This window comes from Indicator indicator, chromosome 37 (genome assembly GCF_027791375.1).
Source record: "Indicator indicator isolate 239-I01 chromosome 37, UM_Iind_1.1, whole genome shotgun sequence".
NCBI lineage: Eukaryota > Metazoa > Chordata > Aves > Piciformes > Indicatoridae > Indicator > Indicator indicator.
The window spans coordinates 4,287,201-4,342,713 of record NC_072046.1 but is presented as its reverse complement, the minus strand read 5'-3'; the positions used below and the strand labels follow the sequence as shown (position 1 = coordinate 4,342,713).

The following is a 55,513-nucleotide window of genomic DNA, read 5'->3' as shown; positions in this document are numbered from 1 at the left end:
GGGAACTAAACCCCATAGACAAGGGAGGCACAGAGCAGTTGCTCGACAGCTGCCCCAGCAGTGAGCCCACCCTGGCCAGCTGCCCCCAGCTCACACACTGGGCAGGGTGCCCTATGCTGTGGCTTCAGCTCCTGGCCATGCCCCTCCCAGCTGCTTCTGCTGCTGCTTGCTGGCAGAGGATGGGAAATGAAATCTCCTGAACCTAGGATAAGAGCTGCTGAGCCTTGCTGTGAGACCACCCAAACCAGAGGGGATCCCAGGATCTTCAGAGTCCCTGAGGGTTTCCACAGGGCTCTTCCCACCTGCCCCTGCCTGGCCATAGCCTCCCTGCCCATAAGGAGGGGATGGACCAAGCCTGGAGATCCTGGGATGGCCAAGGGCAGCAGCAGCCCTTAGCTGTGTGCACAGAGCTCCCCCCCTAGGTTGTATCTGACACCACCTCGGGTCCAGCTGGGCTGGCCTTGCCACTGTCCATCTCCACACCCCTCTGCTCTGGTCCCTGTCCCTCTTTTATCCCCTCTACTCCCTCCCTCTGCTCTCAGCACTTCACCTCCCTCAGGCAAGGTGCAAAGACACCCAGGGGTGCTCTAACAGGAGCCAGGTGATTTCCTGGGGAGCAGGAGGGCAGGAGCCCACCAGGACTGCAGCAGCTGCTGGCTACTGGGAGCACTGCGGGGGGCTGGGGGCTGGGACAGGCTTCACCAGCTTCAGGCTTTGGGCCAGAACAGAGCAGGAACAGCCTCTGCAGAGCAGCAACCCAGCTGGTACTGCCACTGCTGCTGTGGAAACCCAGAGCACCTCTAGCTGCTGTTAGAGCTCAGGAAGAGGATTCCTCCCAGCTGAGACATTGAGCACTTCCTGCACAACACCTCTGGGCCTTGGTGTTAGTCAGCTCCAGGCTGTCACTTGCACCTCCACAGGGTTAGCCTCTGGGAACAGAATGCACAGGAACTGTGGTGAGACACTGGCACAGGCTGCCCAGGGAGGCTCTGACTGCCTCCTTCCTGGAAGTGTTCCAGGCCAGGCTGGATGAGGCCTTGAGCAACCTGGGCTGGTGGAGGTGTCCCTGATCATGGCTGGGGGTTGGAACTAAATGAGTTTTACAAAATCACAGAACGTTAGTGGTTGGAAGGGACCTCCAGAGATCATCCAGTCCAACCCCCTGCCAGAGCAGGGTCACCTGGGGCAGGTCACACAGAAACACATCCAGGTGGGGCTTGAAAGTCTGCAGACAAGGAGACTCCACAACCTCTCTGGGCAGCCTGCTCCAGGCCTCCAGCACTCTCAAACCAAAGAACTTTCTCCCCATGCTGAGGTGGAACATCCTGAGTCCAGTTTGTGCCCATTGCCCCTTATGCTGTCCCTGGACACCACTGAGCATACTCTGGTGCCAGCCTCTTGGCCCCCAGCCTTTAGTTCTTCCTGAGCAGTGCTCACATCCCCTCTGGGGCTGCTCTTCTGCAGGATCTCAGACCCGGTGCTCTCAGCCTTTGCTCCTCACAGAGGTGCTCCAGGCCCCACAGCATCTCCTCTTTTTGCAGCCCCAGCACATCCTTCAGGCCCTCTGAGCAGGCAGCGCAGCAAGAGGATGAGCAAAGTGTTCCCAGCCCTGGGTCAGAGAACAGGAGCCATTGGGGATGTGTGGGCAGCCTTGGGGACAGGGATGGGGCAGGTGCCCCCTTCCACACCCTGATGGGTGCCTGGTGCTGGTTTCCAGGCAAGAGGATGACCACAAAGTGTTCCCAGCACTTGGCAGCAGCCTTCCTGCTTCCTCCCCCCCAACCACTGAAGCTCTTACTGTGAGGGCTTCCGCACCCCTGGCCCCGCTCCAAGCTCCCTCTCCTGCTGCCAAACTTCTCCCTTGGTTTGGGAGCTCTGCCCCCTCCTTTCTGCAGCCCCACACTCCCCCTTTTGGCCCCTGCTTTGTGTTCATTCCCGGTTCGGCACTCTAACAGTCCCCTTACCCACCATCCCGCTCCCGCCCGCCGCGCCGCTCCCTCTCCACTCCGCCCCTTCTGCCCCCCCAACCTCGCGGATCGCTTCCCAGCCCTGTTACCACCACCTCCCATTTGCGGCACAGTTCCCACCCCCCACACACTCCCCCACTCCCCGCCTCCCCTCTTTATGTTCAGTAAAGTTTTGGTTCTTTGGCTCTTCCGAGCTCCTTTGCCTGCTTCTTGCCTTCCCCTGGGGGACCCTGGTGCTGGGGCTGCCTCTGCCTGGGCCTGGACCAGGCCCTTCTTCCTGCCCTGGCCTCCAGTCTGCCTTCCTCCTCTTCTGACATCATCACAGGGCCCTGGGGCTGCCTCCTGCCCCTTTGCTCTGCCTGCAGGGGGTCTGGCTTGCTTGCCTGCTCTGCCAGAGTGCTGCTGGGGGGGGGGGCTGGAGGCTGCCTGCCCCCCAGCTCCTGCGCCTCTGCCCTTTGGCCCTGGCTCTAACCTCATCTGTGCCCCCTGGCTCCTTGTGCCCCTGTGCCCCAGCTGCCTCTGCCACTCCTGTCCTGGGGCAGAGAGCTCTGAGCATCATTGCCCAGGGGCTACTCCTGTCCCCTCTCACTCCTGTGCCTCCCTTTTCCTGCCACCACAGGGCACAGCTGGGCACTGACACAGCTGCCTGCCTGCACCAGCTCCTTGTAGCCACCCTCGCAGGTGTCCAAGCGTGGCAGGAGCAGGAGGGGCAGGCAGGACACAGCCCTGGGCATGCTGCTGTCCCGTGGCATCAGGGTCACCAACTCCTCCTGCCCTACTTGCCTGCCTGGCAGCAGCACCTCTTTGGCTGCTCAGAAGCTGGAAGCTTCTCATTAACACTTGCAGTCCCTTCCCAGCTCATTTGTCTCATCAAGAGGGGGCTGAGGAGGGGGAGAGCCCAGCTCTGCCTGCCTGCAGCTGTAACCACTGCAACTTTCTGTGCTTTGAGCCTGGCTGGGGAGGAGCTGCACCAAGAGAAATCACAGAATTGTCAGGGTTGGAAGGGTCTTCAACGCTCAGCCGGTTCCAACCCCCCTGCCATGGCCAGGAATACCTCACACCAGAGCAGGTTGCTCACAGCTACATCCAGCCTGGCCTTCAAAACCTCCAGGGATGAGGCTTCCACCTCCTCCCTGGCCAACCTGTGCCAGTGTCTCACCACCCTCAGTGGAAGAACTTCTTCCTAACATCCAACCTGAATCTACCCCTTTCTAGTTTTTTCCATCTCCCCCCAGTCCTATCACTCCCTGACACCCTAAAAACTCCCTCCCCAGCTTTCTGGTTGTCCCAGACAGGCCACAAGAAGGTCTCCTCAGAGCCTTTTCTTCTCCAGATTGAACAACCCCAACTCTCTCAGGCTGTCTCCAGAGCAGCTCCAGCCCTCTGCTCATCCTCATGGCCCTTCTCTGGGCACCTTCCAGTACCTCCAGATCCTTCCTGGAACAGAGGCTCTAGAACTCTACACAGAGCTCCAGCTGTGGTCTCAGCAGAGTGGAGCAGAGAGGGAGAATCCCCTCCCTGGCCCTGCTGGCCACACTTCTTTTGCTGCAGCCCAGGCTCTGCTTGGCTCTCTGGGCTGCAAGTGCTCACTGCTGGCTCCTGCTGAGCTTCTCATCCCCCATTACCCCCAAGGCCTTTCCTTCAGGGCTTCTCTCAAGCCAGACCCTGCCCAGCCTGTATCAGTGCCTGGCATTGCTCGGACCCAGCTGCAGGACCTTGCACTTGGCCTTGTTGAACCTCTTGAGGTTGGCTTGGGCCCAGCTCTGCAACCTGTCCAGGTCCCTCTGCATGGATCCCTTCCCTCCAGCCTGTCCAGCTCTCTCTGGATGGATCTCTTTCCTCTGGCTCTCAGCTGTACCACACAGCTTGCTGTCATCGGGAACTTGCTGAGGCTGCCTCAATGTCACTGTCCATGGCACCAACAAAGACATTCAACAAGCCTGGTCTCAGCACTGACCCCTGAGGGACTCCACTGGGACATGGAGCCATTGACAGCCACTCTTTGGGTGCAGCCATCAAGCCAGTTCTTTATCCACCCAATGGTCCATCCATCAACCCCAGACTGCACCAGCTTGGAGACCAGGCTGTGGTGTGGGACAGTGTCAAAGCCTTTGCTCAGGTCCAGGTAAATGACATCTGTTGCTCAGCCTTCATCTATTAATGTTGTGACCTTGTCACAGAAGGCCAGCAGGTTTGTCAGGCAGGATTTGCCCTTGCTGCAGCCCTCCTGATTGGACCCAATCACCTCTTCCTTATTCTTCTGCCTCAGCAGTGCCTCCAGGAGGATCTGCTCCATGATCTTACCAGGCACAGAGGTGAGACTGCCTGGTCTGTAGTTCCCTGGGTCATCCTTCTTGCCCTTGTTGAAAGTGGGAATTATGCTTCCCTTTCTCCACTCAGTGGGGACCTCCCTGGGCTGCCAGGACTTTTGGAATAGAAGAGAGAGTGGTTTAGCAACCTCCTCCCCAGCTCCCTTAGCACCTGTGGGTGTATCTCATTGGGTCCCAAGGACTTGAACACTTTCAGGTTCTTCAGAGGGTCATGAACCAGATCTTCACTCACCATGGGCAGTTCCTTCTTCCAGCCCCTGCCATTATCTTCCATTACCATGGGAGTGTGGCTGGAGCCCTTGCCAGTGAAGACTGAGGTAAAGTCACTGAGAACCCCAGTCTTCTCCATGGCACTTGTCACCAGCTCCCCTCCCCTCTCTCCTTTCTGAGGGGCCCACACCTTCCCTAGGCTTCTTTGGACCATTAATATACCTACAGAAATTGTTCCTGTTGCCCTCGCTCTCCCTGGCTAGATTGAATTCTAACTGAGCTTTAGCTTTCCTAACCAGGTCTCTTGCTGCTCAGGCAACTTCCTTCTATGACCCCTGTGGGTATACAGATCCCTAAATCCTTGAGGAGCTGTTCATGCCCAGGGGTGGAGGCTGTGGCACAGTGATGGTGACTGTGGTCAAGCAGGACCTGCCCTGGGGCAGGCTGCAAACTGCTGCTGTGCCAGCCCCATGCCAGTGGAGAGGACAATACCTGGAATGGGAATGTTTGGTGCTGGGTGCCACAGCTTGGGGGAGAGCAATAGAGCAGGGAGCTGCCAGTGCCTGGATGTGCCTCAGGAGAGGACCTGGCTTTGCTGCTTGGACCCCAGACCTGCCTCAGATCCTTCTCTCCTCTTTTTGCAGCCCCAGCACATCTTTCAGGCCCTCTGAGCAGGCAGCACAGCAAGAGGATGACCAAAGTGTTCTCAGCCCCCGGGGTCAGAGAACAGGAGCCATTGGGGATGTGTGGGCAGCCTTGGGGGACAGGGATGGGGCAGCTGATAAGTAGAAAATCCTTGGAGTTGATAAGCAGAAAATTCTCTAAAAAGAATTACCGAGTTTAATAAAAGAACAGAGTTGATAAGGAACTACTACATTTAATGAAAGGACAAAACTGATGAAGAAGAGAATGGAAACAGCAAGTAACTACCTTTGCTTATAGTTGGCTGGAATGCAGACAGGGGCAGACAGACTCTGTTTGAAAAAGGACAGGTGGTGTTTTAAGAAAAGCAGAAGAAAAAAGAAAACCAATCCGAAACCAGGACTTTCTTCAAACTCCTGCCACACTCCTGTCATTCTTAGATAGATAACCTTTGTATGGAGAGGAAGGACCAGGACTTGCTGTGAAACATCAATATCCCCCTGTGATTTTACATAGCTAAAGTTTTGTTTAGCTAAGAAGCATGGGCTATACAAAAGTATGTCCTAAACCCCCGGGCGAGAGCAAGCGGGGCTCGGGGACGGGGCTCGCGGGCGGCAGCGGGTGGGGCTCGCGTTGCTCAAGAGCCAATGGGAGGCTCTGCTCTGCAATTGACCAATGAGCGCAGGGGGCGTGGTCGGCGGGACTGTTTGAGAGCCCCTGCGGCGGAAGCATCGGTGAGTGGCGCTCCGCTGCCGAAAGGCAGAGGGAAGGGGACGGCTGCGGGCACCAGGGGCAGTGTGCAAGGGCTGCGGGAGAGTGCGGGGACTGAGGGAGTGTGCGGGAGGCGGCGGTGGAAGCGCCCGGGGCCAAGTTGGCTTAGGATCCCGGAGTGGGTTGGAGATCAGGGCTCAGGTTGTGCCGGGGCTCTGGGGACCCGCGGTGGGTGTGGGAGCGTTAAGGTGGTTGTGGGGACCCGAAGATGATGGGAGGGTCCTTGCAGACGCTGAGGACGCGGAGGGCTGGGGGTTTCTAACGGCAGCTCTAGGGGCACCGGCGGCGGTTAGGACAGGGAGGGCGCGGGAGCAGGCTCCGGGCTGGAGGAGGTAAAGGCATTGCCCAGCCTCAGGCTTCCCCTCCAGCGCTTCCCCTCCCTGCCTGACCCTTTTTTCTTCTCAGAGTGCACCCTCAGGACTTTCGAGCCCGGAGTTGTGTTCTGCGGTGTTCTTCAGCCAGTGCTTTCCTTGGAGCAGTGCTGCGCGGACCCTAAGGGCAGTGCCCTTAGTCCTGTGTCGTGGTCGCCGCCATGGCGCCGGTTCCTCCCCCCCCAGGAGGGCACCGTGGCCGTCATGGTGCGAGTGCGACCCCTTGCCCCCAGCGAGGCAGCCATGCAGCCCCCGCTGCTGAGGGTCGTCGACCATCACACCCTCGTGTTCGACCCTGAGGAGTCTGCTGGTCCCTCCAGCTGTGTGCTCCCTGCTCGCCGGACCAAGAACCCAGGGAAACATCAGAAGTTCATCTTCGACCGGGTGTTTGCTGAGCAGGACACACAGGAGGAGGTGTTCCAGCACACCACCCGTGGCATGGTCGACACCGTCCTCGATGGTTACAACTGCTCTGGTGAGAGCCAGCACCCTCCTTTGGGCCTTGCAGGAGCTCCTGCCCCCTCTGCCCCTGGTCTGGCTGGGCTCAGCACAGCTGTGGGTTGATCTCAGAAGCCCTGAGCAGTTGTGGCAGCAGTGGGGATACAGCAGCACTGCAAAAAGATAAAGCCTGCAACTTGGTGGCACCAAGCTGGGGCCATGACAAAGTGTGGTCAGGACAGGGCCAGTGCTGCCATGGAGCTGTCTTCTGAGGGCTCTGGGAGCAGGCAGGGAGCAGGCCAGCAAGAAGAGGGCAGAGACACCCTTGGATGAGTGCAAAGTCCTGCATGTGGGGTGGCATCCCCTGGGGGTCCTGTGCAGGCTTGGGGAGCAGCCTCGTGCAGAGGGACCTGGGGATCTTGCTGGACAAGGACCTGAGTGGGAGGCAGCAGTGCCCCATAGCAGTAGTTAGCTTTGGGGCTGTGTCCCCAGGGGCGTTTCTAGCTCAGGCAGAGCTGGGATCGTGCCACGCAGTGCTCTGTTAATTAGCGCTGCTCTCAAAGCTCCTCCCTTTCTCCTCCTAGTGTTTGCCTACGGTGCAACAGGAGCAGGCAAAACCTACACCATGCTGGGCTCGGAGAAGAGCCCTGGCATCATCTACCTCACCATGGTGGAGCTGTACAAGAGGCTTGAGGCTAGGAAGGAGGAGAAGAGCTACGAGGTCCTGGTCCCCTTCCAGGAGGTAGGCTGTGCCCGGCTGTGCCCCTCCTGCTGCCAGGCCACCAGGTCTGAGATCTGGGGTTGTAGTGCCAGGAGCACCCTGTGCTGCCAGCTGTGCCCAGTGCCCAGCTGTGCCCCAGACTGGAAGCAGGCTCCCCCAGCCAGTTTGCTGAGCTGGTGCTGCTGGCCTGTCCCATCTGGATCTGGGGGAATTTGCTGAGGTCCACAGGGCAAGGAGGGCTTCCTGGCTCCAAGGGCTTTGGAGGAGCAGTGGCTCAGTGCCTTGCTGGTAAAGCCTCCTGAGCTGTGCTCTGCCTGTAGGGCACCTTCAGCTGCTCTTGCTGGCACCAGGTGCCCGAGGTGCTGTTGAGTGGGCTGAGGTGCTGAGCGTGGCCCTGGGGCCCAAAGCTCCTCTGCCTGCTGCCCTTTGGGGAACCAACCTTCAGCCTGACCTGGAGTTGCTGGAGGTGAACAGGTCCCCTGGATCTGTCTGGCGGCGGGGGGGGGAGGGCTCTGAGGAGTTTGTGTTGTTTATAAACTGTAAATCTCTCTTGCACATATTTGTACCTATTGATTGCATTTCCTATTGCTGGAGTTGAGTTTGCTTGTAAATAGAGCTCTGTTTGCTTCCATCCCAAACTGAGCTAAGTCTGGCAATTTATTTTGAGGGGCAATTCTCCACATCGGCTGGGGGGTAACTTCAACCCCCCACAGGTGGGCACCAGGCTGACCGTGGCCCTGGGGGCCAAAGCTCCTCTGCCTGCTGCCCTTTGGGGAGCCAACCCTCAGCCTGACCTGGAGTCACCTGCTCCAGGTCTACAACGAGCAGATCCATGACCTGCTGGAGCCCAAGGGCCCTCTGACCATCCGTGAGGATCCCAAGAAAGGAGCTGTGGTCCAGGGTCTCTCCTTCCACCAGGTGGGTCTGGAAGCAGGCACAAGGTGTGGGCAGCACTGCTCCCGCCCCGGGTGTGCCAGAGGGCATGGGGGGACCCAGGAAGGGTCTGTGGGTACCCCGGGGTGCCAGCTGGGTGGCTGCTGGCTGGCAGCAAAGGTGAGGCCGAGGCGAGAGGAGCCCTGCAGAGCTGCAGGAGGCCTCAGCCTGTGTCCCTGTGGCCGCTCGGGGAGCGGCTGCTCGGTGCCCGTGCTGGGGCTGCGCTGATCCCTGCCTTCTGCCTGCTCTCTGCCAGCCCAGCTCCGCAGAGCAGCTCCTGCAGATGCTGCTGAGTGGCAGCAGGAACCGGACGCAGCATCCCACGGATGCCAACGCCTCCTCTTCCCGCTCCCATGCTGTCCTCCAGGTGAGAGGTGGTGCTTGGGGCATCCCTCGGCACTTGTGCCCAGAAGGGGGTAGGGAGCGATGCTGTGCCAGGACTGGCATGCCAGGGTTCCTGCTGCTGCAGCTGCAAGCTGCAAGGCCACGTGCCTTGTGGAGCTGCAGCCTGCCCTGTCTCTACCCTGCCAGGTCTACGTGAAGCAGCAGGACTGTGCTGGTGGCCTCAGTGGGGCTGTGCAGGTGGCCAAGATGAGCTTGGTTGACCTGGCAGGCTCGGAGCAAGCTTTGGTGGCCAACACCAGGGGTGAGCGGCTGCGGGAGGGAGCCAACATCAACCGCTCGCTGCTGGCCCTGCTCAGCGTCATCAAGGCGCTGGCTGAGGCCAAGGTAAGGCTGCTGCTGAGGGGCCCCGAGTGCTGTCCCCAAGGGACGGTCCTGCCGGGGCGCTGAGGGCAGCAGCCTGGGCCGGGAGAGGTGCCGTGGGGGGAGCATGGCCAGGGCTGGCAGCTGAGGGCCCGAGGGCCAGCAGCTGAGCAGAGCCTTGGTGTGTTGGGCAGAGCAAGCACAGCCACATCCCCTACCGGGACAGCAAGCTGACGCGGCTGCTGAAGGACTCCATCGGCAGCAACTGCCGCACCCTCATGCTGGCTGCCCTCAGCCCCTCGCTGCTGTCCTACCAGGACACCTACCACACCCTCAAGTATGCCAGCAGGGCCAAGGAGATCAAGGTCTCGGTGAGCACCTCGCCTTGTGCTGCTCTGCCCCACGGCTGGCAGCTGCTGGGGCTGGCTGGGAAGGAGCCTGGGCCAGAGGGGTGTGGCTTGGTGGTGCCTCCCTTCTGCAGCTGCACTGCCCCCAGCCCCTCAGGGACAGGGGGAGGCCCCAGGGTCCTTCACAGAGACTCAAGCTGCAGACAGCCTGTGCCACCCCTCCAGCCCCATCAGCCCAGAGGAGGATGAGGAACTGCCCTGCCCCAGCCTCAGCAGAGGGCAAGGAGCTGCCCCAGTGCTGCTCTAAGCTCTGCTCCTCCCTCTCTCTGCAGCTGAAGAGCAACCTGCTCAGCCTGGACTCCCATGACTGTCCATATGTTGTGATGTGTGAGCTGCTGCTGGGCAGGGCTGGGCTCTGTCTGCAGCTCTGCTTTGCCTGGCACACAGCCTCCTGAGCTGCTGCTGGAGCTCAGGGCATGGTCTGAGCCATGGCTGCCCCTTGCTCACAGTGGCAGAGCTGCAGGCCAAGCTCCGTGCCTATGAGGATGCTGCCCGCAGGTCAGAGAGCCAGGTGCCAGTGCTGCTGCCTCCCCTCCCCTCCAGCCCATTGGAGCTGCCCAGGTGAGGCTGGTGGGGAGGAGGGATGGAGCCTGGCCTGACATCTTGCTGTCCCCCATGGCAAGGAGCTTGCAGAGTTTGGTCCTGGCTGGTGATGAAGGCCAAATCTTCCTTTGGCTCCATCCCCACACTTTGGAGGTCAAGGGATGGCTTCCCCAGAGGGGCTGCTCTGGCTCAGGAGCTGCTTCTGTGACTTCTGTAGGTTGGAGGAAGCTGTCCCTAAGAGGTGCCTGCACCTCCAGAGCGATGGAGAGCAGCAGGAGCTGGCAGCTGGGAGTCCTGTTCCACTGCAGCTGGGCTTGGAGGAGGTGAGAGGAGGGCTTGGCCTTGGCCTGCTGAGTGAGTGGGACCCAGCAGGGAGCTCAGATCCCTTCCTGGGCTCCACTGGGCAAGCTGGGAGAGGGCAGGAGCTCAGCTGCTCTGGGAGCTCTTGGCTCAGCATGTGCTGGGCTGTGGACTGCCAGAGAAACCTCTGAACCTCCCCCAGGGAATGGGCAGCTTGGGGCCCAACCTCAGCTCAGATATGGCCTAATGCTGCTCTTGGCTGCTTGCTCCAGGCTCCAGAGGAAATGTCTCCCATAGCAACCCAGCAGGCAGATCTCCAGCAGGACCCAAAGGAACCAGGCCTCCTTCTGCAGGGCTTGAGTGACAGCCAGCCAGAGGGGTGAGTGTCCTTGTGCCACCTCCAGGTGCCACTTCCTCTTGGCTGCTCAGAGTACACAGACTTTCAACCTTCCTGGGGTGTGTAGCCCCCATGAGGCTGCTGGAGGTGGCAGAGGCTCCAGGTCTTTGCTTACAGCTGACTGCCTGCCCGTCAAGTGGGATTTGGCTCCTAGGGATCCTATCCCATGGGATAATCTCTCCTGGCAATGGCAGCAAGGAAGCTTTCCAGGCACAGCAACTGAGAGCCTGAAGTGCCTCTTGTTAGTCCTGAAGCTGCCTCCACGAGGTCCTTCCTGCTGCCTCTGCTCCCTGAGGTGTTGCCCTGGCACCAGCTGCTGCTGTCTCTGCCCCAGTGTCCTGGCAGAAGGAAGCTCTTGTGGAAGGGCCCCTGAGGGAGGAATGCCTTTGATGTGTGCCTGAGGCCCAGCAGAACCCTGGGGCTGCTCTTTGGTGCCTTGTAGCCAACAGGTGACCTCCCAGCTCAGCTTCTCCAGGACCAGCCTGGGGAGCTCTCAGCCTCCAAGCTTGCCTGCCCTAGAGCTCACCCCCAGGTTGTGTCTCAGCTGAGAAGGGGTCTCAGAGGTGCTGCTGCTGGTGGTGCTGAGCCTGTCCTTGGTGCCAGTGGCTGAGGTTCACCACCTTGCTGCTTCTTGGCTCTGTCTCTCTCTGTCCCAGGGCTGTAGCTGCTGTGCTGAGCTTCTCCCCAAAGCAGCAGTCCCTGCACAAGGATGGCAGCTTCCTTGCTGCTGATGTGGCCCCTGAGGAACTGGAGCCCCTGGCCCAGCAGGAGGCTGCTGCAAGCCAGGAGCAGGCCTCATCTCCAGGGAGGGCTGCAGAGGTCAGCAGGGCCAGCCCAGCCCAGAGGAGCCAGCAGGGCTGTGGTGCTGAGGATCCAGGTTTGTGCTCTCCCTTCTGTCTCAGGCTCTGCTGCAGGAGTGGAGAGTGTTGGGGGGCAGCTGCCAGCTGTGGGCACAGGTCCTGCACTGCCATGGGGCACTTGCTCTGGGACCAGGATTGTTTGTGCTGGCTCTTGTGCTTGGGTTTGATGTGGTTTGGCAGCACCCACAGCAAAGAGCTGAGTGTGGTGGGGGTCAGAGGGGGATGCCCTGGGGCTTGGGGGTGCCAGGGAGGTGACTTGGTGTCTTGTCTGCTCCTTTAGCCGAGACCTCTGTGGCTGTGCCTGGTGTCCCTATGATGAGCTCTCCCCTGCACGGCTCCCAGCACCTGGCTCCGCTCAACAGTGCCACGGTGCTGGCTCTCAGCCCCATTAAGAAGAGGAGGAGGTCCCCTGAGCTGCCAACTCCTTCCCAGCTGGCATCTCCCTGCAGCCTCTCCCCAGGGGTGAAACGCCAGTGCAGAAGTGGGGAGCAAGCAGAGGCTGCCAGGGCAGCGGGTAGCCTCACCAGCCCCTGCCCTCCAGCTGCAGCCCCAGCACCCCCTGTGTCCCTGCCAGCCTGGCCCTGCAGCTCCAGGCTGTGCCCGGGGAGGCTCCCCCAGAGCCGCCTGCCCCTGGCGCCGGTGGCTGCTCAGAACGGCTGTGCCCTGCCTGAGCCCCCAGGCCATGACCTCAATCTCACCTACAAGGTCTGCAGGGTGCCAGCCTCAGCCAGCAGCCCTGGGCCCTTGGGCTGCAGGGGACTGGAGCCCCCTGACAGGGAGCACATCCAGGGCCTCCTCAACCAGCAGGATGCCCTCTCAGTGCTCAAGCAAGTGCTGCCCTGGCCCAGTTGCCTGCCAGCCCCATGCCAGTGGGCAGTCATGATTTCCCTCTGGCACTAACCATCTCTTCCTTGTCTGCAGGACCTCTAACCTGGCATGCTTCACACAGGCACCTCTGTGCCCAGGATCCCTGTGGTCTCCAGAGCATCTGCCCTGAAGCAGAAGGCAGAGGAGAGGTGAGAGAGCTGCCAGCAGCTGCTTGTGATCCCCACTGTGGGCCCAGCCCCAGCCCTGCACTTGCAGCTTGCCTGTGGCCTCTGGGCTGCAGTGAGGCCTCTGCCCTGAGCCTGGCTGGTTTCAAATGGCCTCTTTGCCTTTCCCAGAGTCATTTGCCCCCTCGGGGGAGGGCATCGGAGCCGCATCCCCCAGCTCCGGAGCGGCAGGCACAGAGCTGCCACGTCCTCTGCATCCCAGGTGAGGCTGCACTGGGAACCACTCTGCCAGGAGAGAGCCCTGCCCCGGGGCAGGCTGCAAACTGCTGCTGTGCCAGCCCCGTGCCAGGGGAGAGGACAACACCTGGCATGGGAATGTTTGGTGCTGGGTGGGGTGGCTGCAGCCACAGCTTGGGGGAGGGCAATAGGGAAGGGAGCTGCCAGTGCCTGGATGTGCCTCAGGAGAGGACCTGGCTTTGCTGCTTCCACCCTAGAGCTACCTCAGACCCTTCTCTCCTCTTTTTGCAGCCCCAGCACATCCTTCAGGCCCTCTGAGCAGGCAGCACAGCAAGAGGGTGACCAAAGTGTTCCCAGCACTTGGCAGCAGCCTTCCTGCTTCCTACCTCCAACCACTGAAGCTCTTACTGTGAGGGCTTCCGCACCCCTGGCCCCGTTCCAAGCTCCCTCTCCTGCTGCCAAACTTCTCCCTTGGTTTGGGAGCTCTGCCCCCTCCTTCCTGCAGCCCCACACTCCCCCTTTTGGCCCCTGCTTTCTGTTCATTCCCAGTTCAGCACTGGAACTGTCCCATTCCTCCCGTCCCGTTTGCCACGCCGGTCCCCCGCGTCCCACTCCCGTCCTTCCTGCCCCCTACTCTCGTGGATCGCTTCCCACCCCTGTTCCCATCACCCCCCCATTTATGCCGCGGTTCCCACACCCTCCCTCATCCCTACCTCCCCTGTTTATGTTCAGTAAAGTTTTGGTTCTTTGGCTCTTCCGAGCTCCTTTGCCTGCTTCTTGCCTTCCCCTGGGGGACCCTGGCGCTGGGGCTGCCTGGGCCTGGCCGTTCCTCCTGCCCTGGCCTCCAGTCTGCCTTCCTCCTCTTCTGACATCATCACAGGGCCCTGGGGCTGCCTCCTGCCCCTTTGCTCTGCCTGCAGGGGGTCTGGCTTGCTTGCCTGCTCTGCCAGAGTGCTGCTGGGGGGGGGCTGGAGGCTGCCTGCCCCCAGCTCCTGCGCCTCTGCCCTTTGGCCCTGGCTCTAACCTCATCTGTGCCCCCTGGCTCCTTCTGCCCCTTTGCCCCAGCTGCCTCTGCCACTCCTGTCCTGGGGCAGAGAGCTCTGAGCATCACTGCCCAGGGGCTGCTGCGCACACGGAGCTCTGGGGGTGGTGCTGAGCTGCTTGTGCTGCCAGGGCTCTGTGTGGGGAACAGCACAGGGGGAGGGGGTGTGAGTGAGCACACGTGGCTGTGAGTGAACTGCTGGCAGGGGGTCACGTGTGGGGTCCCCATCTGCGCCCACCAGGCACCACTAAGGCTGCCTTGTCCTGCCCTGTCCTGCTGCCCTCTGGCTCCCTGGGTCGTGGTCAGGGCAGGGCTGGGGGCCCTGAGCTCCACAAACCCCTGGAGCAGCCAGGGTCTGCCCAGCCCCCCACTCCCTGCTGGTGCCTCCTCCTCTGCAAGTCCCTGCTCCTTTCCAATCCCTTCTCAGCAAACGGGAAAGAACCCCACCCCCCAGCCCCCGCCTCCGTGGGTCCCTATGCAGGACTTTCCTCCTGGATTCCAGCTGCCTCCACGCTCCCCCACCTCAGGAAGCCTGAGGAGCTGAGTCCTGTACCCCTGTGAAGATCCTCCCCAAGGTGAGGCAGCTGCCACCACACAGCTCCCTGTGTGCAGGAGACCAAGAGCTTGACAGGAGCCAGCAATGGTCACTGGCAGCCCAGAGCCAGCCCTGTGCTGGGCTGCATCCAGGCCAGGGAGAGCAGCAGCACAGGGAGGGGATTCTGCCCTCTGTTCAGACCCCACCTGCAGCACTGCCTTCAGTTCTGGGGCCCTCAGCACAAGAAGGACCTGGAGCTGCTGGAGAAGGTCCAGAGGAGGCCAGAGAGCTGATCAGAGGCTGGAGAGCCTCCCCTGTGGGGACAGGCTGGAGAAGAAAAGGCTCCAGGGAGACCTCAGAGCAGCCCTCCAGTACCTGAAGGGCTCCAGGAGAGCTTGGGGAGGGACTTGTAGCAAGGGCTGGGAGTGCCAGGATGAGGAACAATGGCTTTGAGCTGGGAGAGAGGAGAGTGAGACTGGAGAGGAGGAAGAAATTCTTGGCAGTGAGGGTGGGGAGGCACTGGCACAGGTTGCCCAGGGAGGCTGTGGCTGTCCCTGAAGGTGTTCCAGGCCAGGCTGGATGAGGCCCTGAGCAGCCTGGGCTGGTGGGAGGTGTCCCTGCCCCTGGGAGGGGGCTGGAGCTGGATGAGCTTTAAGGTCCCTTCCTACCCATCCTGTTCTCTGAGTGTCACCCAGCTGCCTCCTGTGCTGTGCCCCTCCTTGGCTGGTTCCTTTTGGTACCACCCACCACCAACAGACCCTCCTTCCCCTCACTGCCAGCTGCAGCTCTGTGTCCTCCTGTGGGGCACCTGAGCCTTGCTTCTGCTTCCTGTTCTCCTCCTCACCCCCCCAGGCTCAGGCAGGGGCCCCCTGTTGGGCCAAGCCAGCCTCTCCCTCCCCTGCCATGCTCTGTGCCCAGGGGTTGCAGCATTTGGGCAGCTCACAGCTTACTAAAGGCCAAACACTTCCTTTGGGTTGCAAACTCTTTATTCCCATAACCCAGGGGACAAAGCAGATCCTGTCCCCCTCCCTTGCCCTCCTGTGTGTCAAATACTGGTAAAAAGGATTTTCCAGAGGCAGCCCAAATTCCAGTATCGTGTGGGAGAGCAACTCTTGCAGCAGCTGCAGCACAGGAGTCCAGCAGCCAGAGAGCTCTGCTAAGGACACAGAGGAAGCAGCAGCAGCCAGGTGTGAAGCCAGCAGGGTGCCAGCTCCACCTGTGCCACAGCAGGGACCCTGGGGCAGAGAATCTCTCACTGCAGACTTCCTCTGCTCCTCCTCCCTCAGGCTCAGATGGAAGCTGGCTCTGAAGCTGCTCTGCTGAGGTGTCCCTGGGCAGCCCTGCAGGCTGAAGGTGAAGAACATCAAAGACAGTGAGAAGCAGGGAGGGGGCAGCCAGAGGGCACGCGGGGAGGCACCCTCCTGCTGTTGTCCACTGAGCTCCCTCCAGGCTCACCCTGCATGGGGAGCATCCTGTGTCTGTGCAGCAGCCACCACTGGCACAACTCCAGTATGGTGCTGCCTGGTCTGTGCCAGCTGATCTAACTGGGAGCTCTGGCCTGGGCTCTGCAGCTGCCCCCAGCAGCCAGCTCAGTCCCTGCTGTGGCTGGGCATGGCTGGAGCCCTTCCAGTGACCTCCCTCGAGCTCCTAACCACCCACAGGGGTGCAGCTGTGGCTGGGCATGGCTGGAGCTCTTCCCCCCATGCTCCTCTCAGCCCCGAGTTCATCTTGCCCAGCTCTGGCCATTCCTCCAGGCTGGGGACACAAAGCAGAGCTGAAAGCAGCAGGGACAGGACATGGAACTCAGCTGGTGCTGGTCACAGGCTCAGCACCACTCCAGGCAGGAACAGGAGGGATGTCCAGCACGAGGCCATCTACCAGGAAACCTCTGTGCCACAGCTGGAAATGCTGCAGCCCTGGGCACAAAGCTGGTGGGAATGTGTCTGAGGGGGCACAGAAATGGGGGTGGGGGGCAGCTTGGGATGGCCACTCCAGCACAGCCTCCACCCCAAATCTGCAGGGGGCAGGAGAAGCAGAGTGAGAGATGAGGCAGTGCCCAGCCATGGGGACCCAGAGCTGAGGGGACCCAGAGCTGAGGGGCCAGGTCCATGCTGGGTCACCTCAGGACCTGAGGATGGTTCACAGTGCAAGGGACACTCAGAACATCCTCCCCAGCCTGAGACATTCTCCACCCCCAAGGCACTCCAGGGCACTGCTGAAGTTGAAGGTGGAAGGGTTCAAGGTCTGGCCCCACTGCCACTCCAGATGTGGAAGGGCTGTGGGTTTGGCCCCACTGCCACTCCAGATGTGAAGGACAGCAGAGAGCTCACTCCAGAGCCAGGAACTGCACAACCCCACATCAGCTGGGGGCACAGCAAGGACCTGAAGCTTTGGGCATGCAGAGCAGGGCAGCCCAGAGCAGGGCAGCCCAGAGCAGCTCAGGATATGAGCCCAGCTCAGGATATGAGCCCAGCTCAGCACAGCTCCATGGGCACTACCAGAATCCTCTCCCAGCTAGGGGAGGAGCTGACACATGGTGACAGGAGAGGTGACACAGGCCTGGGGTGCCTCCAGTGCAGCTCCAGCAGGGATGGAAAGGTACCAGGTCAGAGAATTCCAGGCCAAGCCAAGAGCTTGGTGCTGGCCACCACTGACTGTGTGAACAGAGCCAGGAGCTGAGGTTGTGGCCATGCTTCAAGGTCCTTCCCCAGAAGCTCTTCTCCCTCCCAGCAGAGGGGAAAGGTTCCAAATGGGGACCCTGCCCCTCCTGCCTCTCTGCCCACACTCAGGATGTGCTCCTCCCCAGTGCCACTGCAGGTTGCAGCCACCAAGGTCACTTGCAGCTGGCAGAGGGAAGGCTCAGGGCAGCTGCTCTGCCTCTGGCCTTGCCCCTGCCTGCCTGAAGGACACAGCTGGGCAACAAGGTCCTCTTCTGCCTCCCACCCAAGCAGGCCCTACCCCTGCAGGGGAGGGCAGCACAGGCCCAGGGCCAGTGCCAGCTGCAGCAGCCCCATGGAGCTCTGCTGTCCACCAGGGCTGCAGGAGGAGCTGCTGCCAAGCAGCACCCAGAGGAGAGGACAGTTTGGAGCACAAGGTCCATCCTGCTGCCAGCACCCAGCTTGCCCTGGGGGCAGCCTGGCAGCTCAAGTCAGGTAGTGCAGGATGAGGCACATGAGGAGGCAGGTGAGCAGCATGCCCCCAGCCATGAAGTACTTGTCCTGGAAGGCTCTCTTCTCGATCAGCCTCATCACTGTGTTGGACAGCCCCAGCATGTTGGCCACGTCCAGCAGCTTCTTCTGTGTGCCCTGGAGGCAGGAGAGGGCAAAGAAAGCACAGCCTCAGGGGCAGCAACTCTCAGTGCACAGCCAAGGAGCAGGGGGGCAAAGGGATCAGCTCTGAGCAGTGCAGCCTCCACCTGCTGCTGCCACTGCAGGGGAGGGGGCTGCAGAGCTGGGAATGGCTGGGGGTGGAGACTAATTAACTCCTGGCTAAGGCTAACTAACTCCTGGCTGGATGTTTAGTTAACTCATGGCTGAGACTAATTAACCCATGGCTGGATGTTGAGACTAATTACTTGCTGGCTGAGACTCATTACCTGCTGGCTGGGTGCTGAGCTGATCTTGCAGCCATGGACAATGATGTGCTCAGCCCCAGGGCTCTGAGCAGCCAGCTCCAGCTGGAGGTTCCTGGCCTCACAGAAGGGTTTGGGTTGTTAAGGGACTTTCAAGACCACCCAGTTCCAACCCCCAGCCGTGGGTAGGGACACCTCCCACCTGCCCATTGCTGGGCTGGCACTGCTCTGGTCAGGGATGTCCCTGCTGGCTGCACTGGATGAGCTCTGGGGTCTCTCCCAAGGTCAAGCTTTCTGTCATTCCCTCTCCACCTCCCTGCAGCAGCAGGGCCCTGATCCTATCTGCACTGCAGCTCTCCTGACTTCTGATGTCTGCATCCTTCCCAAGAGCCCTGCAGGACTGAAGTGCTTCAGCCACCCATCAGACACTGCCTTGAACCAGGGCCTCACCCCTGCAGGCTCAGCAGCCCAAACTCCTGTGTGAAGCACAGCTCCACTGCTGCCCTTCAATGACTGCATGTCCCCAGACACTGTGCTGAGCCTGCACAGCCATCCAGAGCTCAACACAGAGGACACTGCTCAGCCTGGGAAGAAAAGGCTCCAGGGAGACCTTAGAGCAACCTGAAGGGGCTCCAGGAGAGTTGGGGAGGGACTTTGGTCAAGGGCTGGGAGTGCCAGGATGAGGGACAATGGCTTTGAGCTGGGAGAGAGGAGATTGAGACTGGAGATGAGGAAGAAATTCTTGGCAGTGAGGGTGGGGAGACACTGGCACAGGTTGCCCAGGGAGGCTGTGGCTGTCCCCTCCCTGGAGGTGTTCCAGGCCAGGCTGGATGAGGCCCTGAGCAGCCTGGGCTGGTGGGAGGTGTCCCTGCCCATGGCTGGGGGTTAGAACTGGATGAGCTTTCAGGTCCCTTCCAACCCAACCCATTCTGTGACTCTTTGAGATGCCCTCTGCTGTTACCCCCTGTGCTGGTCCTGCCCTGCCTCTGCAATCCATGGAGCTCAGGGTGGATTCCTCTGACCACATGCAGGCATCTAGCAGTTAGAAAAGCCTAAACCCTCTGGCAGACCAATCCCAGAGCAGAGCAGCATCAGACACCAGAGCACAAGAGCTGTGCCCAGCTGAGGGTGAGTGTAGCAGAGGGAGCTGCCCACACTGAGTTCCAGCTGCCCCCAGCACACTGTTTGTGTCCCTCTGAGCAGCTCCCGGAGCTGGCTGGGAAACACCAGACAGCCCCTGGGGCATGCAGACAGGGAGCTGGCACCAGCAGTGCTCAGGGAGGCTGCAGTGCTGACCTGCATCACAGCTGAGGGAGTCAACATCACCAACCCCAGCCACAGGCACTTCCCACCAGCTGTGGGATTGCTCTGGGGATGCTCCCCTGGAGCAGCCTCCAGCAACCAACCCCAAATCAGCAGAGGGGAACAAGCCAGGGCAGGCAGCACTCCAGCTGGGAGCTGTGCTGCAGGTGAAGCCTGCCAGGCCCCACAGAGCTTAAAGAATCACAGGATGGCAGGGGGTGGAAGGCCCTGCAGAGATCACCCAGGGCAGGGCACACAGGAACACATCCAGGTGGGTTTGGAAGTCTTCAGAGAAGGAGACTCCACAACCTCTCTGGGCAGCCTGCTCCAGGCCTCCAGCAGCCTCACAGCAAGGAAGTTCCTCCTCCTCTTCAGATGGAACCTCCTGGGTTCCAGCTTGTGCCTTGCTCCTGGTCCTATCACTGGGCACCACTGAACAGAGCCTGGCACCTTCATCTTGACCCCTAGCCCTCAGGTATTTAGGGACATTGATCAGATCCCCTCCCAGCCTTCTCCTCTCCAGCCTAAAGAGTTCCATGAGGTGCCAAGATTCCAGGTGCATGGCAAATAGGAGTTTGGGCCCTTGCAGCCCCTCAGCCTGCAGCAGGGGACTGGCACCAGCTCAGCACATGGGTGCCCTTGGCCTGGGCATCACAGACACGGCCAAACCTGGGGTGTCCTTAGGAAGACAAAGGGTGCCCCCACCTTCAGTGTGACTCTCTGGTCCCTCAGGCCCTGCAGGATGCTGGTGCCACTGCCAATGAGCTCATCCATGCCTCGGTGGGCACTCTGCAGGGACTCAGTGAGCTGCAGGCTCTCGTCGATCGGGATGGAGGTGGCAGAGTCCTGTGGGCGAGAGGCAGGGGCTCGACACCAGCCTGGCAGGGCCCCAGGGGGCTGTCCAGCAGCCTCTGCTTGGGGTCTCACAAGGATATGAAATGGAAAATGGACAGCAGAGGGGGGAAAGAATGGAGAGAGGCCTGCAAGGAGGCAAAGCTGAGCGGCACAGCCTGGCTCAGCACCCCTGGGGCTGGCTCTGCCGGGCAGCTTCCAACCACTCTGCCCCAAGCCTCAGCACTCAGGGGGTGCTGGTGATCAGGCCCTCAGGGGCACCTGGGACAAAAGGCTGGAAGGCAGAGGGACAGGAGAGAGTTCTCCATCAGCTCAGGGAGGAAAGGGCAGGAAGAGAGAAGAGCAAAGCAGCAGAGGAGGCTTCCCAAGGAGCCCTCTGAGCACTGCCACTGAAAGGCTTCTCAGGGTTCATGGCACAGCCCCGAGCATCAAGAGGCTGCAGAACAGGGGCTGGGAGATGGCCCCCAGCAGACAGCAGCACAGCTCCCTGAGGCCTGCCTCACAGCACCCAACACCAGAGCCATGAACTCTGCAGAGGAGATGCTTTGGCTGTGCCAAACTGTGACTCTTGTCACAGCTGGGCCCAATTCTGCCACCTGCACTGCACCAGAGGGCACTGAGGGGGTGGTGATGAGTTCTCTCTCCAAAAGGCCTCCAGTTTGATCTTCTCTGGACACCATTCCACTGGGAGAGTCCAGGGAACAGCTCGTGGTTCCCACACTGGGTCATGGCCAGGAATGACACTGGGAGCAGGTCAGTGTGGGAGCTTTGCCTGAGCAGCCACCAAGGTGCAGAGCTGGCACTGAGGGCAGAAGGTGGCTGGCAGCCTGCTCCTGAGTGTGTAACAGCACCAGGCCTGCTCTGAGCAGACTCAGGTCCTACTGTAGATAAAAAAGCGATCATGGGGATGGCAGAAGGGACAGGGACTGGAGTGGTACTGCCTGGGGGTGTTCCCACACTGCAAGGGGATAAAGAATCACAGAATTGTCAGGGCTGGAAGGGACCTCAAGGCTCAGCCAGTTCCAACCCCCCTGCCATGGGCAGGGACACCTCACACCACAGCAGGTTGCTCACAGCCACATCCAGCCTGGCTGCAAAAACCTCCAGGGATGAGGCTTCCACCACCTCCCTGGGCAACCTGTGCCAGTGTCTCACCAGCTGAAAGCCAGCAGAGCTGTGAGCAGCTGCAGGGCAGATACTGGATGAAGAAGCTGTCACATAAACTGAGCAAATGCTAATGGAGCACCAGGGTTAGAGTCACAGAATTGTTTGGGTGGGAGAAGGCCTCTGAGGTCACCAGACCAAGCAGCAACCCAGCACCACCATGGCCACCAAACCCTGGCCCCAAGGGCCATGGCCAAAGCTTTCTGGAACACCTCCAGGGATGGGGACTCCACCACCTCCCTGGGCAACCTCTGCCAATCCCTGACCACTCTTGCAGCAAACAAATTTTTCCTCATCTCCAACCTAACCCTCCCCTGGCACAATTTCAGGTCATTTCCTCTCCTTCTATCACCTGATCCTAGGGAGCAGAGCCCAACCCCCACCTGGTTCTAACCTCCCTCTCAGGAGCTGTAGAGAGCAATGAGGTCTCCCTCAGCCTCCTCTTCTCCACACTGGACACCCCCAGCTCCCTCAGCTCCCCCTCACCAGCCCTCTTCTCCAGACCCTTCCCCAGCTTTGCTGCTCTCTTGTTGAACCAAGCTTTGTTCTGCCCTACCTCAGCCTGCAGAGCAGAGCCCTTGGGCTGCAGCTCACTGCTGCTACTTCAAATATTTATTGATCTTCAAGATTTCATTTCCCATGCAGGAGCCTGCAGGGTGTTTCACTCAGCACAAGGCAGCAATTTGCTGCCCCTCCTCACAGCAGATCTTTCCTAACAACTAAACCCAAGAATCTGTTTGTGAGTGAAAAGGGAAAGCTGCACCCAAACGTGCATCACTCAGAGCAGAATTGCTGTGGGAAGCTGCAGCACAGGGACCTGCCCAGGGAGGCTCTAAGCATTCCCAGGGCAGGCAGTGCCCGGTCCCTGCTGGAATGACTTGGGAATGGTTTCCAGGCAGGAAGCAAAGAGCCTTTCTAAGAGGGGGGAGTGGTGGATGGGCACAGGGAGGCTGCCTGACACCTGCTGACAGCAGGGAGTAAAAGGGCAGAGACCTGAGAGCTTGAGAGAGAGCTGAGACAAAGCCAAGGGGGATGGACACTTGGGCACCCACCTCACTGCCCCTCCCTGATCTGCTGTAGGTACAAGGACCCAGGAGCAGCATCTGCTGGGGGCTCTCCCTACTGCCTCTCAGAGCCCAACTCCTCCTCATGGCAGAGCTGCACTGCACAGTCACAGAGTGTCAGGGGCTGGAAGGGACCTCCAGAGCTCATCTAGCCCAACCCCTGCCAGAGCAGCACCACCCAGGGCAGGGCACACAGAACACATCCAGGGGGGTTGGAAGCTCTCCAGAGCAGGAGACTCCACAACCTCTCTGGGCAGCCTGCTCCAGGCCTCCAGCACCCTCACAGGGACAAAGTTTTCCCTCCTGTTCCCCTGGCACCTCCTCTGCTCCAGCTTGCCCCCAGTGCCCCTTGTGCTGTGCTTGGCCATCCCTGAGCAGAGCCTGGCTCCAGCCCTGCACATCTTTATCCCCAGCCATGAGGGCAGCCCTCAGGTTCCTCTGCTCCAAGCAGCCTCAGCTCCCTCAGCCTGGCCTCCCAGGAGATGTTCCTCTGCCTGCAGCAGCTCTGGGGCTCTGGGCTGGACTCTTCCCCACAGACACTGCTACTCTGTTCTGTCCTGATTCCCTTTCCATCTCTCTTCCATTTTTTCACCTCTCCACTGCTGCTGCAGTCTAACAGAGTGCTGCTGAACTGCTGGCTGAGGCTGCTGTGTGAGAGCAGGGGGAGAGGAGCATGGGAAGAGGAGTGGGGCAGGAGCAGGGGAGGGAGGGGCAGGAAAGAGGCAGGAGAGGGAGGGGCAGGGAAGGAGGGGCAGGGAGGGAGAGAGGCGGGAGAGGGAGGGGGCAGGGGGGAGAGGGGCAGGGAGGGAGGTGCAGGAGAGGAGCAGGAAGGAAGAAGGGCAGGAGAGGGAGGGGGCAGGGGGGAGAGGGGCAGGGAGGGAGAGGGGCAGGGGAAGAGGGGCAGGGAGGGAGAGGGGCAGGGGAAGAGGGGCAGGGGAAGAGGGGTGGGGAGGGAGGGGCAGGAGAGGGGCAGGGAGAGAGGGGGCAGAGGGGGGTAGAGGGGCAGGGGACAGAGGGGGATCAGGGGACGGGGGGGGGCAGGGGGCAGAGAGGCAGGGGGCAGAGAGGCAGGGGGCAGAGGGGGGGTCAGGGGACAGAGGGGGGTCAGGGGACAGAGGGGGGGGCAGGGGACAGAGGGGGGGGCAGGGGACAGAGGGGGGGGCAGGGGGTGGGAGGCAGGGGACAGAGGGGCAGGGGGCAGAGGGGGGCAGGGGGCAGAGAGGCGGGGGACAGAGAGGGGCAGGGGACAGAGAGGGGCAGGGGACAGAGGGCGGCAGGGGACAGAGGGGGGCAGGGGACAGAGGGGGGCAGGGGACAGGGGCCAGAGGGGCAGGGGACAGGGGCCAGAGGGGCAGGGGGCAGGGGCCAGAAGGGATCAGGGGGCAGGGGCCAGAGGGGATCAGGGGGCAGGGGCAGGGAGCCCACCAGCAGGCCCTTACGTTGGGGGCGAAGGTCCTGGCCAGCAGCTCCTGGCGCTGCCGCTCCTGCTGCTCGCGGGCCTGGCGCCGCTGGCGGAAGCTGCGCAGGGCACTCTGCAGGTGCTGCACGTCGTACTTGAGCTGCTCCAGGCGCCTGCGGGCACAGGGCGGGCAGAGGCTGAGCTGGGCTGGGCACTGACTGACAGCATGGGAGAGAGAACAGGAGGCAGGGGGCGTGGAAGGGACCTCTGGAGATCATCCAGTCCCACCCAGGGCAGGTCACCCAGGAACGCATCCAGGGGGTTGGCAAGTCCCTCCCTGCAAGCTCCCTCAGACTATGGAACACTTGTGAGCAACAGCTGCAGGAGCAAATGGCTGAATGCAGCAGCACCACAGACCCCCAGCAGGGAGGGGTTTGAAGGGACCTCTGGATCCAGCCCAAGCCCCTGCTCCAGCAGGGCACCCAAGGCAGCTTGCCCAGGGGCACAATGGCCAAGGGGGGGTTGGAAGCTCTGCAGAGAAGGAGACTCCACAATCTCTCTGGGCAGCCTGCTCCAGGCCTCCAGCACCCTCACACCAAAGAAGTTTCTCCTCCTGTTCAGATGGAACCTCCTGGGGTCCAGTTTGTGCCCTCTGCCCCTTGTGCTGTCCCTGGGCATCACTGACAAGAGCCTGGCCCCAGCCTCTTGCCCCCCACCCCTCAGATATTTATAGACATTGATCAGATCCCCTCTCAGCCTTCTCTCCCCCAGGGCTCTCAGCTGCACCACCAGTCTGTGCCTAACTGCAGGAAGGTGTTTGCCTCCATGAGCCCTGCTCTGCTCAACCCAGAGCTCAGCTTTGAACCCAGCTGCACCACCAGCCTGTGCTCAGCTGCAGGCAGGTGGCTTTGCCTCTCTGCCTAAATCTTGCTGCTGCAGAGCAGAGAGGTTAAGTTATGCATAAAGGTTTTACTCAAATCTGAAGGCAAAGGACTTCAATAAACTTCCTGAAAACGCTGCCCCAGCCAACCTTGCAGCCTGGGAGTGAGGAGCAGGAACTCACAGCTTAGCATTCTGGCGCCTGTTGGGAGGCTCTTTGCTGGAGAGGATCTCCAGCCGCTCCAGGCTGCTGAAGATGTTGTCTATTCTGGCCTGGACCTCGTTTTCCACTACTGCAAGGAAAGAAAAATGGGATTTGAATTGAAGTGCTGCAGTCTGAGAAGAGGCAGAAGCTCAAAGTCACCCAAACCAACATAAAAGCCTTGAGAGATGCAATTCCTGAGTGGGTAAAAGCCACCCAGAACTCTGCAGGTCTGCATGAAAGGGAACTCAAGAACTTCAGACCTTTGCCTTTGCTTTCTTCCTCTGAGGAGGAGGAGGGAGCTAGGGAAGCCCCTGGCTCTTCCAAGAGGTCAGAGTCTCTTTCTCAGCTCCATGTATCAGGATTTAAAGCTCTCACATCCCCCCCAGCAGGATTTGCTCACCCAAGCCCACAGCCAGGAAGGAATTGAAGCCTCTGAGCACTGCCAGCAGAGAGTTTGCACACACAGGACAGCTTGGCCTGAGCTGTGCAGGCTCCAGCCCTGCAGGTGCTCAAGCCCAGGCTGGATGGAACCTTGAGCAGCCTGAGTCTAGCAGGAGGTGTGCCCATGGCAGAAGGGTTGCAACTGGATGATCTTTAGGGTCCCTCCCAGCCCAAACCATTCCATGGTTCTATGATCCATGCCTGCAGCAGGGAGCTTGGCTGAGCCTGGGCCTTAGCATCCAGAGAGTGACAGAGAGCTCAGAAGAGCTGTGGCCAGAATAGGGCTGAAGCCCTTGCAAGGGGAAACAAGGCACCAAAGAATTGCCCCTGAAGGCCTTTAAGCTGCCCTGCTGCTGCTTCTGATAACCTGCACAGAACCAGCAGCAGGGCAGCAGCACAGCCCCCTGCAGCCCAGGGAGCTGGGCACTGCAACAGGCTGGCAGGGAGCCACACACTGCCAGCTCTGCAAAGCACAGCACCAGCCCCAGCCCTGCCTCAGCTGAAACCTCCTTCTGTAACCACCACAGCCTCCAGCAGAGCACAGCCTGGGGGGCTGCAGGGCCTGGGGGGCTGCACAGAAGGGTCTCAACTCCTGTGTCTGAGCAGGGAGCTGCAGGGGCACCTCCAGCAGCACCATGGAGGCTGTGCAGCCATAGGGGCAGCCCTGCAGCCCCAGAGTGCCTGGGCAGAGCCACTCTAAAGACCCTCCCAGCCCTGCAGACCCAATTAGCTCTGATCCCATGCTCAGGCTGGGGAGGTTCAGAACAGGATGACTTCCTGGGTGACCCTGCCCTGGCAGGGGGGTTGCACTGGATGATCTTTCAAGGTCCCTTCCAACCCCTTCCCTTCTGTGACTCTGTCTGACCAGCTCTGACTCCTCCACTGCCTCTCAGGCTTTCCAGGAAATGGCTTTCAGCAGAACCCAGAGAAGCAAGCAGCACAACCAACTTCTTCTCTCTGTCCTTTGATCTCCAACAGTCAAAGAGTAACCCACAAATCAATTCATTTGTCCTCACCCATCTGAGGACAGCTGAACCTGGCAGACAAGCAGTCAGGAGAGTAGCCAGCTCCTAGTGCTAGCCACACCACTGCTGCCTTGGGCATCCTACAGGCTGCTGGGCAGAAGGGATGTGCCCAGAGCTGGAGGAGGAAAGCTGGGAGAGGAGTTGGATGTCCTGGCTCCCAGTCTTGCTCCTCAGCCAACACAGAATCCTATTTGCCATGGACTCAAGTACACTGAGCCTGGCACAGCATCCTGCAGAACCTGGCTGCTGCTGGCTTGGCAGGGTGGAGGCTTCCCTGGGTCAAGCACTGGGCTTGAGCTGAGACCAGAGAGTGCAGGAGGATGGAGCTGGATGCAGCTGGGGGCTGGAGCTGAATGCAGCTGGGGCCTGGAGCTGAATGCAGCTGGGGGATGGAGCTGGATGCAGCTGGGGGATGGAGCTGGATGCAGCTGGGGGATGGAGCTGGATGCAGCTGAGGGATGGAGCTGGATGCAGCTGGGGGATGGAGCTGGATGCAGCTGGGGGATGGAGCTGGATGCAGCTGGGGGATGGAGCTGGATGCAGCTGGGAAATGGAGCTGGATGCAGCTGGGGGATGGAGCTGGATGCAGCTGGGGGATGGAGCTGGATGCAGCTGGGGGATGGAGCTGGATGCAGCTGGGGGATGGAGCTGGATGCAGCTGGGGGAGGGAGCTGGATGCAGCTGGGGAGGGAGCTGGAGCAGCTGGGAGGAGCTGATGCAGCTGGGGGAGGGAGCTGGATGCAGCTGGGGGAGGGAGCTGGATGCAGCTGGGGGAGGGAGCTGGATGCAGCTGGGGGCTGGAGCTGGATGCAGCTGGGGGAGGAGCTGGATGCAGCTGGGGGAGGGAGCTGGATGCAGCTGGGGGAGGGAGCTGGATGCAGCTGGGGGAGGGAGCTGGATGCAGCTGGGGGATGGAGCTGGATGCAGCTAGGGAAGGGAGCTGGATGCAGCTGGGGGAGGGAGCTGGATGCAGCTGGGGGAGGGAGCTGGATGCAGCTGGGGGCTGGAGCTGGATGCAGCTGGGGGAGGGAGCTGGATGCAGCTGGGGGAGGGAGCTGGATGCAGCTGGGGGCTGGAGCTAGATGCAGCTGGGGGCTGCTCACAGTGGTGATCCCCAGGGCTCAGTGCTGGGCCAGGTCTGTTTCATGTCTTTATCAATGATCTGGGTGAGGAGATCAGGGCACCCCCAGGGAGTCTGCAGATGACACCAAGCTGGGGGCAGTGGTGATCTGGAGGGTAGGAGGCTCTGCAGAGGGACCTGGCCAGGCTGGATCCATGGACTGAGGCCAGTGGGAGGAGGTTCAAGAAGGCCAAGTGCTGAGTGCTGCACTTGGGTCACAACAACCCCAGGAAGGCTCCAGACTGGGGGCAGAGTGGCTGAATAGGACCTGGGGGTGCTGGGTGAGAGGAGGTGAACATGAGCCAGGATGTGCCCAGGTGGCCAAGAAGGCCTCCAGCAGCCTGGCCTGGAGCAGCAATGGTGTGGGCAGCAGGAGCAGGGCAGGGATTGTGCCCCTGGACTGGGCACTGGGGAGGCCACAGCTTGAATCCTGGGGTCAGTTTTGGGCTCCTCACTGCAAGAAGGACTTTGAGAGGCTGGAGCAGGTCCAGAGAAGGGCAACAGAGCTGGGGAAGGGTCTGGAGAAGAGGGCTGGGGAGGAGCAGCTGAGGGAGCTGGGGGTGTTCAGTGTGGAGAAGAGGAGGCTGAGAGACCTCATTGCTCTCTACAGCTCCTGAGAGGAGGCTGCAGTGGGGTGGGGGTTGGGCTCTGCTCCCTAGTCTCAGGTGACAGAAGGAGAGGAAATGGCCTGGAATTGTGCCAGGGGAGGGTTAGGTTGGAGGTGAGGAAAAATTTGTTTGCTTCCAGAGTGGTCAGGGATTGGCAGAGGCTGCCCAGGAAGGTGGTGGAGTCCCCATCCCTGGAGGTGTTCCAGAAACCTGTGGCCATGGTTGGGAGGCCATGGTGGTGCTGGGTTGCTGGCTGGACTGGGTGACCCTGGAGCCTTTTCCAGCCCAAACTCTTCTGTGATTCTGTCTCCAGAGCACATCTGCACAAGTACACCACAGCATGTTAGATCCTGGCTCTGGGAGCTGGCTGCCAGATGATCCTGTCTCCTGAGATGGGCTCCAGCTGCAAAGGAGGTGGCAAACACTGCTGACTTCCAAGAGGCTCCAAAATCTCACCCAGTGGGGAGCAGCTGGGGAAGCTGGCACTGTCCTGGAGCCAGCACAGCACCACAGAGAGCAGCAGCAGCCAAGGCCTTCTTTTGGGACAGGAAGGTCACCACAGCCCTCTCTGTGGGGAAGTCCTGCTGCAGAGAGCCTTGCAGGGTAGCAGGGGTCAGGCCATGTGCTCCAAGGTGGCCAGGCCATGGCTTCACCCAGCAAGGCCCAACAGCAGAGACTGGGGCAGGAACCAAGGCTCCATCCTGGGCCCAAAACACATTTGCCAGCTGTGGGGTAGGAAGTCCTGCACAGGATTTTATGGCAGCCCTGTCACAGGTCACAGTCCAAGCTTCCTCTCAGACCTGGCTGTTCTGTGTGCTTCTCATCTGCAGGGGGAAGCTCAGCACCAGAACCATCCTGCTCAGAGCCCTGCACAGCAAACCACAGCATCAGCACAGACCCTGGGCTGGGCACCCTCTGGGGCAGGCTGCCAAGGGGGATGCTGAGGGAGTAGTGCCAGACACAGCCACACTGCTCCACACTCTGAGCTTCTAACAGAGGGGATTCTGCCCCTGGGCCCTGCTCTGCTCAGACCTCACCTCCAATCCTGCCTCCAGCTCTGCTGTCCCCAGCAGCAGAAGGACACAGAGCTGTGGAGTGAGGCCAGAGGAGGTCATAAAGATGCTCCAAGGGCTGGAGCAGCTCTGCTGTGAGCACAGGCTGAGGGAGCTGGGGGTGTGCAGCCTGGAGAGGAGAAGGCTCCAGAGGGACCTCAGAGCTGCCTGCCAGGACCTGAAGGGATCCTACAGGAAGGCTGCAGAGGAACTTCTCATGAGGGTGTCTGGAGCCAGGGCAAGGGGGAATGGTTTGGAGCTGAGGCAGAGCAGGGTTAGAGTGGAGTTGAGGAAGAAGTTCTGCAGTGTGAGGGTGGTGAGACTCTGGCACAGGCTGCCCAGGGAGGCTGTGGCTGCCTCCTCCCTGGGGGTGTTCAAGGCCAGGCTGGATGAGGTCTTATGCAGCAGAGTCTATTTGAGAGGTGTCCCTGCCCATGGCAGGAGGTTCCAGCAGAGGATCTCTGAGGATCCAACCTGAGCCATTCTGTGACTCTGAGAGCCCCACCAGGGATGCTCTGAACTTGCAGTTCTGTCCACACTGCTCCTTTTACCCTGGGACTGCTTTAGGGACTGGGGTTTAACCTGTTCGTGCTGAAGGACACCCTGAGGTGAGTTCCAAAAGCTACCAGCAACAAGAACTCCCTGGCACTGCCACCCCCAGGCACTGGCCCCCCTCGGGCACTGCCACCCTCAGGCACTGTTTCCCCACGCATTGCCCCCCCTCTGGGCACTGCCCTCCCTGGACACTGCCATCCCCAGGCACTGTCCCCCCCAGGCACTGCCCCCTGTAGGCTCTGCAGCAGCAGCCACAGGAGGCTGTTTGTCCATTCAGGAACCACAGCAGGGAGCTGACTTCGAGCAAATTCTTGTTCTGCCTTTTCTGCTGTGCCCCTCAGACAGAGCAGCTCCTGGCTGGTGCCACAGCAGTGCCTGCCCCCTGGAGGTGCTCCCCAGCTGCTCACAGTGACTGAAGAGCCAAATCCCACAGGATGGGTTGGGTTGGAAGGGATCTCAAAGCTCATCCAGTTCCAAACCCCTGCCACAGGCAGGGACACCTCCCACCAGCCCAGGCTGCTCAGGGCCTCATCCAGCCTGGCTCTGAGCACTTCCAGAGTTGAAACCTCCACAACTTCTCCCCAGCCTCACTCTAAGGAATTTCTTCCTCATCCCCAGCCTCAATCTCCCCTCTTCCAGCTCAGAGCCATTGCCCTCCTCCTGTCATTCCAAGCCCTTGTAAAAGGTCCCTCCCCAGCTTTCTGCTGGGCCCTTGAAGCACTGAGAGGCCACCAGAAGGTCTCCCTGGAGCCTTCTCCTCTCCAGGCTGCCCAAGCCCAACTCTCTCAGCCTGGCCTCCCAGCAGAGGGCTTCCAGCCCTGCCAGCATTGCTGTGGCCTCCTCTGGCCCTGCTGCACCAGGTCCCTGTCTGTGCTGTGCTGAGGACTCCAGAGCTGCCCCAGCACTGCAGGGAGGTCTCAGCAGAGCACAGCAGAGGAGCAGAATCCCCTCCCTGCCCCTGCTGCCCACACTGCTGGGGATCAGTGCAGGGCAGGCTGGGGCTGGGCTGGCAGTGCCTGGTGCCAGGTCACGGCCAACTTCTCACCTACCAGCACCCCCCAAGTACTCACTCATTAATTACTGCATTTGCTCATTAATTAATTACTACAGTCACTCATTAATTAATTAATTACTACAGTCACTCAGTTACTACAAGTACTCATTAATTACTACAGTCATTGAATTACTACACTCACTCACTACACTCACTACTTACTACAATCATTAATTACTACAGTCAATTACTACAGTCACTCATTAATTACTCAGTCACCTATTAATTACTCCAGTCAATTATTACAGTCACTCATTAATTACTACACTCACTCATTAATTACTACAAGCATCAATTACTACAGTCAATTACTACAGGCACTCAATTACTACACTCACTCATTAATTACTACAGTCACTCATTAATTACCACAGTCACTCACTCATTACTTACAGTGCACTGAGTCCTTGTCTGCTGTCTCCAGGTGCCCCATGTAAGCCTGCACCTCATGGACCTGCCTGTCAAAGACAATGAGCAAAGGCACAGCAGAGGGCAGTTAGCAGCTTTAGAACCAAACCATCCCTCAAGACCTCAAATTTCAGCTTTTTTTGGGTACTTAGAAGTTCTGTTTAGAAGAGAACAGGAAGCAGCTCCATGACCCTCAGTGCAGAGGCCAGCACTGACCACACAACCCCCAGCCCACTTCTCCAGCACTCCGAAGTCTGCTTCGGGCACTTTGGGTTGACAAGCAGAACTCAAGGGGAAAAGGCTTTTGGATTTCTCTTCAAACATTCCCAGTGCAGTCCCAGCTCCCTTCTCCTGTTTACAACCTGAGCTGGGGCTCTGCCTCTGCCACACACAGAGCTCAAAGCCAGGAGGCTCTGCCCACAGCCATGCAGAGAAGATATGAGAGTCACTTCCCAGCAGAGGAGAGATCTGACTGGGGGAAGAGCTGGTTCCACTGAGACCTGTCCAGCCCTGTGCAGAGCCCTGCAGGCACAGTGCAGATCAAAGCCCCCAGTGCTGCACCACTGCCATGTGGGCACTGCTGACCTGCAGCACTAACAGTGTCTGTTACAGACACACAGAAGGGTTTGGGCTGGAAAAGGCTCCAGGGTCACCCAGTCCAGCCAGCAACCCAGCACCACCATGGCCTCCAACCATGGCCTCCAACCCCTGGCCACAGATTTCTGGAACACGTCCAGGGATGGGGACTCCACCACCTCCCTGGGCAGCCTCTGCCAATCCCTGACCACTCTGGAAGCAAACAAATTTTTCCTCACCTCCAACCTAACCCTCCCCTGGCACAGTTTCAGGCCATTTCCTCTCCTTCTGTCACCTGAGACTAGGGAGCAGAGCCCAACCCCCACCCCACTGCAGCCTCCTCTCAGGAGCTGTAGGGAGCAATGAGGTCTCCCTCAGCCTCCTCTTCCCCACACTGCACACCCCCAGCTCCCTCAGCTGCTCCTCCCCAGTCCTCTTCTCCAGACCCTTCCCCAGCTTTGTTGCCCTTCTCTGGACCTGGCTCCAGCCTCTCAATGTCCTTCTTGCAGTGAGGAGCCCAAAACTGACCCCAGGATTCAAGCTGTGGCCTCCCCAGTGCCCAGTCCAGGGGCACAATCCCTGCCCTGCTCCTGCTGCCCACACCATTGCTGCTCCAGGCCAGGCTGCTGGAGGCCTTCTTGGCCACCTGGGCACATCCTGGCTCATGTTCACCTTCTCTCACCCAGCACCCCCAGGTCCTATTCAGCCACTCTGCCCCCAGCCTGGAGCCTTCCTGGGGTTGTTGTGACCCAAGTGCAGCACTCAGCACTTGGCCTTCTTGAACCTCCTCCCACTGGCCTCAGTCCATGGATCCAGCCTGGCCAGGTCCCTCTGCAGAGCCTCCTACCCTCCAGATCACCACTGCCCCCAGCTTGGTGTCATCTGCAGAATCCCTGGGGGTGCCCTGATCATTGTCTCTCCCTTCCCTGAAAGGAAAGAGAAGGATTGGCATAGACTCAGAGGAAAATAAAGATGATGAAAAGCACAAGCAGCAGCTTTTAGACATGAAACAGCTCCCACTCTGGGCTGGAGATGACAGCAGAGGACCTCCTAGAGCTGAACTGGCCCAGGGAGAGGTGAAGAAGGAATGATTAGCACTGTCCCTTCACAGCAGGGGAGTTAGAGGCAGCACATGAAAGTAAAAGCTGCAGAGAAGGAGCTGCTGACAGGAAGCAGCAGGGAACTGACAGAACAGCCCAAGGCAGCCCCAGGCCTCACCTCCTGGCAGCTGGGTTCAGCACTGCTCAGAGCCATGGCAGCTCTCCCATTCCTCACTCTCCCTCCTGGGGCTCTGCAGCCAGCAGTGCTGAACCAGCTCAGCCTGGTGAGAGGAGGACCTCTGGCCACAGTTGGTGTGAGCAGTCCCACAGCAGCTGGGGTTCAGAACTCACTTCAGGAGCGACCAAAGCAGCAGGATCTGTGCTGCAAACAACAAGCTGACCTTGCTCCCACCTCTGCCTGCGCTGAGAACCACTTGATGACCACAGCACAAACCAGAGCTCTGCAACCAGCTCATGAGACATGAGAGGGAATCAGACTGCTTTGGGTGGGAAGGGATCCCCAAAGCTCACCCAGTCCCCAACCCTGCAGCCAGCAGGGACAGCCCCAACCACAGCAGGTTGCTCACAGCCCCAAACAACCTCCCCTGCAATGGTGCCAGCCATGGGGCAGCTCCCAGCTCTCTGCCCAGCCTGGGCCAGGCTCTCCCCACCCTCAGTCTCAAACATTTCTCCCTTCTCTCCACTCTCAATCTCCCTCTTTCACTTCCCAACCATCCCCCCTTGTCCTGTCACCTCAGCCCCTGCTCAAAACTCTGTCCCCAGCTTTCTGCTGGGCCCTTGAAGCACTGAGAGGCCACCAGAAGGTCTCCCTGGAGCCTTCTCCTCTCCAGGCTGCCCAAGCCCAACTCTCTCAGCCTGGCCTCCCAGCAGAGGGCTTCCAGCCCTGCCAGCATTGCTGTGGCCTCCTCTGGCCCTGCTGCACCAGGTCCCTGTCTGTGCTGAGGACTCCAGAGCTGCCCCAGCACTGCAGGGAGGTCTCAGCAGAGCACAGCAGAGGGCACAATCCCCTCCCTGCCTCTGCTGCCGCAATTTTATTCTTCAGTTATGAGATTTTTTTTTTTTACTCCCAGGGCTCCCAATCACAACTCTGCTGCTCAAGGGATCCCTGAGATGTCCTCAGCAGCACAGCCCTTGGAATTCACCACACAGCCAATTCAACACCCAGTATCTTGCAGCCCAGACTTGTTCTGTAGCTCTGCTTTCAAATTGTTTCTCTGGGATGCCTCAGGCAGCTTGAGACTCACATTGCTCTTAAAATGGCTTCTCAGGAGCCCAGGTGTAGCAGCCAAACCTTATCATATATGCAGCTGGGTCAGAAAAACTACTCCAGGCTCAGCAGGACTCTTCCCATGCCACAGGAGGGGTGGGGAAAAGCTGGGGAGAGAATTTAACCATTTAGAGTGTCCCCAGAGTGACAACAAACTACAACAGCAACACAACTCAGGGACTGAATCCCCAGAGAAATGGTGGAACCCCATCCCCAGAAGCATTCCAGGTGAGGTTGGACAGGGCTGTGAGGAACCTGTTCTGGGGAGAGATATCCCTGGGGATAGCCAGAGGATGAATCTGGATGATCCTTAAAGGTTTCTTTCACCTATTCTATGGTCACAAAACAAAGCAACATGGAACTGGGCAGAAACCAAGGCCCTTCCTCTGAGCACCACCAGTTACTACCACACAGGATCAACCAGGTTGGAAAGGACCTCAGAGATCATCCAAGTCCAAACTATTACCTGACCCCTACCACCTCCTGACAACTAAACCATGGCTCCAAGGGCCACATCCAACACCTCCAGAGACAGTGACTCCACCACCTCCTTGGGCAGCAATTACTCTTTCAGTGAAGGCCATTGCAAGGTCTGGATCAGTAGCAGGATCAGGCTCACCCCGTGCCACCAGCCAGTAAAAGGCTCTCAATTCCCACCCTGCCTCCTTCAGTAGAGCTCAACAAAGCAGCCCATGGCCACAGAAACGTGGCAATTCTGGACTCACTCTCTGCTCTGGCCTCCTTCCCACAAGTTACTGCATCTAAATCAGAGCTGCAAGAATTGTTTCGCCTTAATTCGCGATTTCTGTGCCGCTTCTCCCTCCGGCTTAGCACTGCCTGTAACGCACAGAGGGATTCATGGCTAAGGAGATACTCTTCCCGAGGGGGGTTATAGTGTCCGGACACCTCAGCAGCCCTGCTGCCACCCCCCCTGCTAAACTCGTAGGGCTCCGGTGCGTATCACTCCGGCAAAGCCGAGGCCCTCGTTCCGAGAGACACCGCAGCCTTTGCTCCTCTCGCACTGACGTGGCCAGCAGCGTCTGGCGCTGCGCCACAGCCCCGGCCAGACAGGGCCAGGACTCTGCTTCCTCCGCGGCCCAAACGCCGCCCCCACAGCCGCGATCCGGAGTAGCTTTTGAGGAGGTGGACAAGCTCTCACAGGACGCCGAGAGCCCTCCGGGCCGCAGCCGCTGTCCGCCCGCAGCCGCTCCCCCCGAGCTGACCGCTGCGGCCGGGCCGGCCCCGGGCTCCCCGCGGAGCCTCGGAGGTCAGTCCCGGTGCAGCCTCCCGCGCCCCGGCGCCACACGCACTTGTTGGTCTGGTGGTACAGCCCCTCCATGCCGCCAACCGCGCCGCACACGTCACCGACAGCCACTTCCGGCCGCGGCCACTTCCGCTTCCGCCGGCAGCACCCGGAACACGCAGCGCCGCCAGCGGCCGCCAGGGGGCGCGGCAGGACCGCGGTTCCCGCTCTGCCCGGGCGAGGGCCAGAGGGTTCGGCAGGGTGACGGCGCAGAGCCGGCCGCAGCGCATCGCAGGCAGCCGGAGCTTGGCAGCTCCCCGGGCACGGCGGACAGCCCACGGCCTCCCTGCGCACACACACAGCGTCCGAGCACCTCCGGGGCTGCCGACCCCACCCCTCCCTGGGCGGCCTGTACCAGGTGAAGAAACTTCACCTTGTGGGGAAGAAACTTTCCCTAATCTCCAACCTGAACCTCCCCTGCCGCAGCTTGAGGCCATTCCCTCTCCTTCCATCCCTGGTTACCTGTGAGCAGAGCCCAACCTCCACCTGGCTCCAGCCTCCTCTCAGGAGCTGTAGAGAGCAATGAGATCTCCCTCAGCCTCCTCTTCTCCACACTGAACACCCCCAGCTCCCTCAGCTGCTCCTCCCCAGTCCTCTTCTCCAGACCCTTCCCCAGCTCTGTTGCCCTTCTCTGGACCTGCTCCAGCCTCTCAATGTCCTTCTTGCACTGAGAGACCCAAAACTGAACCCAGGATTCAAGCTGTGGCCTACCCAGTGCCCAGTCCAGGGGCACAATCCCTGCCCTGCTCCTGCTGCCCACACCATTGCTGCTCCAGGCCAGGCTGCTGGAGGCCTTCTTGGCCACCTGGGCACATCCTGGCTCATGTTCACTCATCTGTTCCTCTCAGCTGAGAGACAGGGACCTGGTGCAGCAGGGCCAGAGGAGGCCACAGCAATGCTGGCAGGGCTGGAAGCCCTCTGCTGGGAGGCCAGGCTGAGAGAGTTGGGCTTGGGCAGCCTGGAGAGGAGAAGGCTCCAGGGAGACCTTCTGGTGGCCTCTCAGTGCTTCAAGGGCCCAGCAGAAAGCTGGGGACAGAGTTTTGAGCAGGGCCTGAGGTGACAGGACAAGGGGGGGATGGTTGGGAAGTGAAAGAGGGAGGTTGAGAGTGGAGAGAAGGGAGAAATGTTTGAGACTGAGGGTGGGCAGAGCCTGGCCCAGGCTGGGCAGAGAGCTGGGAGCTGCCCCATGGCTGGCACCAGTGCAGGGGAGGTTGTTTGGGGCTGTGAGCAACCTGCTGTGGTTGGGGCTGTCCCTGCTGGCTGCAGGGGTTGGACTGGATGAGCTTGAAAGATCCTTTCCAACCTAAACCTCTCAGTGACTCTGAGCCAGGTCTCTGGCACAGGTCCTCCTCTGGGTGTGTGACAGCAGCTCAGGCTGCAGCCATCACATCCCAGCAGCCAGGAACGCATCCAGCCCCGGCCCTGTGCTCCCTGAGTCGCTGCTCCCTGCTCAGCCACTCTCTGGAGACGGAGAGGTTGGGGGAGGACAGCTGCAGGCACTCCCCTGCTGGCCGGGAGGGCTTTCAGCAGCAGCACAGGAGTCCTGCTGAAGAGGTGAGCCCCGGAATGCGGCAGAGAATTGCTACTCTCCTGTGAAGAAATTGATTTTTGCTGGAAACAACCTCCTGCAGCCCAACCTCTCCTCTTGTCAGACTGCAGGACCTTCCGGGAGGAGTCCTTCAGCAAATTGTCTGCTTTAGACACAACAGCCGGGAGCAGGAGAGCAAAGAAAAGCTTTTTGTTGAGGGAAAGCCTCTGTATTGTAAACAGGCTAAAAGGGGATGGAGAGAGTCACTTATCGCTGCCTGCCCTGTCCCCAGGTCATTCCTGAGCAGCACCGACGGCAGCTGAAGGATTCCATCCCCACTGCTCCCAGACAGCCCCAGACAAGCCTGGGGATTTTCTCTATCGAGTGATCTGCAGACACCCTGGTGCACCCAGCCCCCACCCTGATGCACCCATCCCCCCCAGGTGCACCCAGCCCCCGCCCTGGTACACCCAGTCCCCCCCGGTGCACCCAGCCCCCCCCCCCCTGGTGCACCCAGTCCCCTCCCTGATGCACCCAGCCCCTCCCCATGGTGCACCCAGCCCCCCCCGGGTGCACCCAGTCCCCTCCCTGGAGCACCCAGCCGCTCCCCATGGTGCACCCAGACCCTCCTGGTGCACCCCCCCCCCCCCCCGGTGCACCCAGTCCCCTCCCTGGTGCACCTAGCCCCCCCCTGGTGCACCCATCCCCTACCCTGGACACCCAGCCCCTACCCTGGACACCCAGCCCCCCCCCCGTGGTGTGTTCAGACCCCCCCGGTGCCTTCCCCGTGGGTCTCTGCTCACAGCTGGAGCCTTGCTGGGGCTGCTTCGTGCTGTGTCCCCAGCCTGTGTCCCCCCTCCAGCTGCAGGACTTTATTCCCTGCCCCCCCGGGCGGCCCCTGGGCTCTGCCTACCAGGACCCCCGGGGCTGTGTCTGTCGCTGCCTGTCAAAGCATCCCCGGCAGGCACCGGAGCTCCCTGCCCTGATCTCTGCCTCTCGGCCCGGGGCACTCCGTGCTCGGAGCCCCCGCCAGCCTCGCCGGTCCCTGCCGCCGCCGTGCGCAGAGGAGCGCTGGGCCCCGGGCGTGCGGCGGGAGGTGAGCCCGGATGGAGCCTCTGCCCCCGCCCCGGCAGGCTCCCGGCACAAGGCAGGCCTCCCCTGCAGCTCACAGCCTGGGCCAGGGGAAGAGGAGAAGGGGAGACAGGGCAGGAGAGCTGGAGACTCCTCTGCCACACTGCCTGCACTGCTGGTGATGTGCTGGCACCAGCTCCTGCCGGCACAGTGCAGCTTCCCTCTGCCCTGCCCGAGGGAGGGGCATGGAGCCATGGAATGGCTCAGCTTGGAAGGGACCTCAGAGCTCACTCTGCTCCAAGCTCTCCACCATGGGCAGGGACAGCTCCCCCCAGCCCAGGTTGCTCCAGGCCTCATCCAGCCTGGCCTGGAACACCCCCAGGGAGGGGACAGCCACAGCCTCCCTGGCAGTCCCCACCCTCACTCTCAACAATTTCTTCCTCCTCCCCACTCTCAGTCTCCCCTCTCCCAGCTCAAAGCCATTGTCCCCCTTCCTGGCACTCCCAGCCCCTGTCACAAGTCCCTCCCCAGCTCCCCTGCAGCCCCTCAGGTACTGAAATGCAGCTCTGAGGTCTCCCTGGAGCCTTCTCTTCTCCAGCCTGAACAGCTCCAACTTTCAGCCTGTCCCCACAGGAGAGGTTCTCCAGCCTCTGACCATGAATCCCAAATCCCATCACAGTCTTTCAAGCTCTCAATGTCCTCCCTGGGCAGCTCTGTGACACACAAATGTCTTGGGACAGATTCTGAACTGCATGAATAATAAATCCCTTTCTGGATGGAAATACTCAGACCTGGGGCAGGACCCTCTGCTGTTACCCTGCTTTGTCCAGAGGGCAGTCCCTGGCAGTCAGGAACTCTGAAGTGTGTCAGGTTGGGAATTCCATCAGGGTGAGACAGAACCATCAGCACTTTTGGTGCCTGTCTGCTGCTTATTCCTTGTCTGCAGCCTCATTTGTGCAGCCTGGTTGGGGCAAGCCAAGGCCAGCACCTGCCCTGCTGTGCCCCCTTGGCTTCACAGCCTCCTTCTGCAGCCCTTCCCAGTCTGACCTGGCTGCCAGGCTGCCTCTCCTCACAGCTTGGCAGTGTAGGGGTGAGGGATGGGGGGGGTGTCTCAAAATGAATTACAAAATAATAAATGAACCAGAGGAAAAATCATTTTCATCCCCTGGCTCAGCCAGGCCTGAAGGGCAGGACCTGCCAGGCTGCCTCTCCCTGCTTCCCAGGCTCTGGGCTGGGGGCTGCAGGGGCTGGGGGAGCCTGGCACAGAGAGCCCCCAGAAGCTGCATGCAGCACCCCGAGAGGGAGGACTGGAGGGTGAGGAGAACCCTCTGAAGAAGGTCCTGGAGGAATGTTGAAAGCCAGGTTGGAAGGGACCCTGAGGATCATCTGCTCCAACCTTGCATGTCCTGAACCTTCCTGAAGGATCCTGAGACCTTCTGCAGGAATCTCACCAAAACCTCTCCAGGTCTTTCGCACTGACAGAGGAAGTGTTGGGGCCTGAGTGCAGCAGCAGCAGATGCAAACTCAGAGCTGCATTTCCATATCTGCAGCAGAGCTGGGCAGGGACTCTTCAGCAGGGGCTGTGGGGATAGGGCAGAAGGCAATGGTTTGAGCCTGGAGCAGGGCAGGTTTGGGTTGGCCATCAGGAGAAGTTCTGCACAGTGAGGCTGGGGAGACACTGGGACAGGCTGCCAGGGAGGTGGTGGAGGCTCCATCCCTGCAGACATTCAAGGTCAGGCTGGATGTGGCCCCAGCAGCCTGCTTTAGCTGGAGGTGTCCCTGCTGCCTGCAGGGGCTTGGCCAAGATGACCTCTGAGGGTCCCTTGCAGCCCTCTGCTCTCTGAATTTGATTTTGCCATCTTTGACCATTTTGGTGCCTGTGGGCAACACCAATCAGACTTCCTTGGGGCTGGCAAATGCCTGAAGAGGGCTGGAGGAGCAGATTGCATCTCAGCAGCTGCACACCTGACACTCTCCTGGGCTCAGCACAGCTGGCTGCAGCCTCCTGGACAGCAGGAGCAGACCAGGCACCCAGGCAGGCAGCTGGAGCCACAGATGCCCCTTGGCAGCCAGGTCCCTCCCTGTTGTGGTGGCATTTAGCTGCCTGCAGGCAGAGGGGAGGTGCCAGAGCTGCCAGACTGCCTGTGGCATGGCCATGGAGATCTTATCTGCAGCCATTAGCTGGGCCCCAGCACTGCTCTGCTGCCCATCCTGAGCTGTCTGTCACTTTGCTGCTTCACACTCAGAGCAGGACTTGTTTTGCCCGAGGCTTATCTGCTGCCCCTGACCAGACTCCATGGCCTGAGCACCCCAGGAGTCCACCTGCAGCAGCTGACCTTGCACCTCTGATGGCAGAATTCAGTCTCCTTCCAGGTCTCCAGCAGCATTTGCCCACTCCAGAGGGCATTTATTTGCCCCAGGCTGGTTTGGCAACCAATGAGATCTGCAGAGTGACTCCCGCCAGGCTTCCCTGCTCTTATGGGAGGGATTCTCTTCAGTGCTCCTTCACTTTCCAGCACCATTCCTGGTGACCCCAAGCATCAGGCTGCAGCCAGGATCAGCAGCCACAGCTCTGAGGGCTGGGGTGAGAGAGAGCTCCAGACTCACTGCACTCTTCAAGTGATTTTGGGTGCCCATGGTGGGATCCATCTTCACTTCAGATAAACCAAGACCTTGTGGGACTGCCCCAGGGGTGCTGCTGCTGCCCATGGCCAGGCAGCTCTGCTGGCAGGCAGCAATGTGCCCAGCAAGCTAAAGTGGGAGGTGAGGGAGCCTGTGGAGGAAGTGGGAGGCTGAAGATGAAAGGGGAGGGGAGGGCAAGGTGCCCACTGCACCATGAGGAGATCCAATCTCCTTAGCAGAGTTTCAATCCTTTGCTCCTCTTTCTGGAAAATGGCCTCAAGCTCAGGATGGTTCAGATGTGGCACTCCAGAAGGTGGCCATGGAGCTGCTGGGCAGAAGGTTAGGCCCAGGACCACTTCATGAAGCTCAACAAGGCCAAGTGCAAGGTTCTGCACCTGGGTTGGGACAATCCCAAGCACAAATCCAGGCTGGGGGAGGAGTAACTCTAGAGCAGTGCTGAGGAGAAGGCCTTGGGGGTGTCAGCTGGTGACAAAATAGTTCTCCATCCTCTGATCATCTTCATGTCCTCCTCTGGACCCTCTCCATCAGCTCCAGGTCCTTCCTGTGCTGGGGGCAGTGCTGCAGGTGGGGTCTGAGCAGAGCAGAGCAGAGGGCAGGATCCCCTCCCTGTGCTGCCCTCCCTACTCTGGATGCAGCTCAGCACAGGGCTGGCTCTGGTCTGGCTCTGGGCTGGCTCTGGGCTGGCTCTGGGCTGGCTCTGGTGTGGCTCTGGGTTGGCTCTGGGTTGGCTCTGGGCTGGCTCTGGGCTGGCTCTGGGCTGGCTCTGATCTGGCTCTGGGTTGGCTCTGGGCTGGCTCTGGGTTGGCTCTGGATTGGCTCTGGTCTGGCTCTGGTCTGGCTCTGGTCTGGCTCTGGGCTGGCTCTGGTCTGGCTCTGGGTTGGCTCTGGTCTGGCTCTGGGTTGGCTCTGGGTCTGGCTCTGGTCTGGCTCTGGGTAGGCTCTGGTGTGGCTCTGGGTTGGCTCTGGTGTGGCTCTGGGTCTGGCTCTGGTCTGGCTCTGGGTTGGCTCTGGTGTGGCTCTGGGTTGGCTCTGGGCTGGCTCTGGGTTGGCTCTGGTGTGGCTCTGGGTTGGCTCTGGTCTGGCTCTGGGCTGGCTCTGGGTTGGCTCTGGGCTGGCTCTGGTCTGGCTCTGGTCTGGCTCTGGTCTGGCTCTGGGTTGGCTCTGGGTTGGCTCTGGGCTGGCTCTGGGTTGGCTCTGGGCTGGCTCTGGGCTTGCTCTGGGTTGGCTCTGGGCTGGCTCTGGGCTGGCTCTGGGCTGGCTCAGGTCTGGCTCTGGTGTGGCTCTGGGTTGTCTCTGGGCTGGCTCTGGGTTGGCTCTGGTCTGGCTCTGGCCTGGCTCTGGGCTGGCTCTGGGTTGGCTCTGGGCTGGCTCTGGTCTGGCTCTGGGCTGGCTCAGGTCTGGCTCTGGCCTGGCTCTGGGTTGGCTCTGGGCTGGCTCTGGGCTGGCTCTGGGCTGGCTCTGGGTTGGCTCTGGGCTGGCTCTGGGCTGGCTCTGGGTTGGCTCTGGTCTTACTCTGGGCTGGCTCTGGGTTGGCTCTGGGTTGGCTCTGTTCTGGCTCTGGGCTGACTCTGGGCTGGCTCTGGGTTTGCTCTGGGTTGGCTCTGGGCTGGCTCTGGGCTGGCTCTGGGTTGGCTCTGGTCTGGCTCTGGGCTGGCTCTGGTGTGGCTCTGGGTTGGCTCTGGGTTGGCTCTGGGTTGGCTCTGGGCTGGCTCTGGGCTGGCTTTGGGTTGGCTCTGGGCTGGCTCTGGGCTGCCAGGGACCACTGCTGATGTAAATCCCAACCAGAGACCCCAGCCAGCGAGGTGTGCCTGCCAAGCCCATTGAGTGCCTGTGCTGGCTCCAGGCCTGAGCTCAGCCCTCTGCAGGGTCAATCTCTCTCCCTTCTCCTCACCAGGGTTGCTTCATCTCTGCTGCAGCAGCTTCAGGTCCATCCCTGCCTTCCAGTAGCTGCAGTGTGGGAGCTCTGCAGGGCCAAGCCCCTGAGGGCTGGAGCACTGCTCAGGCAGGTGCCAGCTCTGCCTCTGCTGTGCCATGGGCAGTGAGGAGGAGGCTGTGGGAGGTTCGTCATGGGGTACAGCACTGCCCAGTCCTGCACTGCTCAGCAGGAGGCCACCTGGGCATCTGGAGCTGCCACCTGCCTGCAGACCCACTGTGTACCACTGGGCACCACCGGACACCACTGGGTACCTGATGGCTCAGAGGGGTTCTCCAGCAGCTCTGGGGAAGTGAGGATGCTCTCTCCACCACACTGTCCCACACTGGGAGGTTGCTTCCTAATGCCCAATCTAAATCTACCCTGATCCAGCTCCAAGCCATTCTCCCTCATCCTGGCACTCCCAGTCCTTGTCCAAAGTCCCTCCCCAGCTCTCCTGGAGCCCTTCAGGTACTGGAAGGCTGCTCTGAGGTCTCCCTGGAGCCTTCTCTTCTGCAGGCTGAACAGCCCCAACTCTCCCAGCCTGTGCCCATAGGGAGGTTTTCCATCCCTCTGACCATGAATCTCAAATCCCAGCTGAGAGCTGGAGCCAGAGCTTGGTCAACAGCATCCACACCAGGGTGTGGCACTCAACTGCTCCTGCCCCTCAGCCCACTCTGATCCCTGCTGCAGGTTAGGAGCTGGAGGGAGAAACACAGCAAGCACAAGGGCAAGAAAGTCCTTTGAGAGGGGCAGGCAGGAGGTGAGCTGGATGAGCACTGCTGGGTCAGGGCAGCTCTGCTGCTCTTGAGCTGCTGGCAGCTCCTGGATGTCACCAGGGAGAGTCAGGACTCAGTGCTGCACCTGCCTGAACTGGGTGGGAAGAGCTCAGCAAAGGGAAGGAGGTGGTGGCTGCAGGAGTTCTTCCCTGAGGGTGGTGAGACACTGGCACAGGTTGCCCAGGGAGGTGGTGGAAGCCTCAGCCCTGGAGGTTTTGAAGGCCAGGCTGGATGTGGCTGTGAGCAACCTGCTCTGGTGTGAGGTGTCCCTGCCCATGGCACGGGGTTGGAACTGGCTGAGCCTTGAGGTCCCTTCCAGCCCTGAGAGTTCTGTGATGCTGTGAGCTGACCACAGCCTGGAAGCACATTTGTGCAGGGTGGGAGCCTGGTCCTGGCTGTGGGCTTGTGGTCAGTACCCATGTGTGGTCCTGCAGAGAACACTTCCCCTGCCACCAGAGCACCACAGCAGCTGTCAGAGTGCTCAGGGCCTGTGCTGGAGGCTGGGTCAGAGGAGGAGACCCAACTTACCTGACAGCAGACTTGAGGGAAGGTCAGAGCACAGCTTGTCACAGAACCACAGAATCATTCAGGCTGGAAAAGAGCCTCAGGATCACCAAGTCCAGCCACTGACCCTGCTCTGCAAGGGTCACCCCTCAGCCACAGCCCCAAGCACCACAGCCAAACCACCTTTGAACACCTGCAGGGCTGGTGACTCCTCACCTCCCTGGGCAGCTCATTCCAGTGCCTGACCTCTCTTGCTGGGAAAAAATTCTTCCTAAAGTCCACTCCAAGCCTACCCTGCTGCAGCTGGAGGCTGCTCCCTCTTGTTCTGTCTCTAATCCCCTGTGAAAAGGGACCAGCACCAACCTCTGCAATGTCCACTCAGGGAGCTGTAGGGAGCCAGGAGGTCTCCCCTCAGCCTCCTCCTTTTCAAACCAACCCTCCCCTGCTGCTCTCCCCACTGGTCTCTCCTGCCCTAGTGGTGCTGAGTTCAGCTGCAGCCCTGGGCTGGGAGGTTTTGCCCAGTTGCAGCCTGGGGAGAGGCAGCAGCACAGCTCCTCTGGAGAGCTGAAGGAGTGGCAGTGCCTGAGGGCACTCAGCAAATGAATCAGAAAGCAGAGGCAGAGCTGATTAGGGAGCTCAGGTTTTGGCTCCGACCCTCTAGAGCCTCCGAGGCATTGCAGAGCCTCACAACCTCATTACTTCTATTAAGGGAATTCAGTAATTAGCTCAGGTCAAAAGTTTACAGCTTGGAGCCTGCTGGTGGGGAAATGGTTTGTCCTGGACGTTAGAAACAAAGCTGCAGAGAGGAGCAGGAGGTGGCATCAGGGTGAAACACTTCATCAAGGACTCTGCTGTGGGACTGTGCTGAGGTGCAGCCTGGCTGGGCAGCAGATGTGGCAGTGGTGACCACCCAAAGAGAAGGAAGGGTCATGGATGGTGAGAGAGCCTCCCTGGGAGAGTTGGGGCTGTTCATCCTGCAGCAGAGAAGGCTCCAGGCAGACCTCAGAGCAGCCTTCCAGTACCTGAAGCGCTCCAGGAGAGCTGGGGAGGGACTTTGGACAAGGGCTGGGAGTGCCAGGAGGAGGGAGAATGGCTTTGAGCTGGGAGAGAGGAGAGTGAGACTGGAGATCTTTGCAGTGAGGCTGGGGATTGCCTGGCACAGGTTGCCCAGGGAGGTTGTGGCTGTCCCCTGCCTGGAGGTGTTCAAGGCCAGGCTGGATGAGACCCTGAGCAGGTGGGAGGTGTCCCTGCCCAGGGCAGGGGTTGGAGCTGGATGATCTCTAAGGTCTCTTCCTTCCCAGCCCATTCTCCCATGATGTGCAGCTGGAGAAGCAGACAGGACACTGCCACAGCTGAGCCTAGGGACTCCCTGGCTGGGTCCTGGTTTAGCCAAAATCCTGCCATGGCCTGAAGAATGTTTCCCAAACAAGGCTGCAAGCAGCTGCTCCAGGCTGTGTGCCACCCCCTGCCCCCCACAGCCTGTCTGAGAGCAGCCCAGCCCCTGAGCTGGGGTCTGCCCCAGAGGGACACTGCTGGCTTCAGAGCAGCACTGCTGCCTCCTCCAGACCCCTGCTCCCAGCAGCCTCCCAGGCACTGGAATCTCTTCAGTTTCCTCTGACACCCCGCAGTGAGACCACAGAATGGGAGGGGTTGGGAGGGACCTCTGGAGATTTTTGTGTCCAAGGCAGGGTCGCCTGGAGAAGGTCATCCAGGAACAGGTCCAGGTGGGTTTGGAATGCCTGCAGAGAAGGAGACTCCACCACCTCTCTGGGCAGCCTGCTCCTGGCTCCAGCAGCCCTAAATGAAGGAAGTTCTGCTCCTGCTTTGTTGGAACTTCCTGTGTGCAGTTTGTGTCCCCTGCTCCCCCCGGCCTGGGGACCTCAGAGCAGAGCCTGGCCCCAGCACCCTGGCACCCACCCTTGGGGATTGTGGTGAGGTCCCCCTCAGCTGCTCTGCTCCAGACTACAGAGCTCCAACTCCTTCCTTCCTCATCACAGAGGTGTCCCAGGCCCCTCAGCATCCTTGGAGCCCTTTGCTGTCCCCTCTCCAGCAGTTCCCTCTGGAACTGGGGAGCCCAGGGCTGGAGCCAGCACTCCAGATGTGGCACCAGCACTCCAGATGTGGCCTCATCAGGGCAGGAGAAGCTCTCCCAACCTGCTGGCCACACTCAGTGCAGCCTGGGATGCCCTTGGTTATGAGGGCACCTTGCTGGCTCATGGGCACCCTGCTGTCCACCAGGACCCCCAGTGGCTTTTGCACAGAGCTCCTCTCCAAGATCTCAGCCCCAGCCCCAGGTGCTGTGCTGAGGCAGCAGAGCCCAGAGCCCCCTAGCCCCTCCTGCTCACTCATTCTGGGCATGCTTTCGCCGTTCCCCTGACTCACAGACAATTCATTTTCCTCCTGATGCTCAGACCTGCTCCTGAGGTCCCTGCAGCTCTGCTGCATCCCATGGGAGGTGCTGGTGTGCTGCCAGAGCCAGAGCTGCACAGCTGAACTCTGATGGGGCACAGGATTTGCCCTCCTGGCCTGGACCTGGGGCTTTGCACCCTCAGCCCTGCCCATGTGGGGAGCCCAGCACAGGGACTGTGCCACACTGCCCATGGGACACTGCCTCCTGTCCCCTTGGCTGACTGTGCCAGGGAGAAAGTGGGACAGGAGGGAAGGGAGGGGCTGGAGGATTAAACCAGCAGAAAGCCTCCAGTTCCTCCCCTAATACTCACCCTTCTAATGAGGGCTTTGATGACAAGCATGAAATTAAAGAGACAAAAAGAACTCTCCCAAGGCTCAGCAGATGCTTAGCCTCTGCTGGGCACACTCTGAGACACTTTCTGCCTACTCTCTGAGTCTGGTTTTGTGCTGGGGCTGCCTTGGTTGTCCCTGCAGCCAGACTCTGCTGATCTCTCCTGGCCAGCCCTTGGCTCCTGCCTGGCTGTGCCTCCTTTATCCAGGCAGCTGCTGGACCTCTGGGAGAACCTTCCTCACCAGGGGAAGGCTTCCAGCTCTGCTCACTCTCCATTTCCCATCTTTGTCCTCTTTGAATCCTTTGTCACAGACTCACAGAATGGTTTGGGCTGGAAGGGACCTGAAAGCTCATCCAGCTCCAGCCCCTGCCATGGGCAGGGACACCTCCCACCAGCCCAGGCTGCTCATCCAGCCTGGCCTTGAGCACCTCCAGGGAGACAGCCACAGCTTCCCTGGGCAACCTGTGCCAGTGTCTCCCCAGCCTCACTCTCAACAATTTCTTCCTCTCTCCAGTCTCATTCTCCCCTCTCCGAGCTCAAAGCCATTGTCCCTTGTCCTGGCACTCCCAGCTCAAAAGTCCCTCCCTAGCTCTTCTGCAGCTCCATTCAGGCACTGGAAGGTTGCTGTTGGTTTTCCAGCTCTCCTCATCCAGAGCAATATTAACAGAAGGAAGCAGCTGGGCTGTGCATTTCTCTTCTCCCCTCATAAGGGCAATGCCAGCAGCAGCAGAAAGGTGAGGAGCAGCCCCTCAGCAGCTGTGACAGTCCAGGGCACTGCTCCTGCAGCCCTGTGGAGCTGGGGAAGCTTTATCTGAGCTGCCAGAGAAACCTCAATCAGCTCAAAGACTCAGAGCCAAGCCCACCAGATCCAGGGGCCTGGGGACTGTCTAGAGAAGAAAATCAGATGGTGTCTGAACACACAGGATCCTGGCCCCTCCAAGCCAGCCATGCCCTGAGCACTCCTCAGTTCCAGGGAAAAAAATTTCCCTTTTCTGAGCTGGCAGCACTCCTGAAGATGAATTCTGCTTCACTTTCAGCTCCTGGTGGCACAGCCACCAGATGCCAGCCAGCTCCAGCCAGGAGGCCACAGGTGCCAGGAGGCTGCCTGCAGAGTGAGGCACATTAGCTGCCAGCCAGAGGCATCCCCAAAACCTCCAGGTAGGAAGGAGGAGATTGAATGAGGGAGAGCTACAAAACAGGAGAGAAAAGGGAGGAAGGCAGAGGGAAGAAATGCCTCTGGCTGGGGGGTTGCAAAGCCAGGGCAAAGCTGGGGGCTGGGAGAGAAGAGGGGACCCTGAGGCTGCTGCTGGCTTCCTCACAGCAAACTTTGGACCTGGAGAAAAGCAGGAGGAGTGCTTGGCTCTGGCACAGGGCATCCAGAGCCCTCACCTGGGAGCACACTGAGCAGGAGCTTTGATGAAGTCACAGTCCCTGAAGCAGCATCTCTCTGGTGGTGACAGTCATGGAGTCACAAAATGGCTCAGGTTAGAAGGGACCTCAGAGATCCTCTGCTGGAACCTTCTGCCATGCCCAGGGACACCTCCCACCAGCCCAGGCTGCTCAAGGCCTCATCCATCCTGGCCTTGAACACCTCCAGGGAGGAGGCAGCCACAGCCTCCCTGGGCAGCCTGTGCCAGAGTCTCACCACCCTCACACTGCAGAACTTCTTCCTCAGCTCCACTCTAACCCTGCTCTGCCTCAGCTCCAAACCATTCCCCCTTGCCCTGGCTCCAGACACCCTCATGAGAAGTTCCTCTGCAGCCTTCCTGTAGGATCCCTTCAGGTCCTGGCAGGCAGCTCTGAGGTCCCCCTGGAGCCTTCTCCTCTCCAGGCTGCACACCCCCAGCTCCCTCAGCCTGGCCTCACAGCAGAGCTGCTCCAGCCCTTGGAGCATCTTTGTGGCCTCCTCTGGCCTCACTCCACAGCTCTGTGTCCTTCTGCTGCTGGGGACAGCAGAGCTGGAGGCAGGATTGGAGGTGAGGTCTGAGCAGAGCAGAGTCCAGGGACAGAATCCCCTCTCCTGCCCTCTGCCCACACTCCTGTGGCTGCAGCCCAGCTCACAGCTGCCTTTGGGCTGCAGGAGGGCACTGCTGGCTCCTGGGGAGCTGCTCAGCACCCAGCACCCCTAGGGCTCTTCCTTCAGGGCTAGGTTCCCATTCTGCTCCAGCTGTTCCCCAAGGACAGTTCTGCCTGACCCCACAGGAGCCCAGGCTGTCAGCAGCCCCCAGCACCCCACAGCCTTTGCTTTGCTCACCACAGGACAGGAAAAGCTCCAAATCTGTCCAAACCTGCCCTGGGCAGGCCAGGAGCATTTCCTGCTGAGCTCTGAGCTCAGCCTCTCTTGGCTGCTTGTTTCTGGAGGGAGAAGCAAACTTGACAGTGCCCACCAGGAATGTCCACTGCCAGCAGGCTCTGCAGGGCTCCCAGGCTTCTGCAGGAGAGGTGGGAGGTGGGGTGGGAGAGTCCAGCTGAGGAATGCTGCTGGGGGCTTTGGGAAGGCTGAGCTGGCTCTGCCAGACCCCCAGAGAAGCACCCATAGCCTGCAGCTATCCCAGAGCTCAGAGCTCAGCCCCACAGAGGGCAAGGTCAGCTCCTAATGGATGGGGAATGTTTGGAGAGAGCTTTGAGCAGGCAAGGAGGCTGTGATGGCTGCCAGGCACCAGGGCTGCTCACCTGAGTGATCAGCACCTCCCAGCCAGCCCTGCCCCCAGCTGCCAGCTCAGCACCTATGGATGGGTCAGGCCTGGCTTTGGCTCACCCCTGGGCCCTACAGGCATCTGCTGGGGGGCATGAAGAGGAGGGTGGCCAGCAGGGCAAGGGAGATTCTCCTCCCCATCTACTCCACCCTGGTGAGGCCACAGCTGAGTCCAGTCCTGGGCTCCCCAGGTGAAGAGAGACAGAGAACTGCTGGGGAGAGTCCAGTGGAGGCTGTAAGGATGCTGAGCAGCTCTGGGAGGAGCAAAGGCTGAGAGCCTTTTCTGTCCAGAATCTTCTACTATGGAATTCAGGAAAAAATTATTTTAGACAGGGGGTTGTGAATGGCTGATTAGGGATGGGCAGGAAAGAAGGCTCCATGGTGTTCAGCCTGGGGAAGAGAAGGCTCCAGGGAGACCTTAGAGAAACCTTCCAGTGCCTGAATGGGGCTCCAGGAGAGCTGGGGAGGGACTTTGGACAAGGGCTGGGAGTGCCAGGATGAGGGATAATGGCTTTGAGCTGGGAGAGGAGAGATTGAGAATGGAGAGGAGGAAGAAATTCTTTAGAGTAAAGGAGGGGAGAGCCTGGCACAAGTTGCCCAGGGAGGCTGTGGCTGTCCCCTCCCTGGAGGTGTTCAGGACCAGGCTGGATGAGGCCTTGAGCAGCCTGGGCTGGTGGGAGGTGTCCCTGCCCATGGCAGGGGTTGGAGCTGGATGAGCTTTCAGGTCGCTTCCAGCCCAACCCAGTCTGTGGTTCCCTGAGTCCATGATGATGTAGCATGGAGGAAACTTGATTAAAATGAAGAGGGAGCAGCAGAGAAAAGGCCTCAGGCCTTGGGCCAGTTCATCCCTCTCTGAGCTTGCATTCCTCCATGGTTCCAGCCTCATTTGGTGCTTTCCTGCTCCTGGTACCAGCACAGTGCCTTGGGGAGCCTGCAGAGTCTCTGTCTTGTGCAGTGCCTCCAAACTGCATCCTCAGCTGAGACCACTGCAGCTTAGTGCATGGTGCTGAGTGCTTGGTGCTGAGATCAGGCAAGAGCAGAGTGTGGCCAAGTGCAGCCCTGCCAGGGGTGAGTGTTGCTACCCCACCTTGACCAGGGATCCTCCATGCCCCTTTCAACCTCCTGCCCACCAGCAGCCCCACTCCTTGGACCTCCTTTGATGTCAGCTCAGAGCCTCTGCAGAGAGCATGGGGAGCTGAAGGGAGGCTTCAGTGGCAGGCTGGAGCCTGAGCAGCTTTGTCTCACGCCAGCACATGGCAATGGGAGCAAAGAGAGCAACTTCCCCAGGAGCCTGCAGTGTGCCCTTGTAGCCAAGAGGGCCAATGGGCTCCTGGGCTGCACTCTGCAGGTCTGAGGGAAGTTCTTCTTCCTCTCTACTCTGCCCTAGGGAGGCCACAACTGGAGGGCTGGGTCCAGTTCCCCAGTTAAAAAAGACAGAGACCTGCTGGGGAGAGTGCAGAGGGCTGCAAAGCTGCTGAGGGTCCTGGAGCAGCTCTGTGAGGAGCAAATGCTGAGAGTCCTGGGGCTGAGAGCCTGGAGAAGAGCAGCCCCAGAGGGGAGCTGAGCAATGCTCAAAGGCTGGGGGGCAGGAGGCTCGGGCCAGGCTTTTGTCAGTGATGCCCAGGGACAGGACAAGGGGCAATGGACACAAACACAGAAGGTTCTCCCTGAACAAGAGGAGAAACTTCTTTGTTGTGAGAGTGCTGGAGGCCTGGAGCAGGCTGTCCAGAGAGGTTGTGGAGTCTCCTTCTCTGCAGAGTTCCCAGCCCCAGAAATGAAATAATTTTTATTTCCATCTTGGCTCTCATAGGGGCGCCCAGGGACAGCTTGTGAAGCTGCTGAGCACAGTCCAACCTCTTCTGCTACACCAGAGAACCACAGGCTCCCAGCATGGCAGGGGCTGGAAGGGACCTCTGGAGACTGGGGCAGGCTGAGCAGCAGCCCTGAGCTCAGCCCTGAGCTGGCTGCCAGTCTCCCTGCAGGTCAGGGAAGCTGCTTGCTGGGCTGTGTGTGGAGGAGCAAAGCCAGGGAGCAGAAGGAAGCCTTTGTCCCTCTGCTTGGTGCTGGGGAAACTGCATTCACTTTGGAGCTCCCAGTTCAGAAAGAATGTGGAGAAACTAGAGAGGGAGCAGCCAGGATGGTGGAGACCAGGAGCAGATGAAGTGCCAGGAGAGGTCAAAGGAGCAGAGCTGATACAGCAGTGGTGGAGAGGAGGCTTCAGCTCCTGGGCTGCTGGAAGGAGCCTCAGCAGTGCCTCAGAGCAGTTCAGATGTTTCTGCAGGGCCACAGTAGGGCTGACAGAATCGAACCCTGCTCAGAGCAAGGCTCAGAGAATCACAGAATCACAGAATTATTGAGACTGGAAAAGACCTCTGAGATCAAGTCCAGCCTATGACCTAACACCACAGCATCAGCTAAACCCTGCCACCAAGTGCCACAGCCAAGCTTTTCTTAGAATCATGGAATCAGTCAGGGTTGGAAGGGACCACAAGGCTCAGCCGGTTCCAACCCCCCTGCCATGGGCAGGAACACCTCACACCAGATCAGGCTGGCCAGAGCCTCATCCAGCCTGGCCTTAAACACCTCCAGGGATGGAGCCTCAACCACCTCCCTGCACAACCCATTCCAGGCTCCAACCACTCTCATAGGGAAGAACTTCCTCACATCCAGCCTGAATCTCCCCACTTCCAGCTTTGTTCCATTCCCCCCAGTCCTGTCACTCCCTGATAGCCTAAAAAGTCCCTCCCCAGCTTTCTTGGAGCCTCCTTCAGATATTGAAAAGCCACAAGAAGGTCACCTCAGAGCCTTCTCTTCTCCAGACTGAACAGCCCCAACTCTCTCAGTCTGTCCTCAGAGCAGAGCAGCTCCAGCCCTCTGCTCATCCTGGTGGCCCTTCTCTGGACACCTTCCAGCATGTCCATATCCCTCTTGTAACAGAGGCTCCAGAACTGGATGCAGTACTCCAGGTGGGGTCTGAGCAGAGCTGAGCAGAGAGGGAGAATCCCCTCCCTAGACCTACTGGCCACACTTCTCTTGATGCAGCCCAGGATCTGGTTGGCTTTCTGGGCTGCAAGTGCTGTGCTCAGCAAACCCAGGCTGGAGATCAGGAGGAGACACTCCCCAGGAGGGGATCATGGAATCAGTAAGGTTGGGGAAGACCTCTGAGATCATCCAACCATAACCCAGCACCTCCCTCACCACCAACGAGGTGCCAAGTGCCAATTACTGGGTTGTGAAACCTCCAGGGATGGGGACTCCACCTCCTCTCTGGGCAGCCTGTTCCAGTGCCTGACCACCAAAGAAATTCTTCTTAATACCCAACCTGAACCTCCCCTGGTGCAGCTGGAGGCTTTTCCTCTTGTCCTGTCATTGGTTCCTTAAGAGAAGAGGCCAACACCAGCCTCACTCCAACCTCCTGTCAGGGAGCTGGAGAGAGCAAGGAGGTCTCCTCTCATTCTCCTCTTCTCCAGGCTGAAGACCCCCAGCTCCTTCAGCCCTCCTCATCAGACCTGCTCTCCAAACCCCTCACCAGCCTCAGGCCAGTGGCCAAGAGGTTCTTTATCCTTCAGCTCTTACAGGTTCTGCTGCACAAAGCCTTGGCTGCCCTGCTCCAGTGCTGGGCATCATCCTGCTCTGGGGAGGGCTGGAGTGGAGACTTCCAAGGGTCTCCTTCCAGCAGCTTTGCTGTGATCCCTATGGTTCAGCTTCTCTGAGAGCTGCTTTCCCATGGAGGTTTCACTCTTCTCTTGCTGCTATTCCTTCATGGAAGAAGTTTGCTGACCACACCAAGCTGTGTGGTGCTGCTGACAGGCTGGAGGGAAGGGATCCATCCAGAGGGACCTGGACAGGTTGCAGAGCTGGGCCCAAGCCAACCTCAGGAGGTTCAACAAGAACAAATGCAAGGTCCTGCAGCTGGGTCCGAGCAATCCCAGGCACTGATACAGGCTGGGCAGGGTCTGGCTTGAGAGCAGCCCTGAAGAAAAGGCCTTGGGGGTGCTGGGGGATGAGAAGCTCACCAGGAGCCAGCAGTGAGCACTTGCAGCCCAGGGAGCCAAGCAGAGCCTGGGCTGCAGCAGGAGAAGTGTGGCCAGCAGGGCCAGGGAGGGGATTCTCCCTCTCTGCTCCACTCTGCTGAGACCACAGCTGGAGCTCTGTGTCCAGTTCTGGAGCCTCTGTTCCAGGAAGGATTTGGAGGTACTGGAAGGTGTCCAGAGAAGGGCCATGAGGATGAGCAGAGGGCTGGAGCTGCTCTGGAGACAGCCTGAGAGAGTTGGGGCTGTTCAATCTGGAGAAGAGAAGGCTCTGAGGAGACCTTCTTGTGGCCTGTCTGGGAGAACCAGAAAGCTGGGGAGGGAGTTTTTAGGGTGTCAGGGAGTGATAGGACTGGGGGGGGGGGGGCGGGGAGGGGGGGCGGTGTGGAATGGAAAAAAAATAGAAAGGGGTAGATTCAGATTGGATGTTAGGCAGAAGTTCTTCCACTGAGGGTGGTGAGACACTGGCACAGGGAGGTGGTGGAAGCCTCATCCCTGGAGGTTTTGAAGCCCAGGCTGGATGTGGCTGTGAGCAACCTGCTGTAGTGTGAGGTGTCCCTGGCCATGGCAGGGGGTTGGAACTGGCTGAGTCTTGAGGTCCCTTCCAACCCTGACAATTCTGTCACTCTAAGTTACCTTCACACCCTTGCAGGGTTGTCTCCACACATTCCAGCTCAGATCCCTGCACAGACAGAATTTCCTTGCAGCAATAGAGGCCACCAGCAGCCTTGTCCTCTCTGTGGGCTTCTTCCAGGCTTTTGACCTGGGTCCTGCACTCCTCCAGTCCCCAGCCTGAGACTCTGCCTGAAGGCCATCAGGAGTGCAGTGAGCAGAACTGTGTCTGCAGCAGGTCAAAGAAGGACACCTTGCTTGGAGTGGATCTCACTATGGCTGGATTTGTGGATCTGGCTTGAGGAGGAGGCTGAGCAGCATCAGAAGGTCACTGCCATTGTCACAGAGGAGCCTGGTGTGCAGGCAGTGAGTAAGGCAAGGTCCATGAGAAGGTCCCTGTGTCGGTGTGAGCAGAAATTCCCCCCCCACCGACAATAACCAGGCTAGCCCAGTCTGGAAGCAAATGAAGGCTGTATTTACAAGCAGAGTCTAAAATCTACAATGAAATGCAATGAATATGTACAAATATACAAAATTCACAACATTTACAAATATATACAATCAACAGAAAAAGCACAACCGATCTCCCTTTGCTTCCCCCCAAGGGGACCCTCCCAAAGGGGCCTCTCTCTCTCCCAGGAGCTTCCCCCCAGACCTCCCTGGACAGAGAAGCAGAGTTAGTTAAACAGAAAGTTAACTTAGATGCCAAGGTCAGTACGTGTTATCTTCAGCCAGAAGAGAAGAAGAAACAGCAGCCAGACAGCCCAGCAACTGCCCCCACTGCCGAACGCAGAATGTGCAGAGTGCCTACTTTGTTTTGGGTAATAGTTCTTAAACATTTCTATCTATCCAATGGAAGTGTTTAGAACAATTGTTATTTTGCTTTCTTACACCCAATAGTGACTTATTTACATTCTTTCACTTTCTCTGTTCTGAACTTTGCAAGGAAAAATTAAAAAGACAGTTTCAAGCCATCAAAGTCCACCCCTTCTAAACAATTCCATTGGCTGCTACTATCATTTATCTAATCTAAAATAATATCTACAACAATAGGTGAATAAAGATCATAGTCCATTCCGGCTATCTCGGATGTAGATGATTCAAAAGAGTCAAATCACAGGAAAAACAGCAAACAGCTTGTTTCCTCGCAGATGGAGCGAAGGAAGGAACAGGGACTCTCAGGTGACTCAGGGCTCTCAGGGTTTGTGCACCGTAGATCTCATGAACTCTCCTCTTGGGCGTGATGCTGTATCTGTGCAACACTCTGAATTTAACCTCTCTCAGCCAAAGTTAGATTTCTTTGTGGAATACACTGAATTTCACCATTTTCTTGCATCACCCAATAGGTGTGACCAGGACCTTCAGCAGAAACCACCCCTCGGACAGGTTTGGCCTCTCCTGAAGGAGAAAATACCCAAACAGTTTTGCCTAACAGATTCTTTTCTCTGATAACAGGAACTCTATCACCTTCTTCCCTTCACAACAAATCTGATGGGGCAGGTCCAGCTCGATTCCCTGAACCTCTACTATTCACCAACCAGGTTGCTTGTGCTAAATGTTTCTCCCAGTTCTTCAAAGATCCACCCCCCATGGCTTTGAGAGTGGTTTTCAGCAAACCGTTGTAGCGTTCGATCTTCCCTGCAGCTGGTGCATAGTAGGGAATGTGGAATATCCACTCGATGCCGTGCTC

At 59.5% G+C, this 55,513-nt stretch overlaps 2 protein-coding genes across 2 annotated transcripts; one reads left to right on the top strand and one right to left on the bottom strand.

The window, feature by feature from the left end:
- The first annotated feature begins 5,796 nt into the window (after positions 1-5,796).
- KIF18B (kinesin family member 18B) lies at positions 5,797-13,142 on the top strand. The gene is made up of 13 exons (XM_054396438.1): positions 5,797-6,019; positions 6,326-6,766; positions 7,314-7,471; positions 8,264-8,368; positions 8,640-8,750; positions 8,915-9,112; positions 9,283-9,459; positions 9,768-9,852; positions 9,945-10,056; positions 10,256-10,361; positions 10,611-10,717; positions 12,759-12,849; positions 13,116-13,142. Exons 1-13 carry the CDS (start codon positions 5,797-5,799, stop codon positions 13,140-13,142), a joined length of 1,941 nt encoding a protein of 646 aa, XP_054252413.1.
- Positions 13,143-17,519: 4,377 nt separating this feature from the next.
- Positions 17,520-35,343, bottom strand: GOSR2 (golgi SNAP receptor complex member 2). The gene is made up of 6 exons (XM_054396569.1): positions 35,315-35,343; positions 31,086-31,150; positions 24,817-24,925; positions 23,794-23,926; positions 19,980-20,120; positions 17,520-17,706 (listed from the first exon to the last, which is right to left on the bottom strand). Exons 1-6 carry the CDS (start codon positions 35,341-35,343, stop codon positions 17,545-17,547), a joined length of 639 nt encoding a protein of 212 aa, XP_054252544.1. The 3' UTR covers positions 17,520-17,544.
- Positions 35,344-55,513: the final 20,170 nt, after the last annotated feature.

Bases quoted from the DNA above. Each gene is read 5' to 3' on its own strand.
- KIF18B (XM_054396438.1), top strand. From the start codon at position 5,797: ATGGGAGGCTCTGCTCTGCAATTGACCAATGAGCGCAGGGGGCGTGGT. The intron at 8,369-8,639 runs GTGGGTCTGGAA...GCTCTCTGCCAG, and splicing joins AGGGTCTCTCCTTCCACCAG to CCCAGCTCCGCAGAGCAGCT. The intron at 9,853-9,944 runs GTCTGCAGCTCT...CCTTGCTCACAG, and splicing joins GCTGGGCAGGGCTGGGCTCT to TGGCAGAGCTGCAGGCCAAG.
- GOSR2 (XM_054396569.1), bottom strand. From the start codon at position 35,343: ATGGAGGGGCTGTACCACCAGACCAACAA. The intron at 23,927-24,816 runs GTGAGTTCCTGC...CTGTGCCCGCAG, and splicing joins AGGCGCCAGAATGCTAAGCT to GCGCCTGGAGCAGCTCAAGT. The intron at 17,707-19,979 runs GTGGGGGCACCC...TCCTGCCTCCAG, and splicing joins ACCAGAGAGTCACACTGAAG to GGCACACAGAAGAAGCTGCT.